Below are 72,089 nucleotides of genomic sequence, written 5' to 3'. Positions count from 1 at the left end.
CTTATTATAAAGATCTGGACACAATGCACTTTTTAGCAGCAGAGAAATATTTAGCAACTATAAAATAATGATTTTCAAATAAAGTATAATCAAAGGAAGAAAATTGTTCTTAACTACTTTTTGTTTGTTTTTAGTTCTGGGAAATCAGACCAAGACATTATATATGCTAGGTATGGTGGTTTGGATGAAAATTGCTCTCACAGGCTCATATATTTGCAGGCTTAGCTCTCAATTAGTGGAACTGTTTGGGAAGAATTAGGAGGTGTGGCCTTGTTGGAGGAAGTGTGTCATTGAGGGTAGGCTTTGAGATTTCAAAACCCCTCTACCTGGTGCTTGTAGATCAGACATAAGGTCTCAGCTACTTGTCCAGTGCCATGCCTGCCTGCCTGCTACCATGTTCTCTACCATAATAGTGTTGGACTCACTCTCTGTAACTGTAAGCTCCCAATGGAAACTTCTATAAGTTACCTCTGTCATGGTGCACACGGCAGTAGAAAAGTAAATAAGACACCAGGCACATTCCCCGGGCCACATCTTTAACTTTCTTGCTTCTTTGTTGTTGCTGTTACTTCACACACGTGTGCCTAAAAAGAAATCAATAAAAGCACAGGAAGAAGATAGAATGCTAGAAAACACACCAAGATGCGACAGTTGCTAATCTCTTGGTGACTTTTTTACTTTTTCAGAAGCAAAAATTGTTTATATCTTAATTTTTCAATAATATGTGTTCTATTTTGGAATCATTTAAAGTTTAATATTTTTATTTTATTTTATGCATACCATATGCATGCCTGGTACCCACAGAGGCCAGAAGAGGGTGCTGAACCTTCTGGAACTGGAGTTACAGGCAGTTGTTCGCTGCCCTGTGGGTGCTGGGAATCAAACCCCAGGCCTCTGTAAGAGCATCAGAGGTACTTTCCAGCCACTTTAGCAATTATTTGTATAATAGGAAGGAATATGAGTATGTTGACAAAAAGCTGAGAGAGGGAGATGAAATTTTAAGATGTTTTTTTGTAGTGATTACAGACAATGCATAGGCATGCCACCAAATGACTGACTCTAATTCATAATTGTCATGGCACACAGGTGACAAAAGGAGCTCCCATGTTACATGATCAAACAGATTTTTTCAACATCAGAGCTTATGCAGTTGAGAGAGAGCAAAGAGGCGGAGCTCGAGAGAACAGATGACAAGAATCCATGGACTACAGACTGGTGACCAGGAGCCAGGATGAGAGCCAGAAAGAGATGACAAGCTGGGAGACCGCCATGGGGGTCTGTTGACAGCGGCCTGGCAGGAGCTATCAGGTTGGCTGGGGCTGCTGAGACACTCTTGAGGACCCTGAACTACACAGAGAAGAAGATCTGCACAGGCCTTGCCTTCATGAAACAGTCTAAGGCAGGGTTCAAACCCTTCTTTATTTTACTTTTTAAGAGATTTGTTCTAATTTCATTTTATTTTGAAAGGCATATTGCTGTAGGGAATAACTTAAATAAATAAATAAATAAATAAATAAATACAGTCCTTAAAATGAAAGGGTGGGGGAGGAAGGTAAGAGGAAGGGAGAGGAGGAGGGATGGACTAGGGTAAGAGAGAAGGAGAGAGCGAGGGAAAGGAACAGATAACTTCCTTCTCCCTCTTTTCTTTCTCCTTTTTTTTTTTTATCACACAGAAGATGAGGCAGCAAGAAAAAAATCTAATTAGCATGTGCCACCCTATTGGACTGTGGGAGAAGCGCAGACGAGTCCATCACTCATCATTCGCTTACTATTTACATTTTACAGATCCGTTCTGGCTTTTTATGCTCTCATCTGTCCATCCCTCCTCGTAGGGTTTGGTCACTTCAGCTGCAGAGTGAAATTTCCTGGTATGTGGAGACACCCGCCACCAGGGGGCAGCCCTATGCTGTGGTCACCCAGATAAGCAGTTCTGGGGTGTTCTGGTCGCCTCCCCACAACCCTAAGGACGCTTCCTGGTCTCCTCTGGAACTACAGCTTCTACACCTGCCTCCCGACCCTGCTGCATCCGCGAGTGTAAACTGCCTTTCTAATGCAAAAGAACCCACAGTTGTCTGAGCTGCTGCCTTCTTAAGTAACTGCAATTTACTTTTAAAATTCTTTCTGTAAAATCCTCAATTTAGCTTCAGCTAGTCACAGCCCCTGCCCCTGAACCCTTGACCTGGTGACTTCTCTCCGTTTCTCTTTTGTCCTCGTCCGGTGATGCTCTTTGTCCACTCTTCTCCATACCTCCCACCCTCCTGCTGCTCTGTCACTATGGTTACGGTGGGGACCAGTTTCTGTGCTGCCCTTTTCCATAGCTTCTGGAGTAATTTCCCAGTGAATTCCAATTCAGTTATCTTTGTTCTAGTCCTTTTCCATCAACAAATAAATAAGAGGAGGGGGGGGGGGAGAGAGAGAGAGAGAGAGAGAGAGAGAGAGAGAGAGAGAGAATAGATTAGCAGCTCAGATACACCGATTCTCCAGGTACCAGACTTTGACTGTTTCCTCTCCTTTTTGTATGAGAGAATGTCTTTGCCTTCTCTTCTGCTGTAAACCCAAATCTACATAACACTAAACAGCTCTTGGTTTTGTGCCTGTGAAAACATTGGATTATCTGTGTTCTTTAAATACTTTCAATTTGGGAAGTTAAAAGGGTCTCTTTCTTAGAGACCAGTGAACTGAAGTAAGAACATGGGGGCGACATCAATGCAAAATGTCAACCAAGTCAGCCCAAGCCACAGCTGAGCCCTCTTAGGGAACAGCCTACAGCCTGTAATGAGGTTAAAAGCCAAGATTCCCAGAGAGATAGAGAGAAAGCATTTTCATTGATTTCTCAGCAGCAAAGATGATCCTGGAAGACACTGGTACAGTAGCATGGATAAGAAGAGCATGGATAGCTGTGTGTTGATGAGTGTTTGGGATCCGTCTGCTGGATTTCTGGTTGCTTAGGATCCTGTGAGTTGGGTAATTTTCCAGGCTTCTCTTTAGGTACAAGATAACCTGCTCAAGTTATGCAAATGCTCATTCAAAGGAAGCAGTGGAATTATGTTAGCCTTTTCTGTAATCCTGTTGAAACTATGATTCATGGAGTCTATTCTCAAAGAAGACACATCTGATGAACATGGTCCAGTGATGTGCTTTTAAATGTTGTAAGGGCTGTAACCCACAGATACACTTCTTAACATTTACCCCCTGTCCCCACCCACTCTCCCTCCTTACAAGGCTCTTTTCTGGACCCCTGGCTTTCAGAACACCACTGACCACCCCCCCTCACTCCCCCCCCCCCCCCCAGCCTATCCTCTGGCTGACTTTGTGCTCTCTCCATCAGTCTTGCTCATTTCTGCTTCACAGAGGTCCCCGGACAGCTCCCAGGAGAGCTGTGGGAAAGCATGGGAGTGAGTAGGGAACGCCAGACATTTAACTCAGAGGGTTAACTCCTGGAAGAGTTGGCAACACACTGAAAACAACACTGTGGTCTAATCAGCAACAGGAACAAAGGTAGTCATGATTTCTCTGAAACACCTAGTGACAGGACAGGCATCTCAAGTCGTGATGACCCTTTATTACTCACTGCCTATACTTGAGACTGAGCCTCGCTGCAAATTCACCCACTTTCAGTCTCCACACACTTGCCATCTAAGAAAGAGGCAGTTTATGCTGGTCTGTGAAGCTGGCTCTCTCACCGTGTGACCCATCACATAGGTCAGGAAGTTACCCTCTTAATAACAGGATGGGAAGCTGAAGGCCTCTGGGGAAGAAGAAAGCAACGTGTTTACGTCATCCCTCTTCGTTGGGTGCAGGAGAACATCAGTATCCTGATAGTGCCCTGTTTTGGCACACAGGAAAAGCTATGTGATTGTTTCATGGTGATTGGATTGTTCATATCTTAGTTGAGCCCCCTTGAGCTGTTATGTCTGGACTCTGAAATATTCCCCCACAGGCTCATGCTTTGAATGCTTGTTCACCAGAAGGTCATGTTTAGGAGATGGGGCCTAGCTGGTGGGTCACCAGAGGTGGGTCTTTGAAGGTGCTGCCCAGCATCTGATGTCTGTCCTTACTTTGCCCTTTGATCTTCTGTGATATGAGCAGCCTCTACCACAGACTCACATTGCATGAACTGAGATGCTCTACGATATCTTCCCTACTCTTCTTCTGTCTCCTACAACCATCCTAGAAAGCTAATCATTCTAGGTAGCCTGGGACTCTATTTTTGGAATCACCAGAAGAGATCACTGGACTACTCTCTGGGAAGACATTGCCTTTCCAAAACGTCTTGCCCACATTAGGCAAATCTTTTGAATTTTTGTTTCCTGGAGTGTAGATGTCCACATCTACCACATATAATCACTGGAGCTACATGCAAGGGGCAGGCCAGTTCGGCTGGTGGCTCTCTGGTGGGCACGGTAGACCTGTTCTGCTTAAGCCATGTCTCCCTCCCAAAAAGCTATGGTTTATGCTGTTCAAGTCTCCTTTGTCAGAATCCTTTAACAGGTACCAGGGCCCTGTTATGAAGATATATGGCATGGAGCCATATTGCAGCTTCCAGGTAGAGTTTATCTCTCATGCCTGGATGAATGATTCTGGCATTCATCATAATGGCTAATGGTTCATTCCTGGGAAGGACCCAAAAGTACAGTCAGAAAATGTCTGAGGTCATCAACTGTGCTCTGGTTCTTATTTGATTTATTGTCAGGCAATGTATCTTTTCATCTTGTACCCACGTATTGTGGTAGTTCTAACTCAAGGGCCTTTTAAGGACAAAGCAAGCCACTAGCTACAGTGTGGTAATAACTGTCATTGCTGTGATTCACTTGCCATAACATTCATGACAAAGTAGCGGAAATTGTAGAAATCTCCGGTATCAGCATTAGTCACCTCCTTTGAACATTCTTATGTGTATGTGTGTGAGTTTATGTGCACTATGTGTGTGTAGATGTCTCTGGGGCACAGAATAGGACATAGTTCAACTGGTGGAACTGGAGTTACAGGTGAGAACTGAACCCAGGTCCTCTTCAAGAACAGCAGGCACCCTTAACTGCTGAGCCATCTCTCTACCTCCAGGTTGACACTTTAAGCTGAAAATAAAGGGGAGAAGATTCAGAAGATGCCAAGGGACTGAACTCTGAAATCTTAGAAATAGAAAAGATTGAATTTAGATAGTTCAAAGTGCTGGCTTATTTGGGATCAGAAATACATGCCAAGTTTCATTTTATAGTGACTGAAAGTCTAGTGCAGGTAGTGATATGGGGGTGTAGTTCTGGGTAGATGTGCTTGTCTTTGCCATGGGAACCTTCTTAGTAGGTGGATCTGTTATAAGTGATCTGTATGCTGCCTCCAGTATAACCATAACAGTGAACATCTGGTTCAGTCACCAATGACTGCCAGGATACTGGCATCCTGGCCTCAGTTCAGGTGTAGGAGGTAGCAAAACCACCATCAAGCCAACAGCGGTCTCCATGAGACAGCCGGACTGGATAGCAAGGAGACTTAGCACCTTTTTCTCTGTGAGAAAATTTCTCTTTTAAAAAGCTGTTCAAGTGTTATGTGAAAGTCACATTAGGGCTGGCAAGGTGGCTCAGTGGGTAAAGGTGTTTGCTGTCAAGCCTGCTGACCTGAGTTCACTCCTAAGGACCTACGTGATGGAAAGAGAGAATGGACCCCTGACAGGTGTTCACACACACACACACACACACACACACACACACACACACACCCCACATGCATACCACACACATGCACATATGCATATATGTGTGCACATACATACAAATAGATAAACGTAACAAAAATAAATTCGTTTTAAAAAGAAAGTCACTTTAAAAATTAAATAAAACAATGGAGTGGTGGTGGTGCCTGCTTTTAATCCCAGCACTTAGGAGGCAGAGGGAGACAGATTTTTGTGAGTTCAAGACCAACCTGGTCTACAGAGCAAGTTCCAGGGTAGCTAGGGCTACCCAGAGAAACCTTGTCTCAGAAGCCTGCCCCCCCCCCACATTAAACAAAGCAATTCCAGTAATAGCACAAGTTCCCTTCCCCACCCCTCTCTAGACTCCTTCTCCAGAAACAGATACTTTCAGCTGTTTCATCTGTTTCTAATGATACCTACTTATGTCTTCTAAATGGAGTAGTGTGCATGGGCTGAAATTCCTTGCATTATCTGCTCTGGATATGCATCTGTCGATTTATTATTAGAGTAGATTTAGCTTTCTCGGCACTATCTCCTAGAACCCGCCCCGTTTTCCTCCCTTTCCTCAGGACCCGTGTGAGATGGCATGATTTCATGAACAGCAGGTCCTGAGTACAGGCTGCTTAAATATGCATTCCAGCCTTATGACCTCAGGAAATGCATGCAAACTATCCAGCTTAACAGGATGTTGACGAAAGGTCACCTAGGTGAGCGAAGTAACTGAATGGGTTAAACCATAGGAGCTCAGAGTAAAGGTTTCTGTAATGTTGGCTTCTTGTTAGGTTTTGTCAGTGTTAGATTAAAAATTGTATTTGGGGCAGGAGCGGTGGTTCAGTTGGTAAAGTGCTTGAAGCCTGAGGACCCGAGTGTGACCCTCAGCACGCCTGTAAAAGAAGAAAACCAGAGTGCCAGTCCTACCCATGGGTCCCGTGCTAGAGAGGCAGAGGCAGGAGAATCCCCTGGGCTCACTGGTCAGTCAGTGAGGGACCCTGTCTCAAACAATAACATAGAGAATTGAGAAAGACACCTGCCATTGCTCTCTGGCCTACACATGCGGAAGCGCACGCGTGCGCGCGTGTGCGCGCGCACACACACACACACACACACACACACACACATGCAGTTGTGCACTCATACATACATGCAAACTTGTGTATACACATATATACATAAACAAGAACACACACATAGATTCTGCATTTAGATCACTGCAAACACATAAATATTAGTTCCTGTTAATTATTGCTCAGTTTTTCTGCTTGCATGAGTTGTTCCCATGAAGTTAATAACTGCATCATTTTGCTTAGTGTTCTGTGAATCCTCCTCAAGCTCAACAACAGAAACAAAGCATCAATCATCTCTCACCTCCATTTTAACACCAGGCTCAATGCCAGGACGCCTCTAGTCACTTCTACCTCCTGGGCATTCTGTTGTCTTTGCTATCTTCATGGAAATCTCAGAACAAGGGCCAGCAAGCTGACTCAGTAAGTAAAAGGGCTTGCTGCCAAGCCCAACAACCTGAGTTCAACCCTGGGGACCTCCATGGTGGAAGGAGAGAACCAGTTCCTACAAAGTTGTCCTCGAACGTCCTCACATGGGCCGTGGTATGTGCATGCACACAAATAAATAGATAATAAATGAATAAAGAAATAAAACAACTTTTAAAAGGGAAATCTTGAAAATGCCACATCATCTTCACAATACCCCTGCGGTTTCTCATGTGCCTTGAATTTTATTTTCAAATCCTGATCCTGTGTCGCCCCGTCGCCCCCCCCTTCCTGCTTTCTTGGTTTATTTCTACATTTTGGTGGAGGACATTTGCAGTATCTTCTAAGGAAAAAGTCACAGGAAGTAAAAATGATGGCACTGTGTGAGCCTAATACTTACATTTGCTATCTGGCAATAAGGTCAGGAAAATAGGCTTGGGAGAGCCCTCCATTTGGTTTTCTGGCTTCTAGGCATTTCACTCATTTAAAGAACTGTGCTTCACCCTGGTCTCTGCCATGCTTGTGTGCCCAGATCTGGAATCTTCGTTTCTTTCTCTGGACAGTTGTAGCTAGAATTTTCCTGCCTGGCCCTCAGTCAGGACAAATCTCTCTTACCCACCAGTCCCACAGTTGCTCAGACCCAACCAAGTAAACACACAGAGACTTATATTGTTTACAAACTGTATGGTCGTGGCAGGCTTCTTGTTATCTAGTTCTTCTATCTTAAATTAACCCATTTTTATTAATCTATACTTTGTCACATAGCTTGTGGCTTATCAGTACCTTACATCTTTTTTGTCATGGCAGTGGCTGGCAATGTCTCTCTGCCCCAGCCTTTCACCTCCTAGAATTCTCTTCTTTCTTGTCCCACCTATACTTCCTGCCTGGCCACTGGCCAAACAGCGTTTTATTTATACAAAGCAATATCCACAGCACTTTTCCTTTTTTTTTTTTTAAAGGAAGGTTTTAACTTTTATATAGTAAAATTACATATAATAAAACAATTATCAAGTAAGAATTATAGTTACAATATCTAGTCTATTTGTTTTGGCAAAATTAAACAAAATATTTTATCTATCCCATATTTATGAGTCTAAGCTTTTATATTTAACTTACCTTTTATCATAACTAAGGAAAATTATACCTATCTAGTCTTTAACTACATCAAAGATCTCAGAAGGATATATTATTACCTGAGAAACAGGAGAAGGAAGCAAGCAACTTTCAGGAGTCTTGTAGGGTAGACAGAGACAGCTGGTAGTCTGGATAGTCATCTAATGGTTTTTTGTAAAGTTGGGGCATTTGTCTTCATCCCACAGAGCTAGAGCTTCTTGGTCAGTTTTTTTAGTGTCCTGTAGAATGTCTGACAGTTTCCTCTGCGAAGCAGGAACCTGAAGGACCATTTTGTCAAGCAAAGTTCAGTGGTCACCTTTCTATGGGTCCTGCATATCCAGTTGATCAAGCAGTCCAGGCAAGAACAGTTTCTTGCCCAAATGGCTATTTTTGCCAAGGTGAAGATAAACTCTATATGAAGTGTCTTCAATGCCCATCCTCCTCTCTGAAGTAAATCGGTACTGCCAGGAGCAGACATGTCTCACTGTCCAGAAAGTCTAAATTTTAAAATATTTTAAATGCCATATTTTGTAGGTCTTTGAAGTATTTGAAGATTACCTATCTATCTGAAATATGTATAGCTAGGAGACTTAACTAACATGGCTACAAAGTATGATTATCATAGATGACTAATTATTGATCTATTTTTAATTATCCATTGCAATTTTAAATGAGCTGTACAAACATAATACCTTAAACAAGAGTAGAAATGTTCACACAGTATAACAAAATTAACTTTAAGTTTGTATCAATAGACTAATATCTATACCAATGTAAAAAAATTTAACAAGTTGTTGCTCTTTAAAAGTAAGTTCATTAATCTCCCCTTTCATCCTATAATATCTATATCAGACAGTAGGGGCAATAATAATATTGTTGTGATGATTAATTGTGAGGAAAGTAGAATCTCTCAATCTCTCAATCTCTCTCTCTCTCTCTCTCTCTCTCTCTCTCTCTCTCTCTCTCTCTCTCTCTCTCTCTCTCTGTTTTTCGAGACAGGGTTACTCTGTGTAGCCCTGGCTGTCCTGGGTTTCCCTCTGTAGACCAGGCTGGCCTCAAACTCATAGACATCTGCCTGCCTCTGCCTCCTGAATGCCAGGATTAAAGGTGTGCGCCATCAGCAGCTGGCTCCAGAATTTACCTCAATCAACATTTTCAGGCTACTGACCACAGGTGCTTGGACCATCTAAAGACCGGAGGAATATACATGATCCAGAAATTACTGCATTAAGTGGAAAACTGCATTTTGGGATACATGGAAGAGAGGGAGTTGTTCAAGCTTTATGGTGAACATGAAGGTGAACATGAACATTTTGTGAACAAGCTCTTTTAATATAGTATGTCTGCTTGTTCATTCTGTATTCCAAATACTAGTTTTTTTTTTTCTCTAAACCTTGGTGATTCTATGCTAAAAATATGTCCCATTTGGTGAGTGAAAATGTCACACCTGTCAAACACCAACATACCAAATGCTGCCTGCAGATCCTTAACTGGGCAAAGCCAAGTGAGCAGGAAACTGGAATGTTCTGTAGCCTCATCCCGGGCATCTCAGGAAGTTATGCAGACTCAGCTAAGTCATCAGTTGTCTTAGAACCACCTTGGGATTCCAGACACCCAGAATTCATCTCTAAAGAAGGGAGGATAGGGTCAAGCTTTTCGAAACTCTAAGGTTTTGTTTGTTTGTTTGTTTGTTTGTTTTGTTTTGTTTTAGTTTTTATCCTCCCCTCTCCACCCCCCCTCTACAATAGACTGTTTTGGTTTTTGTTTGTTTTTGTTTTGTTTTTTGGGAACTGGAAAGGACTTAAGGATCATTTTATTTTAAAAAATTGAAACCCAAAGAAACTTAAACATTATATTCTGGGTGACTTCACTGTACCCAGAGCTTTGGGGAAGCTTTCCCAACAATAGGCTTGGTACTGTTGGGGTACTACTGTTCCCTGGGATGGGCTGTTTAACCCAGAGGTTCCAAAACCCGGGCTGTCAACTTCAGTATCCTCCAGGGAGCATTTTTTAAAAATGAAAAATTCCTCTGTCTCATTCTTTTAAGTTTCAGGTCCAGTGTATGAGGCTGGACCCTAGACTCTAGGGATGTGTGTGTGTGTGTGTGTGTGTGTGTGTGTGTGTGTGTGTATATTTAGCTTTTGGAGGCTCCTTAAGGAACTTTGTAAAAATTACATTTGTGTATGTGTGGGAGTAAGTACATATGTATGTAGAGGTGAGAGGACAATTTGTGGAGTCAGTTCTCTCCTTCCAACATGTGGGACCTAGGGATGGAACACAGGTCATTAGACTTGGCAGCAAGTGTCTTTATCTCTTTGGCCCATGTTCTGTTAGCTCTTATGTGATTCTGTGGATGCCCAGATCACTCTTCTTTTCTGAGTTTGGCTTAAGATAATTAAAAAAAAAAAAAAGACTAGATATCCTCAGGAAAGCTAGGTCAGGAAGGAATAAGTCTAGGCTATGAGGAAGCCCTGAAGATTTTAATTCCAAAATAAGGAGAGAAGGCAGCCATATTGTCCTTGCCAAGAAGAGTCATCTGTTGTGGATTTTGCTCTGTATGCTGTGAATGTGTTGCTCTGATTGGTTAATAAATAAAGTGCTGATTGTCCAGTAGCCAGGCAGGAAGTATAGGCAGGACAAAGAGAGAGGAGAATTCTGGGAATAGGAAGGCTGAGTCAAGAGACACTGCTAGCTGCTGCCATGAGAAGCAAGATGTACAGATAGCGGTAAGACATGAGCCATGTGGCAAGGTATAGATTTGTAGATATGGGTTGATTTAAATGTAAGATCTAGCTAACAAGAAGCCTAATACATTAGACCAAAACAATTTTTAATTAATATGAGCTTCTGAGTGATTATTTTATAAGTGGGCTGCAGAACTGTGGGGGATTGGTGGACCCGGAGAAAAACTTTCCAGCTACAGTCATGTGAAGCAGGAGCTCAACCAGCAGAAGAACAGGACATGGTACAGGACCACTGACTCCTCTGCCAGGGCTGGATGGCCAGTTAAACACAGGCTTTGAAATCTCCAAGCAAAGAGATTTTAGACACATGGGAGGATGTGGCCTGGCCTGAGCATCTACCTCTGGAAGTTGAGATTAGACCGACCAGTGACATCATCTGGTTTTGCTTGTCCCAGCATTCCCTTTTTATTTATAACAATAGCTTGATTTTATTTCTGGTAATCATTTAACTCAGTATCCAGTTTCTATCCACAGGTTCCAGGGAAAAGCATCATGGCCCAAACTGGCCAATGGGATCATGTAGTAAGTAAGCTTTCTTGTTGGATTGTCTTTGGACTGCCAGCATGCAAATAATGACCTAGAGACTTATTATTAATTAATGAAAACTTGGCCTTAACTTAGGCTTTTCCCCAACTAGCTCTTATAACTTAATTAAACCATATTTTTAAAATCTGCTTTCTAACATGTGGCCTGGTTACCTCTTCTTAATATAGCATTCTGACTTGCTTCCAGTGTGCTGACGAAACTGCATGCCTGGATTCCTTCTCTCAGTCCTTCTTTCTCTGCCCAGACGTCTTGCTAATTCTCTCCTTCCTAGCTTTTGGCCGCTTAGCTCTTTATTAAACCAATCAGAAGGCACCTTAGACAAAGACACATCTTTACAGTGTAAACAAATATTCTCCAACAAGGTAATTCTACCCTTTAGCCACAATGACTGTCAGACCTAGCATGAACCAATGAGCATCAGCACTGAGATTTTGCTAGAACTACAGAGAAAAAGCGGTTTCCAGGCTTTCTGTTGGGCATAGCTGACCTGGAAGGACCAATGACTGGAGCTGCTTGTGAATGTCTACCCACCACAGATGAAAGAAGACTTAGGAAGATATTAACACAGAAACTTAAAAAAAAAAACCCAAGGGGCAAGGAATGGCATAGTTATGGAAATATCACCTGGTTATATGGTCCAAGCATTTCTGAAGCTAGATACATGTGGTGGTTTGAAGGAAAATGACCCCATAGGCTTATAGGCTTGAATGTTTGGTCCCCAGTTGGTGGAACTGTTGGGGAAGGATTAGGAGGTGTGGCATTACTAAAGGAGGTGTGCCACTGGCAGTGGGCTTTAAGGTTTCAAACACCCAGGGCATTCCCATTTAGTGCTCTCTCTTTCTGTCTCATGGTTACTGTCCCAAAATGTAAGGTCACAGCTTTTCCAGCACCATGACTGCCTGCCTCTTGCCATGCCCCCAATCAGATGGTCATGAATGAACACACTTTTGAAACTGTGATCCCCAATAAACTATTTCTTCTATAAGTTGCCTTGGTCATGGTGTCTCTTCACAGCCATACTAACCCTGAGACAGTGCATGTCACATTTCAACTAGCTCAGTTTAGTTTCTGTAATGCAGCCAGCAGAACTCTTGACTGCCTTGACACCACAGAGATCTGAGTCTGGGGTAGAGACAAAGTCATGTGCATTTGGAAAAATCCAGATAATTTTGATACATCCACCGAATGTGTGATTGTCATTTGAGACCAGGAAATGGGAGTCTGCTTTTCCTCACCGGACACTTCTACTTGAGACCAACATAAGCTCATTCAGGAAACTCAGCCATAGTCATACAGCTAGAATGCAGGACACCTCTGCTGAGTTCAGTTCTGTCCTTTTTCACATACAAATCACAATGTCTCTTCTTAAAAAGTGGAGGCGCGCATCCCTTCCAAATCTAACTCTGCTCATGGAGAATGCAGTAGACTGCTTCATTTTGTCACTCAGACGTGTTTGACTTTTATTGGCACAAAAGGGAGACAGAAGTTTGAAGAGCTATTTTTCACAGAGTGTTCCCTTCACTGATACACCATTGACCACATTTAAACAAAAGCAAGATCTATTAAAACGGAAGTAATTTCCCAGAGGCCAAAGTCCTTCCATTGTGAAAGACACAGTCCTGATGTCTTGGGGAATATAATATTTGTTTAACTATGAAAAGATGTGTTGCATTTGTTTATGCTGCATTTGTTTAACTGTGTAAAGATGTGTTGCTGTTTCACCTTGTCTGCCTAAGGCACCCAATGGTCTAATAAAAAGCTGAATGGCCAGTAGCTAGGCAGAGAAGGGATAGACGAGGCTGGTGGGCAGAGAGAAAAATGGAGCCAGCCAGCCAGCCAGCAGGCCAGGGGCCAGTCACCCAGACATGGAGGAAGCAGGAAAGCAGGATAGATAGTATGTAGATGAGGTGAAGGAGCCTTGGGATAGCAAATGGATTAATAGAAATGGTTTAATTTAAGTTAAAAAAAAAAGCTAACTAGAAACAAGCCTAAGCTAAGGCTGATCATTAGTAATTAATAATAAGTCTCTGTGTCATGATTTGGGGGTTGGCGGTCCACAAAAGCCTGCCTCACTGCTGTCTTTTGTGTTGGAACACAAGAATGACACCAGTGCTTCACCTGGATGTCTGAGCTCTCTCTCCACTTATTAAACTGATGGAATGTAATGGCAGAACCTACTGGGTTTTGTTTCATTTCCTCCTCCAGAAGCCCACATATATCCTCAGCTGTCCCAGAGAAGGATGAGACCACTTACCCTCTTGATTATAGCTCCCATACAGCAGGGTATAGCTGGTCAGCAACCCTGTACCACACTTGAGAACAAACTGGAACGGTCCAGTGCATGTCCCAGTCAGAACCACTAGCTGTACGGAATATGGAGCTATTAAGGACGCCACGTCAGCACAAGAGAAGGCTCAGGGGCGAAAGTGTTTGCTGTGCAAGTCTAGTGACTTGAATTTGATCCCTGGGACCCCTAATGGAAGAGTATCTCTCAAAGTTGTTCCTCTGGCCTCTACACACGTGCTGTGGCACTCTCACACATGTACTCAAACACACATCACACATACACACACTCAAAAAAATAAAAAGAGGCAGGGAGATAGTTCAGTGGCTGAAGGTGCCTGCTGCCAAGACTGATGGTCTAAGTTTGATCTGTAGGACCCACCTGGTAAAAGGAGACTGACTCCTACAGACTGTCTTCTGACCTCCATAAATGCAACACACACACACACACACACACACACACACACACACACACACGCACACACTTGTGCATGCAATAACTAAAATGTAAAAAAATTTAAGAGACACATTTTTAAAAGCATGGCCATCTAATAGGATCATTTAGAAGCTCAGATTTAGTCTACCAACCTTCCCTATAATTAGCATTATTTATTTTATAGAACATTAATTAACTATGATCATAAAACTAGTTTAAAAAAAAAACAATCTGAGATACAAACCCAGGTTTGCCTAACTGTAAAACATGTCACCACTATGTCTATTGACCCAGAAAGAGGAATATTGGGGGTAGCAGTAGGGTTAACCTATAGACCAAAGAACATCTGGACGATATGGTTGCTATTGCTGTTAGGCTCTTAAAGGACTTATTTCTGCCATACTTGTCCATGATTTGCATGTTGGTTCTTGTAAATAAGCTTTATAAATGCTGGCATTTATAAAGGACAGAGAAAACTTTGGCACAGTTTATTTTCTTTATGTCATCCACCACAGTCTGCTGCACATAGTAGGTGTTTAAAAAACATCCTCAATAAAATTGAACCTGCTGCATCCATAAGTATGAAACTTACCAATGTGCAACTGGGGACGGGGTCCTAAGTGTGTGCTTGTGTCTCTGGCAATTTACAGAGTCCTGGACTTTTAATTTAAATTTTGTCCTTGGGCAGTTCCTAGAACATTACCAGTGATAGATACCATCCAGTGAACCTTTCTTTGTTTCTTAACCAGCTAGACAACCATAAGCAAATTATCTAGCCTTTCTAAACGCTTTCCCATCTGTGAAACAATGCTTTAATCTTAGAATTACAGAGGAAGGGTGTTGTGGGATGTTTTCTATGTCAAATGAGTTGCTCTGATTGGTTAATAATAAAACACTGACTGGCCAGTAGCCAGGTAGGAAGTATAGGTGAAACAAACAGAGAAGAGAATTCTGGAAAGTGGAAGGCTGAGGCAGAGAGACCTGCCAGCTGACGCCATGACAAGTGAGATGTAAAGGTACCCGTAAGCCACAAGCCATGTGGCAAAGTATAGATTAATAGAAATGGGCTGAATATAAGAGTAAGAGTTAGACAATGGTAGGCCTGAGCTAATGGTCGAGCAGTTTAAATAATATGAGCGTCTCTGTGTTTATTTTATAAGTGGGTTGTTGGACTGACAGGGCTTGGCGGGGACTGGAGAGAAGGTCTCCAGCTACAGAAGGTATGATGATGCAGAAGAGGCACTTAATATAGTAGCTGGCTCATAATCAGTACCCACTAAGCATCACCTGTTATATTTAAAATATTAAAGGATGCATCTATGCTAAGGGTACTTTATTCATAACTGCTGAGAGTATATATGGGTACACAGGGTAAAGGAAATGAAGGATAAAAGGTCCCAGTGCCTGAGGCATAGATTTGCTGAGATTGACGTTTAGGTCCTCAGCTTGGGAGGATGCTCTGACCAGCTGGCTTTGGGTCTGCATTTCTCTCTGGAATGACCATCTCAAAGGATATAGATGTTAAGAAAGCCCTGCTGTCAACTTTCCTGCCCCTTTGCTCTTGACTTGACTTGTGTGTGATCCATGGGCAGGATTCTCTGTGGGGCTGAGAACTAACTGGAAAGCAGGAGGCGCTCCTTAGATGTTCAGACAGGTGTGTATCCAGCGATTTGATTTCTGCCCATTTCTGGCCCTCCACCAGGTAGCAGTGTTTCAGGAGCTTATGCTTCAGGCAGAACAAAGAAGAGTTGCAGGAGCCTAGGATGCAATCATGGAAGGAAAGATGGAATATCAACAACTAACCACATCCAAGGCAGACTGAATCATGACCCTTGTTCATGGTAAAAGTAATGGACTGGCAAACCAGAAGAGGAGAAATCACATGTAATGGTAACGGGTTAGATACAGACAGAGATTCCATAATGTAGGAAAATAGGAGTGTTACAGGTGGCTGAGTAGCCCGGGCATAGAGTCATGTAGTGCTTTGGTGATCGGGGACTGGAAATAGTTACAGGAACTAGAAGTGTGTAAATCATGAAGAATGCTGGGGTAGGAGGAGAAGGGTCATTTTAGAACTTCAAAATATGGCATCTCTAAAAGATCAAATGTCATAGGCACCAATCATATTAGAATGCCTTCACTACACCATTATGATTGACATACTATGGTAATAGCTGAGCTGAGTGAGTTGAGCTGTAATTAGCTAGTGCAGTGTTCCTACAGGTGCACTTCTTAGGAGCAATGCCAGACAAGAAGGGTTGAGAATCAGTGTGAGGTGAGGTAACAAAATCCGAGGCATTGTCATGACAACAAAGCATAGGATCATTTCCTCAGCAATTTGAATTCATTTTAATTGCAAAAATTATTGGTTTACAATATAATTAGAAATCTACAGGTTCAAAATACATCAGAAATCTTTTCATTGCCATGGCCCAAAACATTTTGATGCATTGAATTCTGGTTTTAAAAGTTGAACAATCCTATTCTGGTTGAAATAATAATTTTTAAATTAATTTCACAAGAGGAGTCCATGAACTTGAAGATAGTGATGGAAATGATGTAGTTCGAACTACAGAGAGAGGTTGAACTCTCTAGTATTCCATCGCATCTCTAGCACAGCAAATTCTGCCTACACATTTTTAGTTGGGGATAATTGATAACAATATAGAAATCTCTCAAATTGATTCAATAAAAAGTGCGTGTGTGAGTGTGTGTGTGTGTGTGTGTGTGTGTGTGTGTGTGTGTGTGTGTTAGGGGGAAACTGGGTGATTACAGAAATATCTCAGATAACTGGGGTCGGAAAGCACAACCAGATCTCTTGAGGTGTGGTACAGGAAACAAAACACGGACAAGCTGCCTTCCTCCTCCCTCTCTCCCCTGTGAGGTGGCCATGTTGAGCTGCCAAGATGCCTCTTTGGGGAATATAGGCCTTATCTGTCTAGCTTCAAGGACTGCAGTGTGAAGATAGGCTCTGCTGAGTGATGCCTTTGCAGATGGCTTTGGCTAAGCAACAGCCTTCCCTGGGCCCATGCTTCCTTCCAGGAATGGCTGTCTTCCATATCTAAAGGGATTGTGTATCTATAAAGAGAGTTCCCTTGCTCCAGCTTGGGATCACTGAGAAGAGATATCTCAATCCCAGAACTCAAGACAGGGCCATCAAGGCCTTTTGCTGGCATCCTGTCCCTCTGCCTAATCCTGCTTCTACTCCCTCCTTCCCAGATGTTGACTTCATGAATGTGCCCCACAAATGCACCCACAGCAGTCCTACACAGTTTGGTTGTCAGGGAGCCTACCCTGGTACACCACACCTCCTCATCTGCCTGTCTCGGTCCCTCCCTGCCTGCCTCTTTCCTTTATGCTCTCCCTTCTGCCCTCTCTTCCTCTCCCCTTTTCTCACCCTTTCCTTTCCCCTTCCCCTTTCTCTGCTCTTTTCCACACACTATGCAGCTTTTCACCTCTGCTTCTCTTCTTAGTCTTCTGACCAGCATCCTGGTGCAGAGGCCACTACAACTGCTCAGAAATGGTGGATTCAGCCCCTTGGTCACTGTCATGGTGGCATTGGCTCCTGGTACCCAACCCAGACTCACATTCCCAGTCCATGCACTCATTGCACAGATACCATTTTCTAGAGGTCTATCCTTAGCTGACTGACACCTCTTCTAAAGTTGCTCAAGAAGTGATACTCTGCACCCCTGGGCTAATAGTACAACTCATGCTTTTGAGTCTCTGTGGGATGAGTCCCCATTGGGATGAGGCTGAGGCTGGGCATCTGTCTTCACCCAACATCCTCCTTGCTCTATGCTGCTCCTCTCACCCCCTCAGCAGATCTCTCTGCTTCTAGAAACCCTGATTTAAGATTATCACCTTGCATATCTGATGCTGTGCTAAAAGTCCTAGCCACTGGTGTACCCTTTCCAAATGTCCAAGACATAACGCGCTAGGCCACACACCTGAACAGGGAGTGCACCCAGGTCCTGTCATCTGTGGCTAGACAGGGTTGTAGAGGTCGTATAGGATATTGTAGGTGGGGAGCATAGAAAAAGCTGGTCAATGTCTATGAAAGCAGGCTGTACCTCAGTAGGGTCTTAAATTTATTTTCTTTGTCATAAATCTTTCTTGCCCTATCAACAGTTCCACATTCAGGTTGGAGAGTAAATTTTTGAAAGATAATGTCCCACAACAGAAAGTAGATAGGCCTAGATGACAGTCTGAATTCAACCAGCTCACCTCCCAGCATTGTGGTTCAAGCTTTAAGGTAAATTCCTAATGGTCAGCAGACTGAGGAAGCATAGTCTCTGCATCCTGGTACAATGCTGGATCAAGGTAAGAACACTGAAATGGTATTGATAAAAGGAGCTATTCTTTAAAAGGTAGAGTGTAATCCAAAAGTGTGCAATGTGCTGGGAGTGGCGCCTACCAGATAACTACTGTGTAAAGTGTGTTCACACAGGCCATTCTGCTCGAAGTGTTTTATGTACCTTCTGATGACTGCAGTTGTACAACAAATCACCCCAAACATATCCGTTTAAAACAACCACTTTATTATGCTCATAGAGTCTGGGGCACGAATTTGGACAGGGATATTGTGGATGGCTTGCTGCTCTCTAATGGCTGCCCTTCTGATGAGAAGGTCTGATGTCATGTTGTTCCTTGACTGCAGGATCTGGAGTTGTAGGCTTCGCAGGACTGGAGGTTGATGGTGGCTGTTGGCTGTGACACCAGCTGGGCCTGTTGACCAAAGCACCAGGAGGTGATTGCTCCATGGGGTTTGGTTTTCAACACAGAACAATGGCCTCTGGTTAATAAGACTTCTTACGCAGCTGTTTGGGGCTCAGCAGCAAGTGTCCCAATTTACAAGGCAAGGATGAGTTCATGGTTTTCATGACCTAGCATGGATGCCAAATTGTATCATTTTCACCATAGTCAATGAATTACAAGCAAGTCATCAACCATTCAGACAAAGAACAGGTAAGTTAGATGCCTACCTCTTAATGAATTTCAGGCCGGGTCTCACAGAGCATGGTAGGTGGGTGGGGTGGTAGGGGCTATATTTGGGAAATACCATCTGCTGCTCATGTGTTTTCTCATTTAACTCTCTCCTCCTTGGAAGTAGGTATTGTTGCCCATCTTTACAAATGAAAAAGTGGGCTCAGGTGGGTTAAGTACCTTGCCTATTGCAAAGCTTATGCATGGCAGAGCTGGAGTTCTACCCAGACTGTACAAAGCAGGCATTCTCCAGCAGCATATAATGTTGCTTATCAGAACAGAGGAAGAGGTGTTCCAAGGCCAGTTCTCCTAGGTGTAGGATCAGAAGTAGTTAAACCTTTTTCTCCCCTATAACCCTGAAGCCAGACCTAATATCTTTTCTATTTGAATAATAAAATCTGGCCCTTATGCACAACAACCCAGGGTGTTGATTCTTTGGAGACTGTGTCATTATTATGGGGACTCCTGATGCCTCAGTCTATCAGACTTATACTGGGCCTGGGAAGCTGCTGTCTGCCCACCTCCACCCAGTGGGGAACGTAAGCAAACTCAAAAGCCCTCCATACAGACAGCACACACAGCAGTTTGTGCCAGCGATTTCTTCCCCACACAACCTCCTTTTGAAATTGCATCTTCCCTTAAGTCAAAGAGCATAGCATCCCCAAAGTCACGCTTACTATTCCTATGATATTCCAAATCCAGACTGTTCAGATGACGCTTCACACACTCATTGCTTAATCTCTAGATAATTCTGTACTTTTAGCCCACTTCAATTCTTTTTCTAAGACTACAGAGGGCAGGCATCACACCCTACTCCTGTATCAGTTTCCCACAACCACACTACATTCTCAACAAGTACTCAGTAAGTACTAGGTAGGTCAGAGGGGCTTATAGAGTTTATTAGAAGAGAAGAAGCCACACATGTTTTCAAAAGTGCTTTTTGTCTGGTGCTGAGAATTGAACCCAGGGCTTTACACATGCCACACAAGTACTTCTCCATGAAACTATATACCCAGCCTTTGAAAAACATCTTTTGAGAGCCTACTATGTACATAACAGGCAGTGTACAAGGTACTAATGACTCAAGTGATCCAGAAGCAGGAATCTAGAAAATCAAACATGAGCCTTGTAGGCACTGTGTGGCAGGTCAGTTACAGCAAATCCAGTGTCTAGAAGCAAAAAGTTCTTCATCAGAGAGAGGCCTCCAGAGCCAGCACGTGGGAGGCAAGTGCTGTACATAAAGTTACAATCTACCAGCTGTCAGGCGACTCTAGAGTTAGATATTTAGAAAGTCCTAGATCAGGGGCTACTCAGTTCTAAATCTGAAATTTCTTCTAGCAAATGGCTGAGTGGTATTTTCAGCCGAGGCTATCAGATGGGACAGGATGACCTTCCTCCTCATTACCGATTAGTCTTAACATAATAGGTAAACTCTCTCCCTCTCATTTAAAAGTTTCCTCCTCATTACCGATTAGTCTTAACATAATAGGTAAACTCTCTCCCTCTTATTTAAAAGTGTTACTCTTTCATCTCAAAGTGTCCCTAAAAGTCGTGACTTCCGAGTGTTCAAAATCCTCTAATAGAACCCAGATAAACATGTTTATAAATTATGGGAAATCATTTTCATTTTTTTAAACTTTACTCAATATTCATACCATAAATCCTTGATCCAAATATAATCCTATTATATAAAACTATTTCCTCAACATACAATCAACAAGAATCAAACAGCTCTTGTAAATAATTACCTTTGGGATATGAAAGAAAATGTAAACATTTTATTTGGCAGTTGTTTCTGAACATGTGAATAAATAAATGGAAAAGTACATATGAATATTTCTTTTTCGGAGTAACAGATACCATTAAACACTTATTTATACATCTTCACTGCAAAGAACAGTTACATAATGAAACTTGGTCTTATAAAAGGTAACTTCCCACACCACTGGATTGGACAGTTAAGGATGGTGATACTGGTAGTCTTGGCTTTAGCAGTCTCGATGTTGAAAGGCATTCACCTGCAAGTGTGATAAGAAGAGTCATCATGCATTGAGTTCATCCAGGTCACATACTGTAGAAAGTTTCTGATGGCAGCCATGGAATTTGGTGTCTCATGCGCTTAAGTCAACTATGACATGTTTGTAGATCTGTGTGTTTCCTTTAAAACTGGAAGCAAAAAGGAAATTACGCTTGTTAATGGACACATGTGTGAACGACCTGGGTGCTTGAACATTTAATTCCTGAAATTTCACAAATCTGGCTTTCTCTGCGTCCCAGTTATACACTTGAGTGAAGGAGTAATCGCTTCCAAGAATTGCATATTGGTAATTATTTATCTGGAGGGGCTGGAACACCATGGATCCTCGTGATGGCATCCTCTGAATGTCCTGGAAGGAGGAGCCACCCCACTTCATGACTTTGGAGTCGCCAATGAATCTGGTCAAGCAAATGTACACATCACCTTTTACAGAGAAGTGCTTCACCGCGTACACATCCTCCATGTTGGGAATGTCAGTTTGGTTAGTGAATAATTGTGTTGCTTTGCTCCACTGGTAAATGACAGGACGCTGGGAACTACTGGACAGGATTAAATGAGGTGTTCTGAGGGTCAATGGTGTTCTGGCTATTTCTAGGTATTCCACATCAGTATCCCTGTACCAGGCATGTAAGGATTGGTGCGAGTAGAATCCGTTTCCATTCCATTTGTAAATGGTGGTAAACCCAGCTTTGGAACTGTCAGCAACGACGAAGTACCAGTTGTTTTCAATCTTGAATGTTTCGATGTCATTGGGTTTTCGGATTTTGAGAACTTCAATATCCTGGATTTTTATGAATTTGTTTGCAAAACCATCTCGCTTATAGATATGAGAACCACCAAAGAGCTGGGCCACAATGACATAGAGCTGAGTATCAATGACTATAGGCTTGCACACCACAGTGGACGTGCCTGAGGAGAGACAAGTGAGATATTAGTTGTATGGCTATCCTCTTTGAAACATGTAAACACACAGGCTGGGTTAGACAACTTCCACAGAAATCAGCCTAAAAGGAAAGATTTCCTTGGTTTATTAGAGAGGACCAATCTCCAAAGTCAAGCAGCAATGTCTTTGGGTTCTGTGTCTTTACACCCATGGGACCTTGTTATAAACAATGAAGCTGCCATGTCACATTCAACCTGCTATAGACATTTAGGGCATAGAGATACGACCTGAACTCTTTCTTCTCACTCCTTGAAGCAAGTATTGATTTCCTTGACATACCTGATTTAATTTCCCCAATTGTAATTAAAAACTGCCATTTCTGAACATTTACTATATGCTTTGTCAAATCATTAAATTATTCCACCAACTTTGAGATAAATGTTATCTTCCCTTTTCTTATCTTTGTTTTTGTGTATATATATATTTTTGAGACAGAGTTTTGCTATGTTGTGTCTAGGCTGGCCTCAAACTCAAATTCACATATCTCCTTCTTCTGCCTCCCAAATGCTAAGACTAAAGGTGCTCACCACCATGCCTGCTCATTTTCTTTTTCTAGATGAGCAAACTTTTCTAGACTCAGAGGGGCAAAGTTCTGATACCAAAAGACAGAGCTGGTATTCAAACATGGGCCTATCTGAGTCTTTGGGCTATTTATTTATTTAGATAAGTTCTCACTAGGTAGCCCCAGTTGGCCTGGAAGTATTTACTGTTCAGACCAGGTTGACCTAGAACTTTAGATACTGGCTGTAGGAGAAAATAAAAAGGCAGAGGAACCTTACTTGAAACTTCTGTAATAACCAAACTGTTTATGCAACCTACAAAGGATGACTTAATTTCTCTGGGATCGGTTTTCTCTTCTGCACCAAAAGGGTTAGAGTGTGTGAGGGATGGCCATCAGATTTCATCTTAGGTACCCATACAGACTGACTGAGTGATTGTGACTGCGTGACAAGCTTGTGTTGAGAAGGATTCTGTGGTGACATATATAATCCTGCAAGAAATAATATCACAGGTGGGCAGCGATGTCTATCCATGATGGAGAGACTAGCAATCATATGATTTGTTATTTATGATCTGTATGGTTTGAATATGTGAAAATCTCCAAATCCATGTCGAAACGTAGCCCTCAGTGCAAGTCTAGAAGGTGATTAAGACGGCAATGGAGCCCACATAAAAAGGGCTTGAGAGAGTCGTTTTAACAGTTTTATCTTTTCTTTTGCTCTGTGCATCCACAGAGAGGGGCTGTCTTTGAAGCAGAAAGCAGGTTCCTACAAGACATTGAATCTGTTGGACTCCCCAGCTCCCAAATCTGTAAGAAATACATTTCTGTTGTTTATAAATTACCCAGGCTAGGGTATTTCATTACAGGAGCAGGAACAAACTAAACTATCATCTAAAACATAACCTCTGAAAATCTACAAGCAGATGATTTATTCCTTTCAAGTTCTAGTCTACAGTATCATCTGGAGCAGGCTGAGGACAGAGACACATGTATGTACTTCTAACATTTGGCTGTAGCAGGAGCATTGTGGGTTCAAAGCCAGCCTTGATGACACAGCAAGATCCTGGAACAAACAGTGGCTGATGGGATATGTGCAAATCAGAAGATCTGAGGTTAGATAGCACAGAGCCCAACTGCTCCACATTGGAAAACCCAGCAAGGAAGAGAAGCATGACCTTTCTTGGAGGAAAAGAGGGTTCTAGAAGGATCTCAGTGTGGATAGATCATTTCATCCAGGTGAATGAACCTCAGTATCAAGCAAGGACTATTTGGACATTTGATGATGGATAGGCTTGATGGCTCCTGGCAAAATCTAGTTAATAATTATAACCCTTTGTACCTTGTCTGGTGGTAAGCCTTCTGCCCTCCTTTTCTGGAGACATAGTCTCACTCTATATCCCAAGCTGGCCTTGGGTTCATAATCCCTTGGCTTCAGCCTCCCAAGTACTAGGATTACAAAAGTGTGCCACCCTGCCCAGCTAATGATGGCAAGAGTGTGCACCCTTCCCAGCCAATGGTCACCTTTTATGAGGAGGTTGGGATAGTCTTAGGAGCAGGGTTCAAGATGTCAGAAAATAACACCTTTCAGAACTGTTTTGATTGGTATTTTACAATTTTAAAACTGTTGAAATGGGAACAAAACTTAAGAGATCTCTCAAGCACCATTTTTCATGGAAAAAAAATGGATTCTATGAACAAATTAAGAAAAACATTGACAGTAGGTTTCCACACTGCATGATTTCTCATAACCTCTAACATATTTGTTATGAACCTCCAAGAGGCAGATATGGCTTATAGATTGATTGGGCCACAGAATCCTTTTTGTTTCAAGGGATAGGGATACATTAACATTTTACTAAAAAGGTGCAGCAGAGTTTGAAAGTTGATCTAAAACGGCTTTCTTATTGATTCACTTACTTTGAATTCAACCAGATTTAATTATAACCGTATTTTTGTGCTGTGTATATTCATTCATGTGTTTGTGCCAATCACAATTGTATCCACACAAACTCTTTCTTAGAGCTAGGTACAGTTCTCCTCCACTCGTGTGTGTGTGTGTGTGTGTGTGTGTGTGTGTGTGTGTGTGTGTGTGTATGTGTGTGTGTGTGTGTATGTGTGTGTGTATGTGTGTGTGTGTATGTGTGTGTGTATGTGTGTGTGTGTGTATGTGTGTGTGTATGTGTGTGTATGTGTGTGTGTATGTGTGTGTATGTGTGTGTGTGTATGTGTGTGTGTATGTGTGTGTGTATGTGTGTGTATGTGTGTGTGTGTATGTGTGTGTGTATGTGTGTGTGTATGTGTGTGTGTATGTGTGTGTGTAGTGTGTGTGTATGTGTGTGTGTATGTGTGTGTGTATGTGTGTGTATGTGTGTGTGTATGTGTGTGTGTGTATGTGTGTGTGTGTATGTGTGTGTATGTGTGTGTATGTGTGTGTGTGTGTATGTGTGTGTGTATGTGTGTGTGTATGTGTGTGTGTATGTGTGTGTGTGTATGTGTGTGTGTGTATGTGTGTGTATGTGTGTGTGTATGTGTGTGTATGTGTGTGTATGTGTGTGTGTGTATGTGTGTGTGTATGTGTGTGTGTATGTGTGTGTGTGTGCGTGCGCGCACGCGCGTGTGCACACACAGTGTTTGTGAATATATGTAGCAGAGGTGCACTCACCCATGTGTGCATATGTGGGAGGTCACAGGTCAGTGTTTGGTGTCTTCCTCAACTGCTTCTCCACTGTTTTGAGACAGGATCTCTCACTGAACCTGGAGCTTGCTGATTTGGCCAGACTGGCCAGCTAGTGAGCCCCCAGGCTCTACCTGTCTGAGCTCTCCAGTGCTGAAGTTACTGACAAATGCCTGCCATCATGTCAGGCTTTTTACAAGGGTGCCAGGGATCCGAACTCAGTTTTCCATGCCTGTGCAGTCAGTGCAGCACCCAGAGAGGCCTCTCCCCAGCCATACCCCCTTAGGTTTGTGGGGTTTTGTTTGTTTCTATATTTGGGAACAAGGGTCTTACAATGTAGCTGGGCTCAGTCTCCTGATCCCCCACCTCAGCTTCCAAGTGCTGGAATCCCAGATGAGCACTACCAGACCCAGTTTATTTTATTGTCTTATTTTAAAGTTAGGAACAATGAGAATACAGGGAAGGTGATGGACTTGTCTAGTTAAATAATGGCAGGGCCTAGATTAGAATTAATCATTGTGATTCAGTGCTTTTATTCTGAAGAAAAAGAATCCCCCTTTTTAGAGTATATTTAGTATACTCAGTACTATGCTAAGTTTCTTAAATACATGATCACATTTCCTTACTAACAAACCTGCGATTTAGATACTTTTCTTATTTACAAGTAAAGGAATTAAGGATTAGCTACAGTTTAGCACACAATCTCAAGTCGCTTAGTAAAAAGTTGGAGTTAGCACTACTAAGACTAGTCAAAGCATTTCCTCATAAACTCCTCCATTTCTGTTGCCCTTTGTTGAAACAGTTTAATGTTCTACTCAATATTGTCAGGCTCTTCATACCTGTAATGTTGTCATAATTCCGGAAGGTCTTTTCTACATGGTCCCATTCCAGGAAAATGCATTTTCCAGTAAAAGGCTGAGCAATGACTACATATTCATCATTCATATAAGAAAACGTGTCTATGGACAGTGACTGATAAGGTAGATCTTGGGATTTTGCAAATTCTGCAAAAATAAGAAAGGAAGATGAATACATGTGAGCTAATACTAAAGCCTCACACTCCTTGGCCAGATCCCAAATACTCACAAGAAATATATCTATTTCAGAGAGATAGTAAAATGGCAATACTGCTGTTTTAAAGCATATAAAGTTTTAAAGGTTCAGAATGTTTCACACATTAAATTTCTTAGATAGTACTTAACATATTAAAAAAAATCAATTTTTATACTTGCAAAAACGTAGCCCTTTAAACAATTTTCTGCTGTAAAATGGATTTCAATACATTACCTGTAATGATACAATCAAAATCCTTGGGGGCGAGGCTATTGATTTTGCGTTTCTTATACTCCGGGGGGCCTTCACAGTAGATGTCCTCCACAGTCGCATTGGTGTGGCCAAGCCATTCCACCAGCCACTTCAACTTACAGTCACAATTAAATGAGTTCCCTCTCAGGTCCCTGAAACAGAAACCTCTGCTGCATTTGCAATACACAGGGCCTGTCACGACCCAAGCATGACTTCAGCATTACCCTATACCTGCTCTATCATCTGTGTTGAACTTGACTGTCCATTCCATTTGGGCTCAGAGAGTGATCACAGAGCACCCTTAAAGGCCACCCAAGAACCTCATAACCTATGCTCGTTTGGATTCAATGGTATCTTAGACTAGAAGAGTGGACTCAATGGAAGTAACATCTAAGTCATATGTATAAGTTGCGTTTCTCTATAGGAACCCTAAAGAAATGTAAAGAGAAACAGGTATAATTAATTTTAATGTTTTATTACTCCAACACATCCAAAATTTCATCATCTGGGTATGTAATCAATATAAACACTATAAACACAGCGAATTGATTAAGCAGTACTCTATTTTCTCTCTCTCTCTCTCTCTCTCTTTGGTATTATCTTTAAAGTCTTCTGTATAGTTTATATTTATATCTCAATTTGGATGCTAAATTCTCATCTGAAATACATGATCTTTACTTAGAGTTTATAAAGTTTATTGTTCAAAAATAGATTCGTATATCTAAGTTGTTCCAAATGTGATTATTTTCTAATATATTAAGATAAGAAAAAATTCAATTTAAATCTTACAAAAAAAATTTGAGGGTTCTGAGTGTAGCCATGCATGCTTATCCTATTGAAAGGTCAGGGCTCAATCCCTAGGACAAAAAAAAATAGATAGATAAATAAATGTAAAACTTAACATTTGGTGTCTCGTTTGTACTAGCAGACACTCTAGGGGCTCTGTGGCTATGAGCATCCAGTGGCTACATTACTGGATCTTGAGGATAGAGTGTAAGGATTGCTGTATGATATTTAATTAAACCCAGTGAGCCACTGGCTTTTCTTCTTCATAGACATAGTTAATCCTGACCCCATTAAAGTGATCTACAAATTCCACTTTAATGAGAAATTACTTTGCCATAGTAGAGTTAATGCAGACATAATACCTACAACAGCTCATGCCTGTAATAAACTATATAGCAGTTTAAATTTCCACGCATGGCCCTGACTCACCAAGCTTTCTGATTATTTATTCTGCCTCTGTGAAGGTCTTCTATTTCTTTTCTGGTCACACAGAATTCATAAGATAGGTGCTGCCCATTCTTCACGCAGCACATAAACAATTTTAAATACATGAGCATTTAAATATTTCTTAAAGAATATGTTCATTAAGAAAATCAGCAAGAAATCCACTAAAAGACAAGTTATCATGAATCCTTGTACTTCTGGGATAATCCTTGATTTGGGCTAAGCTCATTTTGGGATTCCCTGGAGGACTGAGCCAGATTTTAAGTGTTACATGGACACAGCATGAGGCAGAGGCCCCAGCATGAACTACACCCCAAGTAAGCCATGGGGTATCATCTAAGTTTCAAAACATTCTCAGAAGTGACCTCATCCCAAGAGTGCCAGCCCTTCTGGGTATTGTAAAGCAGAGCAGACAAGAGATTTGCTGGGTTCTTAAGGAAGGTTCTTGATTCTGGCTTTTGCTTGGATATAAATCAGTTTTCAGGAACTGGGAAAGAAGGCATGACAGAGGAGTTGGAACAACTGCAAAGGACAAAGAGGATTTCATTAGCTTCTTGATTTGGGGTTAAATTCTGGGCTTAGAAGAAAATTCTTAACTCAGATTTTTTGTTTCATTGTTATTAGAGAAAGCTGTTTTGGAAATATCAATACAAATATATAGTCTCTGTATGTGTGTTATTATATTTACTTTCTTTATTGGTTCCATAAAGAACTTTAAAAGCTATTTAAGCTTCATGATATATTTATATTTATTTCATTTTCTTTCTATATATTCAATAGCAAAGTAAGTGATAGTAAAAAAAAAAATGTGCTCATACATGTCTTCATTTTGGTTCCTATATTCTACTTTATGACACTTAAATGCCCTGCTAATGTTCTGGAAGAGATTTAAGGACTAAATTGCTTTGGGGAGAATTGGGCATATAGAACTTACTTTGCTTACAGCAAAAATATACAAATTCCTCCTTGTGAAGATCTTTCACTCTAAAGCTTAAAAGTCAAAGTTTGAAAGCTCTTTTGTTTGAAAAGGGGTCAAAAATAATTAAGTTCATTCCCTTCCTGGGGCTTAAGCCAAATTCCTGGGGATTAAGCCTAGAGTTGTTATTCAGGCTAATGAGAGAAAAGGCAAACCCCCCTCCCTTCCCCCACTTCCTGCTCCGTTTCTGTTGCCTGACCAACCCATGGGTGTAACCTTTCATCTGAGTCTGTTGGTTTCCCAGACTCCCCTGTGTTTGTCTTTGTAGCCCTACTTCCTGCACCCCATGAGAAAAAAGAGATCTTGACATTTTTGTGGAGGTCTCTCCTTTCCAGGTTCCCCCAGTGACCTTTATGACTGCCCCTTACAGACAGGCACGCACTTTGACAAAGTAATGCCTGGGTACTGTGCATTCAGAATTTCCCATGATAAATCATAAAGAATTCTAACATTTAGTCAATGTAGAGTCAAGAGTGAAGTCAATTAAAAATATTCTAATTTTAAAGCCAGTTAAAAAGACTAATCATCAATATAAAGTCTCACTAATCATTTTAAATTAGTTAATCGGTGATTTCTTAGGTCCTCTTACACATTTGTTAAAGAATCCAGGCCTTTGAAAATATCTTTTGGGAGTGTCTGGAGATTGTTGTTTGCGAGACTCCTGGAAAGAAAAAAAGTGATACAAAAATGTAGTGAAAAACTAAATAAATGCCATTTATGATAAAATTTACTTATAAGTTCTTTTTAAAAATCATTTTCAGTCTATTAAATTATATGTAGTACTTTTGTTTCCCTAAGATACTACTCAAATCTCTGTTGTTGAATTTCCAATTCCTGATCTCTTGGCTTCAACATCCGCTTAGCATTGATACTTGATACGTCTTGATACTGACTTGAAGCAAGAGCAACAATAAACCACAGCAGAATGGTGCCTGTGCATCCCTCTTTGAACTCCTAACCCGAGGCTCATACTCTCACAGGTCCAGCCTCGAGGCTGCTTCCCAAGTGATGAACAAGCACACTAATGGTAATGCTCACCCCCAAATGCCCTCCCTCTTTTGGCTGGGACCTTGACTTCCTCTCCCCACTTCTCCTTGCTTCAGAGAGCAGCTAAACTTCCAATTCCTTTGTCTTCATGTCCTTTCTTCTTTCCAAAGGACGTTCCCTTGTTTCTGGCTTTTGCTTTTTCGCTTCAGTCTTTCCATTTTGGCAAAAAGCTTCCTCATTAATGTCCCTTCACCCATCCTCTTTACTTATTCTGGTCTTCTGAGTCTTATTTTGTTATTACAGAGTTACTTTCTTTCTCTTCCTAGTTGCTGCTTTACACATGACTAGAACGAGTCTGATAATGGTTAACAAACAGGAAATAGTTCTAGTGGTAAGAAGGTAAAAGAAATGTATGCACATTACAGAAAAATGGATACCATCAAGTGCTGGGAAGGGAGCCAGGTACTGACACTTTTTGGGTTTTGCCAGCACATTTTATATATTTTTCACAATATTTAAAGCTAGAGCAGAAGAGCCTCTTGTTGGTCTCAAAGGTCTTTGAAAATTCTCTCAACGTCCTTTGTAAGATGAATTGCTAAACAGTCTTATTAATTAAAAAAAAAAAAAAAAATTACCCAGAGCCAGATATTGGGGTTAAAACTGAGAGATCAGAAAAACAGAAAGAAGCCAGACATGTTCTTACCACTTGGAGATCCTCAGCCAAAGAGACAAACTTCCTGTATACCCATGCCTAATACCTTTCTGTTCTACCATCTCATTTCCTCTCTCCATTCAGCTACATCACTTCCTCTTCCTGCCCAGCTCTGTCACTTCCTGTTTGTACAGATCTCCAGACCTTTATGGTTAATGCTGGGATTAAAGTTATGTACCACCACATCTGACTCTGTTCCCCAGTGTGGCCTTGAACTAACAGAGATCCGGGCAGATCCCTGCCTCCCGAGTGATAGGATTAAAGGCATGTGCTACCATTGCCTGACTTCTATGTTTAATATAGTGACTGGCTTTTTCCTCTGATCCTCATAAACTTTACTGGGGTACACAGATAAAATATCACCACAGTCCTTTTAAAACATTCTTCAAGGCTCTCTTTGTCTTTTACCTCCTCTTCTTAAATATGAAATTGTCCACATTTAAGCATTCATGAGTTTTAGAACTTACTTTACATTTAATTATGCTGTTTTGTTGGTTTTAGAAATTACTACTAGATGCCAAAACTTTTTTCTATGAACCATGGAATGTAAGAATGGGAAAATAGTAGGAAGTTCAAGTCTCCATAACCATGGGTTTGTTAATGAAGGGCATGGTTTTGCAGTCAGTCTGAGCGGGATAGAAATCAAATCAGCACTCCACCATTTTGTAGCTGGATGACTTAGATTCTACATCTTTAAAATCATGCTACACTGGGGTAGAATATCTACTCCAGGCCCATGTGTTAGAGCCTTGGTCCCAGCTTCTGTTCTGTTATTGGGAAATGGTAGAAATTTTAAGAAGTAGTGGGAGATCACTTGGGATGTATCCTTGAAAGGTGACTGTGACTCTGGTCCCTTCCTATGCTGGTTAACTTTTGTCAACTTGACAAAAGCTAGAGTCATTGGAGAGGAGGGAACCTTAATTGAGAAAATACCTCCATCAACTGGCCTGTAAGCAGGTCTGTGGGACATTTTCTTGGTGGATGATTTATGTCAAAATGTCCAGCCTATGGTAAACAGTGCCATCCCTGGGCAGGTGGTCTTTTGGTATGTAAGAAAGCAGGCTGAGAAAGCCATGGAAGAATAAGCCAATAAACAGCATGGCTAGCTTCTCCTTCAAGTTCCTGCCTTGATTTCCTTCAATGGACTGTGACTAGGGTATGTAAGCCAAATAAACTCTCTCCTCCCCAAGTTGCTTTTGGTGGTAGTGTTTATCACAGCAATAGAAAAGTAACTGATATACTTCCTACTTCTCTCTGTTTTGTGGCCATTCTGACTTTAATTCCTCCATACATTCCCATCATGATATGCTACCATAGACACAAGCCAATCATGAACCAGAAACCCCTAAAAATGGAGCAACGTGGGCCTCTCCTCTTATAACGTGATCATGACAGGTGCTTGTTACAGTAGCAAACAAAACAAAATAAACACAAAACAACTAAAACACAACCTTTCTAATTTTCATTTTAAAATGAAAAATAACTATCTCATTTCAAAGACTGTTAGAAAAAGAAAGTGAAAATAAAAAGAGAAAATGAGATAGCCTAGCATGATGTTTGGTATTGAGACTGCTCTAAAAAAACAAAAACAAAAACAGCTGGGTTGGGGAGGCAAAGGGTAAAGGCTCCTGTATACACATTGTCCAGGAAGTAGTATTCAGAAAATGGACTACATGAGTGAACTGTCATGGCTGCCCATGTATTGTGAGATGAGGGATGATGTGAAGGGTTAGTCACAGAGTAGGGTGGCACCTCGTGTCTAGGGCTGACGAACAGTAAGACTGAGAAAGCTGCTTGAACTAAGAAACAGACTAAGAGGAGATATGGAGGGGCATGAAGAAGGCATTCCTGTGCCCTCAGCTCTAGACTGGCTTTCAGACAGCTTCTCTGGGTCTCTGGGAAGCCCTGGTGCCATCAGGTTGCATTCAGATGAACAGAACACAGGCAGAGGAGTGTGAAAAGAGAATAGCCAGGAAAGCAAAGCTGACAGAGCCTTTGGAAACCTGAATGGGTCCTGAGAAAGAGTGTGCTTCTAGTGTAGGTTGATAGGCAGGTGTCGAAAAATACATCACAGGCACAGGAGGGGATCGGCAAAACTGTAAACGTGAGGTGGGTCAGAATTAGGGCCATGGGCCAGTTAAGGGTGTTTAACAATTCTGGAATGAGGAGAAATTGGAAATAGCAGCATTCTGTTGCATAAGCAAGGGAAGTTCTTTCATCTGCCATTGTCTGCAGCTGTGAAGAACTGGGGACAAGCAACAGCTCTGTTAATAAGGGAACATGAAAATAAGCAATGGTTCACAATTAACACAGGGCATTTTGTAGATTTACAAAAAGGGGCCCGACTTCGATGCATTATAAGCTGCCTAGGTGAAAGTAAACACAGAGAACAGTAGAGCACAGTCTCCAGGCAGAGAGGCTATAGGTCTGTGGATGTGCAAAGGCCTATGGAGAGAGATACACACTCTTGACGGAGGCAGTCCCCTTGAGGCACTGCTGTGTGTCCTGTGCCTTGTTAAAGCCAGCAGTAAAAAGGGCCTGGGGCCTCCAGAATCCATCGCAGGCACCTGAGGGCCACAAAGGAGAGATGCTTAGGGCACCTGGGGGGAAAAGGGGGGAAGGTTCTTTGCAGCTTGCTCAACATTTGATTTTTTTTTACCAGAAGAGTGAAGAGAATGAGATCTGGGGACAATCAGGCAGCTGAGACAGAAACAGAGCCTGAGACAGCACTGTTTGCTTTAAGATCAGGGTTCCATCAGGGTTGTTGGGATTATGGCACCCTTAGGTTTCACCTCAGCATCAACTTTTCCAATCCACATTACATTTTCTCAGCCCCCCACATCCCCGCCTGTCAGCTTCACAGAGAAACAGTTTAGTATCATTCTCTTCCTCGGTAGAAGTTCTGGTTGAAAGGCCGATGTAGCTCTGACCCCCTGTATCACTTAGTTCAGTACCAATATGAGCCTCATCATGGTCAGGAACATGCCCCTGCCAACCCATCCTCTCTGGGTGTCTGTTATCACAACTGTGAGAAACCAAGAATAGGATGTAGGTTTAATTCACTGTGACAATTAACAAACACAGCTACTAATGGCTTTATCCCTACTCCTTTGCAAGGGATTCTAGGAAAACTTCTGTGCCTGCAAGGGAATTTTTAAGGCTTATGTGTGTCAAGACCCCAAAATTGATCTTTTCTTCTTGTATAAAAACTAATGATGCTTAATAGCTATGCACTTTAAAAGATGTATTATTAATCTCTGTGTGTTCCTGTTTGTGTGCATGACTGTGTATGTGAGTCTCTGTGTGTATGCCTGTGCATGTGTGTGTGTGCCTCTGTGTGTGTTTGTGTGTGTATATGTATGTGTGTGCCTATGTGTGTGCATCTGTGTGTCTGTATGTCTATATGTATGTGTGCCTGTGCACATGCCTATGTTTGTGTGTCTGCGTGTATGCCCTCTGAGGTCACGAGAGTGTGTCAGATCCCCCTTGGGCCTAGAGTTATTGGTGGTTGTAAGCTGGTTACCCAACATGAGTGCTGGAAACTGAATTCCAGTCCTCTAGAAGAGCAACAAATGCTCCTAACTGCTGAGTTCTCTCAATTTAGGAGGGTGGAACCATCTTTTTTCTCTTTTTTAGTAAGAAAACTCTATGGCTTAGTAGTCCTAAAGATCTATCTTTTGCTTTTATTGACACACATACCAATACATATACCCATATACTAATTATTTCGCCATGTTAAGACATTTCTGAAAGTACAAAAATTATTTTTAAAACAATGAAGTAGAAAAAGAATCATCATAGCTAAGCTTTCTTCTCATCACTAATACAGCCACCTAGAACAAATGATTCTGGAAGCCACATTACGGGTCCTGTACTGCAAGATCTCTAGTCTTTGCTGTTCTTTAGAGCGATGGCTTGCAGGAATGGAACTTCAAACTGGGGTCTAGACCTCCTTTCTCTTCAAGGGTCTCTTCATTGGGATACTTTGGTCAGTGCAAGGGTTAAATCAGAGCCAAGTGTTAATACTAACCATGAGAATTTTTCTTAGGAATAAGAGGAAGAAAATTTAGGAGTGTAAAAGAGAAAGTGGTCTGGGGACCCAGGTGGTGGGTCATCCCAGCTGAGGAAAACTAGGGCCTTGATTTGACCCAAGCCAGCCTCCATCAGATTCACTATCAGGTTCCACAAATCAGCTCCAGACTTCGATGGAAACTGGTGTGAGCTGGGAATGGGAGGCAGGCTTGAGTTCTGGCAGTTTTCAATGAAGTGAGTTCTCTTAGGTCAGGATGATCTCCAAATTCTAATCCTGCTCTTAAATCACATCTTCATACTTTTCATTGTGAAAGGCTTACAGCTTCATCTATAACAGTAATCAGATGATTCTGGAAGCAGTACTTTAAGCCACATGGTTAAGAGTCATTGCCTCTGACAAGGGTTGTTTTTTTTTTTTTTTCCAGGAAGTAGGGAGACATGGACTACCAGGTGGGGCTAACAGAGGGGTGAAGACAGGGCAGCAGGAGACTGGAGAAAACATTTCCTCACTGTTAACTACCCCAAGAATGGTTCTGCTTTGAGAGCTTGAAGAATGTGCTAGAGCCCTCAGTATATACTGCCAAATGAATAAAGAGTGTGGGAGGGTAGGGAGGAAGGGGGTGAATCAGGGAGGGAGGGAGAGGGGTGGGGAGAGGGAGGAAGGAAGGGAGTGAATCAGGGAGAGAGGGAAAGAGGGAGTCTGGAGTGGGTAGAGGAAAGTCTCTTATCTAGACATAGGAAAAAGCAGGTGATACTTCTCTGGGATTCAGTCATGTGGGCTTTAGCCCAAAGACATTATTTAAATTAAATCATTCCCAAGAGATACCATACTAAACACCAAAACCAGGTTAATTTTTCACCCTTTAATACCATTAGCGTAGGACTTCGGGGATTAAACTCCTTCATGTGCTTGAAGGTACAAACCATACTCAAGGCATAGCAGTATATTTAACTTTAAGATCTGAATAGTTGGTATAGATTTGAATTTTTCTAATGAGCAAGCATTATTTTTGTAATTTGGAATAAAAGAGTAGTTTATGGGCCATGATAACAATTTGCTAAACATTGTATTGATTTCTGATAATACTCAGTGGGCCTTTGTCCCTTCAGTAACCCATTACTGGACAGTAGCTGTGGACCAGTGGAGCCAGGGCTCTGCATGGATATGCCAGAGTACCAGAGAACAAGTGTCAGCAGTCTATAAGCCCTGGAATAGCTGCTGGCTACTGAGGATTGTCTGGGCATAGAAAGGATGTCTACAACAGCTCCCAAGCAAGGTCACCCTAAGTGGTGGCTTGAAAGAAAATGGCCCCAAAGGGGGTGACACTATTAGGAGGTGTGTCCTTGTTGGAGTAGGTGTGGCCTTTTTGGAGGAAATGTGTCACTGTGGAGACAGACTTTGAAGTCTCATTTATATTCAAGCCACGCCCACAGACCACTTCCTGTTTCCCGAAAGTCAGGATGTAGGACACTTGCACTACTTTTCCAGCACCACGTCTGTCTGCATTCTACCATGTTGCACCATGACAATGGACTAAATCTCTGAGAATGTAAGCCACCCTGTTTAAATGTTGTTTTTTTTTTTTTCTTAATAAGAGTTGCCATGGTCATGGTGTCTCTTCACAACAAAAGAAATCCTAACTAAGACACCCCTGATTTCCAGATCAGTTAGGAGGTCTTCATTTTAGTCTTATTGATGAATATGTGAGGATATAGTATGATATAATGGGTAAAGGGGAATTTCTACCACTGGACTGCCTAAGTTCAAAGCCTGGGGCAGTCCACTAGCTTTCCTGTTCCCAGATTGCTCTCATATGTATAATGCTGGTGTTGGTAATTTGTAAACTGATGGTGAGGGTCAGGGATGCAGCTTAGAAAGTAGAGTGCTTGCCTAGGATGTAGCTCAATTACTAGAATGCTTGGTTGCATGTGCAAAGTCTTGGGTTCAAGCCCCAGCACTGCATTAACCAGGCATGGCAACATGCCTGTAATCCCAGCACTTGGGAGGTAGAAGAAGGAAGATCAGAAGTTCGAGATTATCCTTGGCTACATAGTGAATTTGAGCCCTGCTGGGGCACATATGCCCTTGTCTTAAAAAGAAAGAAAGAAAAAGACGATACCACAGTGGGTCCTAGGTGTCAAATTAACACTTCTCAGGTATGCCTAATGAAGAGGAAAGGAGTCACCAATGTCCAGTGACGCAGGCTATTAAATCCCAGTTAACTCAACTCACAGGGAAAATCCTAATTGTTAAAAACGAGTTTATCTTCACTAAAAGTGAGGACAGCAAGGCATTTGGGGACTTGTAGCTCTCAAGCTTGTTTGATGAGTGGATAGCTCGAAGTGCTTAGAAGGGAGCCTGGTGAGCAGGAGGGCACAGGGAGACGCTAACCCACCAGCCCTGCATTGGGCTGCAAATGCTGCCGTGGTTTTGTGCTCTCGCTGCTGCGGTGCATAGCAAACTAGAATGTCAGCTTGTGAAGCAGCAGACTCCCAGAGGCACAAGCCCAGAGTGAGGATGGTTGCAGGGGGGTGGGAGCACCCCAGATGGCTGTGGGTGTTGCTTTCTTAGCAGCACAGCCCCGTGGCACTGAAACAAGTGTGCTGTCTGAGCCAATCTAGTCTGCCATAGCGGCAGTTTTCCAGTGGGTGCCCTTGCCATAATCAAAGGTTTTCTCAGGCGAACCACCAGGACACCAAGGTGGGAGCAAAGACGGGAAGAATGGCTGTCTGCCTTCCAGAACGCCTGACCCTAGCCATTAGCCTTGTGACTAGGTGTTCAGTGGGGGCGATGGCCCAGGTGTTCTGAGGGATGAGGTCTAGGTAGACTCTGAGCTGCAGCTACACTTTCAAGAGCCTCTGTTGGCTGTAGAACTGTCACTATGGGGGACTGGGGGATAGTGAGGGCATTGTGAGAGCAGGTCCATAGGATGTGGAGGTGGTGGTCCCAGATATGAAAATTCACAGTGCTGTCCGCTGTTTACTTAACCCCGTGTCTTGGCACACAGAAATATATACTACAGGTCCCTTGCCAAGTGATGTCATATGCTACCTTAGAATTCTAACAATAAAAAGGCCTGAGTCAATCCCACTGGTCTACCCTAGAATCTCCCAAAACTATGAGCTGAGTCCTCCAGTATTTAATTAGAGTTATAAAAGTATGCCTATGTGATATTAGGTCACTCAGAATAAAGCAATTCAAAGAGTGTCTCAGGACTTAGCAGCTTTTATAGGGCAGGCTACTATGTCTGGCTTTTTTTTTTTTTTTTTTTTAAATGTGCTTTCTGGGGCTTACACTCAGAATCTCATGCATACAAAGCAAGCATCTTACTGAACTGAGTTATCTGTTGTGACTTTCAAGTTGTCTGCAAATGTCCTTTAGTAAGTAAACCTAGCAAAGCAATCTATATTTTTAAAAGGTGATAAAAATGCATTGTTTCTAAAGAAATGGACCTAAAGAAATGGAATGAGTTTGGCTTAAAAGTGTGCATCCAACTGCAACTCTCTGAATTTGGAGAATGGGAGGAAAGATGAGGCTCTTCACAATCTCTTTCCTTCTTCTTTTCAAATATTTATTACATTTATTTATTTGTGTGTATGTATACAGAAGCCTATATGTATGCATATACACACCACTGTCTATGTGTGGAAGTTGGAGGATAATTTACAAATAGTTGGTTCTTCTCTTCCACTATGTGGATCTTAAGATCCAATCCAGGTCATCATACTTAGCAGCAAGTACCTTACCCATCAAGACATCTTGCTGGCTGCAGGATCCCTTTCTTGTCTCAAATCTACATCTCAAATCATGTACCAGAATCTGGTCAGCTCAATGACAGATCTCTGGGTCTGCTTTAACTGACACAAGACAGCCTTCACTGGACGCCTTGCTGAAGACCTGGGCAACTTCTGGCTTTGGAGAAGGGGAGCAGCGTCCACTCAGGGCGTAATTTACGCTTTCATTTTCACGCCTCCAGGAGGGCCATGTAACTACCCACTCTTTCCAAAAGGTCACTTGGAGACTACAGTGAGGTAAGAGTGTGAAACTGCTTCGTAAATTCTTCCTGTGGTGTACACAGCTAGAGGGCTTGCTGACAATTCCTGGCTGCTTAAATGCTTGCTCAAAGGTGGAGAAAGTGCTCTTTGAAGCCTAAAACCTTAGAAAGAAAGAAAGAAAGAAAGAAAGAAAGAAAGAAAGAAAGAAAGAAAGAAAGAAAGAAAGAAAGAAAGAAAGAAAGAAAGAAGCTAATGGCACAAAGAACTGCCAGGCTTCTTGATAAGCAGTAAATAGTGGAAAATGAACTAGATGTATCAAGCAGGCAGAGACATTTGGGTTTCAAAGGCTGCCTGCTTGCTCCATCCTTAAAGGGAGGAAAGAGAAGCAGGAAACACACCTTCAAGAAAAGCATAATTTAGAAACGAGCATAAAACTTGAACACAATGACGTGGAGTTAGAAAATATTTGTTTATCCAGTTGCTCTTCCTGTTCCAGAAGGGGCTCCTTCAAGCTGGGATGAATCTCACCCATCTTCATGGGTCTTACTCCTTATAAAGCTTAAACTGCACTCTAGCAATGACTTAGCATGACCCATTCATTGTTGCCACTTTGTAGATCAAAATAATGACAGTATCATGGATTAGGTAAAGATGCAATAGATTCATCTGTTTGATCAACGCCGGCCCCCAGTGACACACCTCCTCCAACAAAGCCACACCTTCTAAGCCTTTCCAAACAGTTCCACCAACTAAAAACCAGGTATTCAAATGTATAAGCCTAGTGGAGGCTATTCTCCTTCAAACCACTACTACATGAGGTAGGGAATATCCATTTCACTTTTTGTGTGTTTATTTTTATTTTGTCTGAATAAACATTGTGCAGAACTAGACTATATGATATAAATTATATAATATTAATTCTGTTCCACAACCACTTCATATCCTATTATACCACTGATGGGAAGGGCATTGCAAATGGTGTTTGTATTATAATAACCCTAGACAAGCCTTGAAAGAACAGGATTGGATTTCATAAAATACATTTGGCTCTCAATTTCCTCTTGTTGCAATCCAAACAGCAAGAGACAATGGGACCTGGTAGGCATAGCAGGATGACCACATGGACACACTAGAAAATAGGTTCACAGGACAAATGTTACTCTGCTTCATCAGGGTTTAGAACAGAGCTGAGCTGAGGAACTGTGAGAGTAGCTCAAGATTGACAAAATGAATAGAACACATAGATTTCTTACATCAGCAGCACACATGAGGCTCATTTTAGGTATGTAAGAAATCACTATTGAATGATTGAATGGCCTGTCCAATTCAGTGACTGAGTGGGCATTTTTATCGTTACATAAGGAATCAGTTCAATAATCATGTCTCCTGCTCAATATTCTGTTTCTGATCTGGCCCTGGTGCTGCAGGCCTGTAATCCCAGCTACTCAGATATTTGAGGCAAGAAGATCATAAATTCAAGGCATGTCTAGACTACAGAACAAGTTCAAGGCCACTTAGTAAGATACTGTCTCAAAATAAATAATAAAGCTGGGAAGTGGTGGTACACACCTTTAATCACTTGGGAGGTAGAGACAGGTGGATCTCTGTGAGTTCAAGGCCAGCCTGTTCTACAGAGCTAGTTCCAGAACAGCCAAGGCTACACAAAGAAAGCCTGTCTTGAAACAGCAAAAACGAATAAAAGATAAGTGAATAAAAAAATGGGGGTTCAGGGGTGTAACTCAGTGGTAGGACCCTTGTTCCAAATGTATAAGGCCCCAGGTTCAATTTCTTCATTTTAACATGGGTAAATGTTATCTCTCTAATGTGTATTTTCCTTAAAAATCCCTCCTTGCCCTCTTAAGAGGTGAAAGAGGTTAGAAGAAGAAATTTAAGTGGTTTATGTGGTTGAGGCTTTCCCCTTTCACACCGTGCCATTCCAGGCTGGGTCACCGCCAGTTGACGAGCTTGCTCTTTTACGTTACAGATTAATAAGGAACAGCCCCTCCCTCTCCCCTAGGTGCTGCTTCGTTGTGATAAGGAAGACTAGCTCATACTTCTTACGTTTCCTGGGAGACAGAAATTGTCTCTTGTTTAGAATGACTGCTGTATCTTTAATCACCCTTGGAATAGTTAAGTATTTTGGGTTATAAAAAGACGGTTCAAGCAGTATACAGACACTGCCTATGGCTACATCTGGTTTAAACACATATTAAGTCAGGACTTATACAGTGAGAAAAGAGCAGCAAATATCAAATTAAAGGCTAAAGTCAATTGATAATTCTCTAAAGATGTAGATAATAAAAGTGATTTCAGTCGTCTTATTTCCCTATATTAAATTGCTTTTCTAATTATGCTCCATCTGGGCTAAGAATAGTAATCGTCATCAATTTCCTGAGTACATGGTGACATGTGACAGAGAGGACGGCAAATGTGCATGGAGAGAAAGAATTTGAGTTCTTAAATTTTCATGTGCACTCATAAAAAGGGTACCTTAACCTTAGGTACCAAACTGAATACATGAGCTCAAAAACAAAGGCTCAAGGTTAGAGTGCTCACCTAGAATGTAGAAGGCCTCTTATGTTTGATCCCAGGACTGCAGAAACACGAATAAACCCAAATCAGCCAAACAAACAAGGCTTGAAAAACAATAGCAACATCTATACTTACAGGTGAATTAAAGACTTGAGTCCCCGGAAAGTATGTCTTGAAATGGACTTGATATTGTTGTTTTCTATGAATCTGCAAGAGGTGACAATGTTTTTGGTCAGACAGCCATAGTAACTGAGGAGTACCTGCCCTGAATTAGCATGGCAGAGGCGGGGGAGAGTTGTCTTACTTACAAATATTCTAGATGTGGAAGACCAATAAAGGCATCATCACTGATCACATCAAAGGAGTTCGATGTGAATAACCTGCCCAGAGAGAGTACACAGTGAGAACAGTTAAACTGTCAGCCTGCTGATCCTTGCTGCTCTCATCTCTCAGAGAAACAGGAGAAGGCTGGCACAGATAAATGTCTGTTTTCTATAGTGTTGTTTCCATAGAAAACCTTGCCAGCTTTTCTCACTCCTAGCTGTGTCTTCCTGAAACGCTCACTGGAGGGTGCCTGCAGCCCTCTCTTCAGGTCATAGGTGTCACACATCCTAGGAAGCATTTGGAGAAACAAGCAGATCAAGTAGGTAGCAGGTACAGCCAAATTAACCTTTTTTCTTTTCCTTTTTGGTGGTACTACGATGAAGACACTAGTGATCGTTTTCATGTGAAAACATGCTCTGGAAACTTCTGGAATATTTTGACAGGGCAAAATAATGGAGCACTGGGAGTTTAATACTGGAATTGTAGGGGAATATGTAGCCCCATTATGCTGTGATAGCTTAGGGCAGGTATAATGCGTGGACAGTGGTCATGAACAGCAAACACCAGCTAATCTTCTTTGAAAACAGGACAGGCTGAAGATAGGAAATGATGACACTTAGGAGGCACTGGAGGCCACTTGATTACTAAATAATTAAAAGGAACACTTTTACTTGAACAAATTTATTGGCATTTCAAAATCCACAGGGATCTGGCTTGAAAATCACCGAGGTAAAAGGACGTCAACAAATCTGTCAACACACCCTGTTGAACTCTTTTATTTTTTATTTTTTTGTATGTGGAGCTGAGGATCGAACCCAGGGCCTTGTACTTGCTAGGCAAGCGCTCTACCACTGAGCTAAATCCCCAACGCCCCTGTTGAACTCTTTAGAGAAGTTGCCAGTTTTCTAATTGAAAACCTAAAAACAGGTATTTTTAGGCTAAATAATTGGATTGTGTGACAGACAATTTAATAACTGTGTAATAATTCTGTTAGTAAACCTTGTGATATTTTTACTTTGAGAGTGTAGGTTAAATGTAATTGCCAGTAATTTGTCAAGCGACTTCCCTCTGAGCCCGTTAAGTGAGGAGATTAAACCAGGAGATCTTACTTCCTGAAGTATTTTGAAATGAGTAATCGGGAGGGTTAGACGTGGACTGAGTAGGAACTGTTAAGCTTTGAAGCTGAGGGATGGGAACACAGGTGTGAATTTTATGGTCAGCTCTATTTTTAGAGATGAGATTTTTCCATTAAAAAAAAAAAAAAAAAAAAAGAGGTGGAGGACAAACCAGCCAAGTGAAACAAAATGACCTCTTCTGTTTTTTCCCCAAACTATCAATCCTGGAATGGTGTTGAGTTCACTACTAATCCCTCCTCCCTCTCACATCATGGCTTTTTACTCAAGTAATTCACTAGACTCTGAAAAGCCAAGAGCAACTAATCAGACACATATTACAGCCTGTACTTATTAAAATGAAATACAAGGTCCACGACTTCCATCACGACTCTGGTAATTGTCTCCTCTTGTTTTATGCTTTTGGAAAGCAACAGGAAGCTCAGCCTTACTCCTAGGTAAGCTGACGCCCAAAGGCTTGAGCAGGCTCTAGGGCTTTGTGTCTGTCCTAAGAGCAGCAACAGGGCTGAAGAAAGGGAAAATACAGCAGAACAGATACAGCTAAGTCCCTCTTGGACTCAACAGTTTGCAAACTGCCCTGCAGTTCACCAGGGACTTCATCAAATTGCCAGAAGAAACAGCTTTTATCACTGACACCCTTTATGTTAAGTCAGAAACAAGCTAGACTGAGAAACAGTTATCAGTGGGCGTCCCTAGGCATGTCACAGAAATGAAAGATAGGATTTCTTCTAGAATTTCTGTTGGCTTGTTACAGTACTTACCTTAGTACTTGTGATAGTAACTGTTTTACTATGAATACTGAGCAAATATTTGTTGAACAAAGAGGCTTTCTCTGTTCAGCACATTGCTAGATTACAATATTGGATGTAATTTTAGAGCAAGGTCTTGCCTTTATTTGTTTTTGTGCCCCCAACTCTATCCCATTTCCTGGTTTTGAGAAAAACATGTTTGGGGAACTACATTTCAAAGATTAAAACCACTAAAACTATAACTACAAGCAAAATGTTCTAAGGAAAGGTCAGAACATAATAAAGCACATGCTACGTGGTTGACATAGAAAACAAATCTATGCAGGTAGACATCAACTTAGTGGTTGTTCTTGGAGGGACGTTCTAACTGGAAGTGAGCACAAAGGCTGCCTCTGGGTGAAAATAATACTTGGCTTCTTAACTTGGGTGCTGGACACAAGGATGCTTGTTTGTAAACAAACAAACACAAAGCCATTGAGAAGTAGTAGTATTCTCTCTTTTTTTTTTTTTTAAGATGTATTTATTTATTATGTATACAGTATTCTGTCTGCCTGTGTCCCTGCAGGCCAGAAGAGGGCACCAGATCTCATTACAAGTGGTTGTGAGCCACCATGTGGCTGCTGGGAATTGAACTCAGGACTTCTGGAAGAGCAGTCAGTGCTCTTAACCACTGAGCCATCTCTCCAGCCCTAGTAGTATTCTTATGATGGTGACTTTTTCTCTATGTATAATTATACTTCAATTTAATTTTTTCTTATAAAAGCTAAAAAATTCCTCTGGCTGAGAAAGTAATGAATATTATAGCTTTTTAATTCTAAATTCAATAGTAGTTTCTATGAACATGAGATTATAAAATTATACCATATATACTAAATATACTTGAGTGGCTTATTTATTTTATTGTTCAATATAAACTTGAAAAGACTCATGACTAGATCACATCTATGAGGTAAATAAAACTCAAATTCTTAATTTTTATAGAGTCTTAGAAATATATTTTATTTTACCAGGCAGTGGTGGCATATACCTTTGATCCCAGCACTTGAGAAGCAGAGGCAGGCAGATCTCTGTGAATTCAAGACCAGCCTGGTCTACAGAGTGAGATCCAGGAAAGCCAGGGCTACACAGAGAAACCCTGTCTTGGGGAAAAAAAAAGTAAAGAAAGAAATCATTTTATTTCAATATTATGATTTGTGATTAAATCAGATAAATCAAGTATTCTACTGTCTCTATTAAGGGAAATAATACACACCCTAGCCCATGTTCATACACAACAGTTCTGAGGCTAAGCAGAATGATTATGTTTTATTTTACATAACCTCTGGCCCTTTCCATGGATTATTAGGGCAAGAAAGACATAGTTTTCTGCTGTGGATATCACTCTGTGTAAATAAAGTGCTGATTGGCTAGTAGCCAAGCAGGAAGGATAGGGTAGGTGGTACAAGGAGGAGGAGAAGGCTGGGAGCAGGAAGGCGAGGAGGAGACACTGCCAGCCGCTGCCATGAGAAGCAGCACGTCAAGATACCGGTAAGCCACAAGCCATGTGGCAAAGTATAGACTAACAGAAATGGGCTAAATATAAGAGTAAGAGCTAGACAATGGTAGGCCTGAGCTAATGGCCAAGCAGTTTAAATAATGTAAGTGTCTGTATGATTATTTTATACGTGGGTTGTGGGACCGCGGGGGCTTGGTGGAACCTGGAGAGAAGCTCTCCAACTACAGTGTTCCCCTGAGAGTAGCCAGTATCTAGATTGGATAGCATTCCACGATCCAAATGGCCTGGCTCAGAAAGGTATTGGCTAAGACAATAATACTCTTCTTCAGTTTGTGGATTTGACAGCTGGAACAGTCAGTCTGCAGAGGAGCTAAAGCTCTTGGATCAGTAACGATTGACGTGTGTGCAAAGACCACATATGAACTGACCACATATGGAGCCCTCACGAAGGGAAGAGTGATGGAAGCCGGACGGCGAGACGCCTGGGTCCATGTCGGATCCAAACAGTGCTTTCCAATCTTGGATGCACTTGGAATCACCCAAGGAGCTTAAAAATACCGACAACTCATTCCCACTCTCAAGGATTCTGGCTAAATTCTACACTTGGAGTGTGGCCCAAGCTATTTTAAAACTGCCTGTGTGGTGCCTGCAGCCAGGGTGCATAGGGAGAAGCTTCCGGGTCAGTTGTGATACCCCATGCACTTGTGGTGACCAAGAATCCTCTGACCTTTGTAGCATTATTGTGGGGCATTGAAGTTTCCCTGTCCCCCCAAGTACACATAATGAGAGTATGCAATAATATCAATCAGATGGGACAAGTGTTATCACAAGAGCCACGTCCTGGAGGTGTTTGTGGGGACCAATATACAGTCTGAATGGCCTTGTTACCCTGAGCAGAGATCAGAGGTCTGGGCCAACAGACTTGCCAGGAGATATCTCCGTTGGCAGAGGTCACGAATGGTTTGCCTCTGTCACAGTCCCATAAGACCTCTGAAGCCTCTGCCACTTCCTCTCTTTCTGGGGAAGGAAGAAACTAGGCATTTTCCCACTAGTCTTGGTGGGGCTAGATCAGGGGTGTGCCTTGACCTCTCTAACTCCCTCCAAGGGATAAGCATTTTTTAATGTCATGAAGCAGGGCTGTGGGAGGGGTAGGGAGGGATCTACTTATTTATTTATTTGTTTGCTTGCTTGTTTGTTTGTTTGTTTAGAAGCCAGGGAAGTGTGTTTCCTTCCCAGGAGGAAGACTTAGAAAGATTTCATGGATCACCTACCAGTCCCAGGCAGGCACCGGCTCATTTAAATGGTAGTTACTGCCTTCATACCGCTCTGCACTTCTCAGCCTCCCGAGCATCTCATGTGGGCTTCAGAACAACCATGTGTGGTGGATCCCCTATTGCTGTCTGCTTGGCAGGAGGAAAGGGAGGTCCAGAGAGCTACCCAAGACTTTTTTTAAAAATCTTGAGGCCTAAGGCCCCTTAGTCTAGCACCTTCTCCTCACACTGGGTGGCTTCTCAGCATGGGGTCTAGATGATATAACAACAAAACAACAGTATTCTGGCGAATAGCCCACACAGCTCAACTCACATAGCCTTACAAGATAGAATTAAATGATCATCTTTTTTTGGAAGGAATTAAATGATCCATATAAGTCATCTCAAAATCACATCAAGAGGTTATCATCTCAATCTATGTTTTGTTTTGTTTTTTTTAAGTAGAGCATTTTAAAAATTTGAATGCAATTTGCACATGATATACATGTCTCATAAAAGTTCGGGAAAATAGAGAAAAACGTAAAAAGAAGATAGCACAGTTAGACTATGCAGGTACTGATTTGCATACGCATAACACCTCTCATGTATGTGATATCTGCGTGTGTATGTTTATCAAGTTGACAAAAGCTGTGTATGGTCCTAGGTTTTTTGTTTTTGTTTTTCTTTTCTGTTTTGGAATTTGAGGGTGGATTGAGAGGTCTCACCTTACAGTTAACACTGGCCTAGAATATACTTTGTAGTCCAAACTGGCTTTGAACTTGTGATCTTGTATCCTAACCTCTCAAGTGCTAGGATTACAGGTATGCATCACACCCCAACTTGATTTGTGTCCTCTTCAATTTTTTTTGAGGGGGGGGAGTTCGAGACAGAGTTTCTCTGTGTAGCTTAGAGCCTTTTCTGGATCTTGCTCTGTAGCCCAGGCTGGCCTCAAACTCACAGAGATCCACCTGGCTCTGCCTCCTGAGTGCTGGGATTACAGGCATGCGCCACCACCGCCCAGCATCTCCTTTTTTTTTTATCATGAACATTTTTTTCATGATGATGTTTTAGTAATATAGGTTAATGGATAGCTGAGTTTTGTATTGTGGCATGCTATAATGTAGGCATCTAATGAGAATTCCAGTTTTTAACTATCTACCACAACCCCCTATGTATGCAAACACCTTTCCTGTCTCTATTTCCCTAGGATGGACTTAGAGTAGATTTATGTTGGATTCAGGATGTTTTTAAGTTCCTAGCTTTTATGCAAGCTTTGCAAATCACATGTCCAGCTCTGGAGTACAAAAAGGCCCATTTCATCATCTTTTCACTAACATCTATCACTTTTTTCCCTATGAAATCATGACTTCTTAATTCACTTGGGACTTAGACCCATGTATAATAAGGTAAAGTAGGTCACTTTCTTGGTTCTTTCCTAAGCATTATTTTGCTTTTTGTTAATAATTAAAGGACCTCTAACTTGTGTTATTCTTTCCAAATGGCTACCATTTTACTAGTTTTTTCCTTCCAATATTTATTGTACCCACTACTTCTTCATATAAAAACTGTTTTTATTTTTTATTATTATTTATTTTGTTCTAATTTTCTTCTGGTATTTATTGAGTTTAACACTCAATTATATTTTTATTCTTTCTGTATAAACATGAAAACATATAGAAGTATGGCTTCACCACTATGTAAAATATCAAGCGAATTTTGATTTGTAATAGGCTTTAAATTAAATGTTTTATTTAACCATTATTTAGAATAATATTTCCTTCCTTCCTTTCTTTCTTTCTTTCTTTCTTTCTTTCTTTCTTTCTTTCTTTCTTTCTTTCTTTCTTTCTAGACAAGGTCTCACTATATAACCCTGGCCGGCCTGGAACTCACAAAGATCCATCTGCCCCTGCATCCTGAAAATATTATGATTAAAGGTATGTACCACCGTGCCCAGTTTAGAGTAATATTTTTGAAAATTCCTGTTTTAAAAACAAACTTCCATAAATTTATTGACAATACACACTGTGGCCAAAGGATGTGACTTGATTATTAAGTATTGACCCCACACTGTAGTCTTTTCTTCTACTTGCCTGTGTGTGTGGCTACCTATAGGGATAAGGCACAGCTCTTCATTAACAAAACACTTTAGTGCCATGGCGGTAAGGTTGTTGGGGGCAGGGGTTTTGGTTGGATGAAAGCTAAAATCAGCTTTCCAAAAGGAGAAGAGTAGACTTACCAGGGAATTTAGGTTCAATAGAACCTGTGGTTAGCAGCTGGGAAGTGAGTCAGGTGGCAGAGGGTCTAAGAAGAAAGGTCCGGTTATAGGCATTCAAGGCGAAGGCTGCTCTAGGTGCAGCTGACAAGCCAGAGACAAAGGTCCATTCAGAGAGAGGTCAGGGCAGGCACACAGAGTCCAGAAATGGTTTCTTGCCCTGGTTTCTTCTTCCAAAGGCCAAGAAAGGAACACCACAGAAAGACCAGAAAGCTTATGTCTTGATTCCCATTTGTCTATAAGTCCTCCGTGTAGCCTAAGGCATGCCAGTTCTCTCTGTCTTATTAAAGGAAGGGACTGAAGGAGATAGCTTCAGAGGCCACTTTTCATTCTAAAGAATTATGAGTCTAGGTTTGTGGCTTTGTAGGCATATAAGCTGGGATGCAGGTCTGTCTGCAGATGGCAGAATACAAGGAGACCAATGCCTGCTGAGAAAATCTTATAGTCCCAAGTCAGGCTGCTCACTTGGCTCTGTCCCAGGACCCCTGGCCCTAATGACATTCACTCAGCCCCTCTGTACCACCTGACTGTCTTGACTGCTGTCAGAATTGTCACTGGCCCACGAAAGCCCCCCTTCCCCCATTCTTTCACCTAGCCCAGGTTCTCCTGGCAACAGAGGAGGGATGGTTGAGAAAATTCTTTTTCCTCACAACCCTTCTCCTGTAAGGATGAAGAAGAAAAGGGCCAGCAGTGGCAGCTGGTTGTCACCTGGAGACTGTGCCGATGGGATATGGAATACAGAATCAGGCTTCAAAGCATGTATCTGCCACTTACTACTGTGTGTTAACACATTAAGTAGGTGACTGTGTTCACTCTCTGCTAAAATGGGGATTATAATAACAAAAGGATTCCCCAGATGAGCCTACAGAATTCCGTGAGAGAATGTAGCTGAGCATGTCTCCGGTGCTTCTGCCAGAGAGCAGCCACACAAAGAAAACAGACATAGGAGGAACTCCGTTTCGGAGAAGTCATCCCTGCTAGATAAAACTAATGGGTATGGCCCAGGCTATCAGGCATCCGTGGGCAGTGTGTGAAAACACGCAGTACATATCCAGGCTCCTGTGCGTCTATGCGTATGTGTACTATGTACACATTAAGGGAAACAAACTGCATACATTACAGCTGTTGGGGGATGTGTCAGCACTGCTGGAGGGACTTGCCAAAGTGTTCGGCGCCTTGCTTAACCAATCCAGACTCTCTGGTTGTTGGTAATGTTCATCATCCAAAAGAATAGGACTGGTTGAAGAATAATTAACACTAGGCTGGTGATTCACGTCAGCTAAGCGCCCCTGTTCTGAGTGCATGTGCCATGTGAATAATTCACATTGGAATATTTTAAAATATGCTCTTAAGACAGAGAAGCACTAGCGTGGGAAGCATCGCTGAAGAGCACATTGTTTGACAGTTATTTTTGACTCTCCTCCTTGAAAAAGATTTTCAATGTAATTCAGCTGATCCCCTAGTCTGCCATCTTTCCAATAAGGATTGGTTGCAAAGAACCTTAATTTGGCTTCATATAACCAAGGAGTGTGTGTGTGTGTGTGTGTGTGTGTGTGTGTGTGTGTGTGTGTGCTCTAGAGACATGAAATTTCATTCCACTTTAAATAGGTGAAGAAACTGAGGCTGGCAGAGGTTAGGCAATGTGACCAAGGTGTCTTATTTTTCCCCCCACTGGTGGACCAGGATTAGAATATAGATCACAAATCTGTAAGCGTTCTCTGGGCACGGGCCCAACCCTTTATGATATAGTTCATTAACTGTCATCTCAGGATAATCAACACGCTTTCTTTCTAGAAACTGGCACAGCTAGCCAACAGCTCCTCTGTGTGTACTTATCTGACATCATCATCTATCTCCCAGGAACACCAAGGAGTGACTTAAGTTTTATCTAAAGCCGGATCTGTGCCAGGCCTCGTCTTCGGCAGCTTGACGTCTCTTTTATCCTCAAATGCGTGCTGCAATGTTGGTTTTATAGTCTCCACTTAAAACATAAAGGAAACTGAGGTGAGAGGGGGTAAAATAATTGGAAGCTTCTAAGTGGTCTAGGTGCAATTCTGGACTCCTGAATGACGGTCGCACTGGGACTGGTTAATGTCCATGAGCACAGCAAGTTTCCTCACCTTGGTCCCACCAGCTCTGCCCAGTAGCCACAAACCAGAACAGCTGACCAATATTTCCCAGGCTGCATTCCCTTGCGTTCTGACCTTTCAGGTACTGAGAGGTCACAAGCAGAAGAAATGGTAGCTATGTTTAGAAGAGTGGGTTGAAGAAATTAATCAGGGTTTTTAACTCTGCAAGTCCTTTCTTCCCTTAAATAGAGACACTTCAAGTCTCTATTAAACATGCAGGTTCCCAATCTAATTGGTAGCAGGACTTGTCAATCACTGAAATCTACACAAACTAAGTATCTCATGGAATGTGTCCAGGGCAGCGCTGGTTCAGCCACAAAGTAAACGATAATGAGAAAACCCACTTCAGTTTTAAAAAAGAAAAGAGAAGAAAAGAGAAGAGAAGAAAATAAAAGAAAAAGACAGTGAGAACATATCCAAGCTCTGGAGCCGTTCACTTGAGGACTGAGCTGCAAATCATTATCTACTTCCTGGGAGAGGACCATCTACTTGGAGGTCCCTAAAAAAGACAGACATATGCCAAGCTGCTTGACCAGGTGGGTAGCCTGGTGTGAGGCACGCCTCTAACAAAACTATTTTGAGTCATCCCTTTCTGGAGTGGACAGCTTCATGTCTCCTTCAGCATAGTAGACGTGAGCTGTCCCTGCTTTGCCACCAGGTCTCTTTAGAACAAAATGAGGTATAGATAAGTCAGCTGATAACTGATTTTGTGTGAGGACATTCCAAAGGATGTCCCACAGAACCCGTGTTCTAGGGGAGATTGAGAAGAGCAGAGCAGCTTTAACCACAGAGCCTTTTCTATGCCAAGGTGCACCCTGCACAGCCAACCAGGGATGGAGCATGCGTTGTCCTCATTTGTTAAACCACCCCCCCCCCCCCCCCCGCCCTCCCCCGCTCCCCCACCCCCGACTCTAGACTCTGTTCCCGCAGATTGACTGTTCCCCTGGACACAGGTTTAGAGAACACTGCTCCATGATGGAACTCTGAAGGAAAGAAGGCCCTTCTCTTTCACTAGTTTATTTCTTTTTCTGTCAACCTATCTGTCTCTCTTTTCAATCAGGGAGGCCCTCGCTTACACATACAAATGAGGGCCGAAACCTAGGGAGACTAGGAGGCCCTTGCCAGCGATGCCGCCGCTTTCAGAGAGCGTTTGGAACTCCTTTCCAGTCATTGTCCACAGGAATTGGGGCACATTCCCCCTGAATAACCTTGTTAATGGCAAAGGTTGACCCTTTGAGAGGGACTTGATTTGGGGAACAAAACTCCGCAAAGTCAAACTCGCCCGAGATTGTTCGTGTCAGAAGGAAGTAAACAGAGTGGTTAACAGTAAGGGCAAAGGTTCCAACTCCACGTCTGCTGCTTATTAGGATTCAGCAGTGAGGGGGCTACCTGGACTCAGTACTTCCTCTGGACTCAGTACTTCCTCTGGAGAGAATTCTATGCACTTTGGAAGGTCATGATGATGAGATAAAAATTGAAATATAGAGAGTGAGCAGCACTAGGCAACGTAAAAGTAACCAATGCCTCTAGCCAAAACTTGACTGGTTTTATTGTGTGGCTTGTAAACCTTCAGTAAGGTGTCTTAAAGAAGAATAGAGATACTTAGCTGTGGAAGCATGGGATGAATCCATGGCTCTTCATGAGGAAATTCTTTAACTTATTTGTACTTACACATTTTAGCTTCTGTGTTTTAGAGATTCATTTGATTTTTCCCCAAAAAAGTGTATATGTATGTGTATGTGTGTGTATGTGCATGAGTATGTATGTGTGTGTACACGAGTGTATGTATGTGTGTGTGTGTGTGTGTGTGTGTGTGTGTGATACTAGATGTCCCCTCCTTTGTTTTTTGAGACAGGGTTTCACACTGAGTCTGGGACTCACTAATTCAAAAAGATTAGCTGGTCAGCAAACTCCTAGGATCCCCACCCCACATCTCTTTCTTCCCAACACAGGTATGAGCCACCATCCCTGGAACTTTTACCAGGTGCTAGGGCTTGAACTCAGGGCTTCATGCTTGAATGGCAAGCAATTTATAGACTGAGCCATCTCCATAGCCCCAGTTCATTGCTTTTTAATTGCACTTTACATAGACAAACACCCACCAACTTGCTATGTAAGTGGGTTCAACAATTCCTTTTTGATCTTAGACCTATGAGATTACTAAAATACCGGTTCTTTTCAGCTACCATACAGAAGGCCCAGTCAGGCCCCATTTCACTATTTAGGGAATTGGCAACTATATTATTTGTTTTGGTTTGTTTTGGGTAGAGATACTAGGGACTGAACCCAGGGTGCCATGAAATCAATACATTAGTATTTTAGCAATAACTATAAAGCCAATTCTATATCATGGATTCTTTTAATTACCAATCTAATTTGCTGGTTTGTGAGAATTGACATAGTAATTTTTATCTGTTTCTTTTAGCAAAGTGATTTTATATGTTATTGTAAAGTGTTTGTAGAGTATAATAGATTTTTAAAAATATATTTTTGAATTTTTATTTTTATTAGATGTATTTATTTTTTGTGTGTGTATGAGTATGTAGGTCCACGATGTGTGCGCATTGTCCACAGAGGTCAGAAGAAGGTGTTGGATCCCTTGGAATTGGAGTTATAGGTGGTCGTGAACAACTATATGGGTGCTGGTAACTAAACCTGGGTCTTCTGCATGAGCAAGTTCCCTTAACCACTGAGCCATCTCTTCAGCCCCACAGAACAGAATAGACTTAAGATTTGAATGAAGCCTTAAGTATTAGTGTGAAGGTTCCCAAATGCCAACTCATGCTTCCTTTGGTCTTTATCCTGTTTAAAGTCTGCTTCCAGGTCTCTGCTTTCCCCTAAAGGTGAGGGGGATAATGGCCACGTGCTTGTGTACCACATTGCCATTAGCAATAATCAGTGGGAGACAAGGATGTCACTTTTAAGTAAGTCATATCTTCTCCGGGTTGCCTGTCACTACTACTTTCTATTGTCTCATACCCAACTGCTTTCTTTATTTATCCCACCGCTCCAACTAGCATTTGGGTTTTAAAGCCACAACTTACTCTTCCTTTGGTGTTTAATGCTTATAAAAGCTGAGGCCCAGCAACGTTTTGTGCCCTACCCGATGTTACACAGTCCACTTATGGCCAAACTGGATTTTAGACTCCTATGACCTAAATCTTAGTTTGCATCCTACCATAGGGCCACTCATCTGAAGACTGACTCAGGTTCATTATTTTAAGCAAAACTGCTCTTCTGTTTATTATGCATGAGGAAGAAGTGAGAGGGTTAGACTTTTTTATAGGCAAATAATATATATTTCCTATGAAAAGAATTGAAGGCAAGATTTCTTAACAGGTCCTTAGAGAGACTGTGCATAGAACTTCAGAACCTCAAAGCTGAGGTTCTAGACAAGCTCAGATGATGCAATCAGATGGAAGTGTAATGCTAAGATAGGTTCAAAAAAAGAAAAGCAATCAGCCACTGTCATAAAGGCAGTTTTCACTGACTGAAAGGAACAGTGCCATTCATATGTTTTAATGCTTACTGCTAGCCAGTGCAATAGGTTCTACTGCCTATTAACCATTGCGTAACCCATAGTGTCAAAACTTGGTTCCATTTCCCAAACTGAACAACTAGTAAGCATCAGAGAGGGGACCGGTACTCAAGAGTGTCTGCCCACAAAGCTGCCGATGCTTGTCCCATTGCCAGCTCACCAGGAAGGCCTGGGTGACTTCACAACTCCGATAGAAAAGCCCCTGCCACGATTCCGCTGCCCATGTTATCATCACCACCAGCTGGCGACACCGTCACCACCAATGCTGAACATCGTTCTGATCACAGAGGATCAGGGTGACTTCGCATGCCAATCACTTTTGTGTCCCTCACAAAATCCAACATGGTACCTGCTGTCCAGTAGGATCCCCGAACTCATTTAGTACAGTGGAAATCTGTCGCTCATTACTCATTACTGCTTGCAAGTACACAACACATACTTATTTTTCCCTCCCTTGGTCCCCAATGAACACTGATTTCTAACCAAGCAAGCACAAATAAACAAGGAAATCATGTGTTCATTATTTTCTCATCTCAATAACGCTTCTCTGTTGGTTCTGTTTGGGTGTTCCTCTGGACAGGGTAAATGGACTGTTTTTCCTTCACAGAAGAGAGACACGTTGGCACCTGCAGTCAAACTAAGAACCCAGGAGGCCAAAGGTGAAGCAAAGTGGGAAAAGGAAGTTAAAGGTAAAGTGGACCTCAGATAGACTGGATGCTTTGCCTCAGAAGTGCTGGCAATCTCTTTGGAAGAACTTTGAGTATCTCTCTACATGTGTAGTGTGTGAGGGGGTTGTTAGGTCACTCTTCAGTGATCTACCATTTTCTAGTACTCCACCCCATTAATTTACATGAGATTGGGGTATATTAAACTTTAGAAAGGCTGAAAACATGACTAAGGTACAAAACCAAAATGCTTTACTAGACGTCTGTGGCTATGGGGATTGGCATTGACGAGTACATAGGAAGCACAGCTTGGCCTTTTATAGTCCCAAGGCTCTTCCCTAAGCATGGTTCACTGCTGACCCTGAATGTCAGTCAAGGACCAGATATAAGCACAAAGAATTACCAAACTTCAGTCAATACTAGAGGCATCCAGAATACGAGAAACCAGGTTAAAACCCAGACACCTACCTTATCCTCACAGGGTTGTCCCTGGTGTCTATGGGGAGGGAGAGGTTAGGATCAGTGTTGTGATTGACAGTCCAGGACAACAGGAAAGAGCTGAGTGCTATTAACACCCGCTCTGGCACTCTGATTTTCTCCTTTCCTGGGAACCATTAAAAGCTTCCAAGCACTCGGGTGGCACCAAGAGGGCTATTGTTTCAAAGAAGGTAACACTAATGGAGAAGGCTCTAACGGAAAGCTGGGGGTGGGGCAGTGCTGCAGAAACCTGCAAGTCCCTTGGGCAGGAAAAGGCCTGGGTGAAGAGGAAGAGGCAGGTGCCCGGTTTGCTGGGAAGGGGACTTCCCAGGTGAAAGTGGGCATCAAGGGAGGAGGGGCAGGCCACCATCAGGCCTCTGGCCCAAATAACTGGAAGAATAAAACATGCTTTCAGTGAAAGCACTCTTCCTACAGAAGTAGTTGGCACAGACAGGATAATCAGCTCATTGGGCTGGGGGATATAGTTTAGTTGGCAGAAGGCTTTCAAAGCATGCATGGAGCGCTAGGTTTGATGCCCAGTGACACACGGTAACAGAGTGTGGTGACCCGGTGTGGTGGCAGGTGCCTTTAATCCCAGCACTTGAGAAGTGGAGGCAGGAGGATTAGAAGTTCAGGTCATCCTTGCTAGATTAAAGTGCACTGTCTCAAAAAAAAAAAAAATTGGGGTTTGGGGTGGGATCTTCACAGACAAAGCTGCCTCCATGGTATCTGCTGGACGCAGACCAAGACATACCCATCTACCTATAACCAGCTAAGAACGTGTCCTCACACTCTTGAAGCTGACTGGGCTAGCTTGAGTATTCACTGAGCATTGCCACACTTACTCTTATAACGTATAGCAGAGAACCCAGTGGCTTTTAAGGGCAACAGCTCCCATGGATATTTGCCTCTAAACAAACCAAGCACCTTGGTAAGAACAGGCTTCTTTCTTGTTCATGATATTTGCTTTTCTGTTTGTTTTGAGTTTTTGATTTCTTGTGGACTATATATAACTATGTGTCAACTGTGCATCAATTTTGTTAAATTTTTAAATAATTTTTAAAAATAGAAATGCTATTTTTCTCCATATCAAGGGAAATTATGTGTTTCACTTAAGACCAAATCTCATTGGGAAAAAAAAAAATGGATTTTTTTTCTGGCTTTATCGAATTTATACAGTTGTTGTTGTTGTTGTTGTTGTTGTTGTTGTTCTGTATTTCTGGAATTCCTTGCAGCAAATAGGAGTGTCTTAGGACTTGAAGGGCCTTAGTTCATTAAAATGTCATAAACAAATGGCAATGTGGCCACATTTTATTCTGTTCAGTCTGAGTCTCCCATCATGAGCCTGCATCACTGGGGATTTCAGTCTATAGCTGGGAAGGAACAGGGCTGTAATGTGTGAAAACACATTTCTCCAAATTGCATTCACTAAAAGTACTGAGAGCAACCGGGAACGCATAATCATGCTCATTGGTTATGTTTCAAAATTGGCCCTGTGAAAAACATGGAAAAAAATGTCATTTGCTTGGGAACTTTCTTTTCCCCAGAAAGGATATTTAAAAAGAATGTTTTGTACAACTGATCTGATAAATTTTTATTGGATCACTTTAATTTTTCTCTCCTCTCTAGCAGAGTGTGGGTTTTATTTTCTTGTTCTCCAGCACAGCCTACCACACAGCCAGCCACAGTTTACCGGTGTATTTTCCCCAAATACTACATGTAATTTGTGGGTACCCCACTTGTTTCTCTAAACACCCGAGGCTGACATTTTAAAAAGAACTTCTCATCTTATGGAAGGTATGAAGAAGCATTTGGGACCATGAGCACAATATCAGATTATGATAGTGGGTGCTAGGAATGGAAACTCCCCATCATAGCCCCCCTTTTTACAGGGTCTCACTGTGTATCCAGATGGTTTCAAACTCTAGATTTCATTTCAGCCCTCTCAAGTATTACTAGATTCGAAGGAGTGCACCACCACACCTGCCTGGAACCATACATTGCTTATTCTAGTCAAACAACAAAGAAACCAACTGCCTTCAACAAAGATCAAGCAGAATTGATTCTAAAATTTTTCTTCATAGACGTATGATGGATCTATAGATCCATGGTCTAGAATTCATTGCCAACTCCACGTGATGCTGATGGCCCTTTGGTCTTCCTGATCCAATGGCAGGTTGGTAGCAGATAGGGTTCTCAGGGCACAGGGCAGCACTGTCCACAGGACACCTCTGTAAGCATGGCATGCCAGAGACATTTATTTCCTTACTCAGTGAAAATGATATCTTTTGGAGACAATGAGCAAGCTGCATAGGAAACAGTCCTTCGAAACAGGGTCCTAGAGCCTATGGACAAACTTTGACCCTTGATGGTTTTGCGTAAGGTCATTGTGGCCAACTCTACCCTGCTGAGGTCAGCTAAAATGAGGTAACTGAGGACGTATAGGACAGAACTACCAGCTCCTTTGTTATTTCTGAAACCTGAACTGCTTTTAGAAATAAAGGCTGGAATGTTCCATAGGAACTCAGAGCATGGGACAGAGGGGCATGGCACACACTCAGTGTGGGCTATTTAAAACTAGTCCCTTGGCTTCCCTCTGTGATTCTAAATAGGTGAAATCACATTACCCTGCAGCAGCCAGTAACTATTTCCATGACACTGCCCAGCATCTGTGCTCAGTGTGCCTGGGTCCACCCAATGAAAACAAAGTAGAGTGCAGTCCAGGCTCTCAGTGTCCAGCTAATGTCCACCCAATGTCAGCCTGACAGAGACTAGGGTGACCGAGAATGATTGAGATTTAAGGACTGATTTATTGGACTATCCCAGGAGGAGGCAGTTTTCTTAGCACATTAAATTAAAAATAAATAAATAAACAAAATTTTTTAAAAAATTAAAAAACATTTTAAACAAGTCATTTATTTACATGACCAATAAACAGAGCTGATGACTTTCTCAGGATCAGCACAGACTTATAGACATTGCCCCACTCTATTAAAAAAAAAAAACTGTCTTAAAATACTTTTTTTTGACATGTTAACACTTCCTTTAATCAAACAGACAAACCCTTAGGAGTTCTGTACTTAACTGGCAATTACTCAAAGGCATTAGCCAGGGGAAGGACATGAACCGAATCCTGTTATATAATGTCAAAACACCCAATCAAGTTTACAAATGTAATGAAACGGTCAAACCAGTTTGGGGAATTCCTGTAGACCACACAATATATTAAGTAACTTTTAGCATTTTTATCTTGATGTAAAAATTTAAAGCTATAGCACTTGTAAAACATGTCAGACTGCCACATCCAATGTGTCCCCTCTTGAGCTTGATCTAAAGCTGCATTTGGTGGTCACAACTTTGATCCCAGCAGTGCAAGGCAAAGGGAGGCAGAGCACAAGCTGAAGGCCAGATGGACTGAATGGTAAGGTCAAAGTCGGCATGAATTAAGTGAGACCCTTTCTTAAAAAAAAAAAAAAAAGTTTTATATACTTATTATATACTTAAATTTCTCTCTGATTACAGCACTTCAAAATATGTCTTATAACTTCCATTTTGTAGCTAATAAAACTGAGGGTAGGGGGCATTCAGTCTGCACAAGGCTGCATGACAAAGTTCCAGTGAGGGGTGGGGCAAGATTAGTGGCATGATATTGGAACACAGGATTCTCCAATTTCAAATTCACGCTATTTGCCTATGCATAAATCATCTCAACAAAATGGCTAAGCAAGGAAACAGATATAAATCTAGAAAGCAAATAAATAAAAGCTCAGATCTTAATTACACAGTTAAGATACCTTGAATTCAGTTTATTGACAGCTGATTGTGTCTGCCTTGGAAGTGTCTATCTGCCAACCCAAGATTGATTCTGCGTCATGGAAGATCCCTTGACCCTCATATGATACCATTAAGAACCAGATTTCCATTGCCAAACATTTCACATCAGAACAAATTATACATATTTCATTACGCCTGTGAAGAGATCTGATTTCCTAGTCCAATGCTATTTTTGAATATTTTCAGGCATGGGCTGAATATGTGGTTCCCTTGTGGCCAACTCAAAACACAGAGCATGGAGTATTTGGTGTATTAATATCATCATTCCCTCACTGTGAGGAGACCAGTTATAAATTAGATGAGATTAGAAAGCAGGCTCCTGAGAATTGGTATTTTAAGGAATTACCTAGAAAGAACCAAGGGTGTTTTTTTTTTTCCTTCTCTTTCTCCCCACATGGTAAATCATACAGAGGAGCGAGCAGCCTGCCCCAGATCCCCAAGAGACAACATCTTGAGCGCATATGTTATGCTGGGTTCTGCATTGACAGATCCAAGAACTTCAGCACAAAATCACCAAAGTTCCCAAGTTAAAAATGAAAGTAAGATCATCAAAATTGGTATTCTTGTTGCGACATTCCCAGCAACTTCATAAACAGCCATGAAAGTGGACAGCACCATGGGTTAGTGAATTTACCCACGCAAGGATCAACCTGCAGTGTGGGTGTGAAGTTACTAACAATCCCATCTACCTCCCACCTTACCCATATTCTCACTCTTTCAGAAACATCATCACATTCAATAGAAATAATATTAAGCTTATTTTATGAGAAGGCTTATCTAAACATATGCCATATTAAAAATAGTCATGATATAAATATTTCTCACAAGAGCTGCAGCGATGGTGTGAATAAAAAACTCCCTTCTGAGATTTCAGTAAAACCAGATCTCACAAAGGATCTGAAAGAAAACAAAACACACACACGAAAACAAACAGACACACACACAAAGAGACACACACACAGAGAGAACAGACCTCATGTTAATCTGATTTACCATAACAGTTGCTATTTCCACACTATCTTATAAAGTATGATTCTGTCCCTTCCCAGATGAAGCAAGAGAGAGACGAGCTGTTCCAGGTATTACAGAATAATGTCCAGGGTCGGGGCTAGCTAAGCATGGTCAGTAGCAGCTTATTGAAATCACAAATTTCAAATACAGCAAAATGTTAGTGCTGACAAATGGCCAAGCATGCAGGAGGAATCTCCCTCCCTCCCTCTCTCTCTCTTGATCCATGCCCCTCTCAGAATACATACAAACCCCCAAATCCACCAGCTGGAATTTTTTAAATTGTAAATTAGATATCAAAATGCTTACGGGCCTTACAGTGAGATAACATCAGGAGGAACGGTGCGTGGAATGGATCTGGCATTCTCACAGAGAGCGTTATCTTTGGTACAAGTACACACGGCAGGGCATTTTGGCTTCGCTGGTTTCTTCCCCTCAGTCAGCAAAACCACGGAAAAGAGGCATAGGAAACAGGCAATTCTTTTCAGGGGGATGCAGGCATTTCCCATCCTTCTGCTTCTTTCTGATTCCATGTAGTCGAGAAAATATCCCCACACATGAACAGGGCTTCTGGAATTCAGCTGCTGATTTGTCTTGTTCTGAACAGGTCACACAGGAGTCCACCCTCCTCTGCCTCTGTATCTGCTTTTTCAAAACAGGGACCTCAGGCTGCTTCGTGAGCTGTTCCTCGCTCAGGCAGTGCACTGCTCGGGGGGAAAGAGACCTGTGAGGTGCTGTGAGATGGGAGCCAGCCAACTGCTGGAGGAAGAGAGCCGACTCACATCACAGAAAACAGTGAGCACAGACCAGTCTTCGAAGGCAAGCGAAGTGATGTAACAGAAAATAAACAGCTTTCTGCTTTCACCGGGAGGCCCTTTAATTGTTACCAAAAATAGGACGGCATTATGTCTTATTAGTGGGTGGGTGGGCGGGCGGTGGAGCAGTCATCTCAGCATAGGATGTGGGCAATCTCGGGAACCTCTGGGAATTTGCTTTTCCTGTAGCAAGCAACCTAGTAAGAAAAACTAGCTTGGGGGCCAGTCTTGGCTGGGAAAACGAAGTTAAATGGAACTCCATCTGCAGCTAAAGCCTTGCTATTCCTTGCAGAGTCCACCTGGTTGATGCCACTGTTTGAAAGATAAACTCGAACACATGGAGAATGCATGTGAGCGAATACTTTTCTGACACTTATCACTATTGTGAATTATTGTATTTTCACAATCCTCCACCATCATGCACAGCCCACTTCTCCTTCCACGGTGAGGGAGGTGACAAAATTGTAAACCATCTGTGTATAATCCACTCTCCTCCCTTCTTGCTCTCTCCCTTAGGCAGAGTACATTCCAAAAGGCTAGACCCAGCTCCCTGCCAGCAGGAGGCAGCCAACTCCAGCTTCCTGGGGCTTTGAAAAAGGGCCTGACTCACCCAGCAGGCTGTGATAAAGTGGGGTAAATGCTGGAGTAAGCAGGAGACCAGGCTTTGAGATCTCAAGTCATTTGGAAACCAGCTGATTTTACAGACAGGGGAGCTATCACATCTAGAATGGGGATGATAGGATAGATAGTCTTGTCACCACTGTGAGAATCAAATAAAAACCACAGGCTCTTATTGCCATGTATCAGAGGAAAGAGGACACTCCCTAGGAAAAGGAAATTTGTTTAATGGCAAGATCGAGATAACCTGGCCCTGATGTGGGGTTGTCCCAGTCCAAGGGAGTGAATAGATCCTTAGGATAGAAAAGAAGGTCTTTACCATGCTGGTGGCAGCCACCCCTTAAGGTGGCACTGCCACCTAGTATGTCAGGCATGGCCCTTCTTCCTCTTCTTGCTTCTTAACTCGAACATATGAAAAGGATTGTTCGTGGGCCTGTACCATCGTGAAACAAACCCACCCTTACCAAAGGTCCATGCATTGCCGTTCTCTTTCATCTTGTGGCTGACCCTAGGCTAGCTCCAAGCACTCCTTTTGCTTGCAGTCTGTGCTAGTTTGGAACTTCCTGTCATCTGTCTCTGCCTCCAAAGTTGTGGGCTTACAGGTAAGTATCACAACCCTGGGCTCAGTTGCTCCTTTAACTCTGTTGGCTTTGTGAGAAAGAAGAGGGTGGTGGCTCATTCTCTTATTGCATTGCTGGCATGATGGTGATGATGATGGTGATGATTCCAGAGGATGGGGCACTCCATGGAAGTAGAAAATTTCCATTACAAAACCAGGGCCTGCATTCACCATGCAAGAATGCATGGTGTAGTCTCAGTAACCATACATTCACCTTCAAATGTAGCACTTCAAACAGTGTTAGAATAAAAGGGATTGCGGTGGTCAAAGAAGTCAGGGCACAGTTTCCTGAAGAAACAAGGAATGAGCTGAGCTCCAAAGACAGGAGGGAGGAGGGAACAGCATGCACAAAGCCTGGGGCGCTCTGAACAGCCAGAGGATGCTTATGCAGTTTTAAGCAGTAATTTTTTTTTCTGATGTGTGTTTCAAAAAGACCATCTCAGAGAAGTCTGACTTTAAAATAGACTGTGTGGAAAAGAATACAAAAGACTGTTCTTAGAAACCCAAACCTGTGGGCAAGCCTCAATTAAACAGTAAATGTGTCACTTAAAAGTTAGCCACAAGTTGAATTTTTTTTTTTTAATTGAATTTTTCTGCAAGTACATGATGGGATCTCTGTCTATAATGTGATTACACTGTGAAAATCTTATGCAGGCTCATTTTATTCAAATAGCTGCTCTCTTAATTCTCTAATATCTAATAAATTTTGTAACTATAAAACAATGCTCTCGCTGGGCGGTGGTGGCGCACGACTTTAATCCCAGTACTCGAGAGGCAGAGCCAGGCAGATCTCTGTGAGTTCGAGGCCAGCCTGGGCTACCAAGTGAGTTCCAGGAAAGGCGCAAAGCTCCCCAGAGAAACCCTGTCTCAGAAAAAAAAAAAAAAAAAACAAAAACAAAAAACAAAAAAACAAAAACAAAACAAAAAAAAACAACAATGCTCTCAAAAAATTTCAGAGACCTTGGATCTCGGATTGAATTCCTTGCATATTGGCGGGAACACTAAGCCACCATACAGATACCTGTTGACAGAGCCACTACGCTGCATGGGGCAAAAGAGTGGCAAATATTTGTTTCAAACAATCAATGTAGTCCAACAGGATATTTGCTATCTAGGATGCGCTCTCAGACACAACCGATTATCAAGACTGACAAGCCCCTGGCATGGGGCTTCTGGACAGCCACACAGACTTTCTTTTTTGGTGTGGTAAAGCCGGAAGGACAATGAATGAGAGAGAAACTATATCTCTACCATTGGCTTGCAGCTGCTCAGCTCAATGTGTCAGTTCAAGCAAAGAAAAGACCATTGGGCTGGGGGGAGAGTTGGGGGGGGCAGGGCACTAAGGACAATTTACAATGGGCGTTTTGAAAAGACAGTAACTTTTTCTTTTTGTATGGCATTTAAAGCCCAGACTTGAATTCCTTATTCAATGAAAACGCCCACCAAGATCAGGCACAGTTTAAACCACGCCATGCAGGACGCTTCCCAGCCTTTCTGGGAATAAGCTCCAGAAATGAATCTGAGGAAGGGCTTAGGAAATCTTGAGAGACTTGAGGTCAGACAAGAGACCATACTGCTGGTGAGGCCTCCCATCCTACTTCCCGGAGAAGCCCCTGGAGAGTGCAGAGCAGATGTAAAGAGTGGAAATGCAGTGCTGGATAAGATTGGCAGCCTACCTGTGGACTCAGGTGGCCTTTGGGAGAGGGGCCTAGAAAAGATGAAGGCAGAGCTGGTGGGAGGCCCAGGGGAGCTGGAAGGCCCAGTTGTAACAGGCTCAGAGCCCAGTCGGAGCTGCAGAGGAACAACTGAGAAGATGCTAAGGCTGGCTCTGCAACTTCACAGTGTGTGACCATGGCCCTACTTAACTTCTTAAGTCACAGTTTTCTCCTTGGCGATGGGGACAAGCACAGCATAGCGCAGAGAGTTAACTGAGAGAACCAAATAAGATCATGTATCTAAATGCTGCGTGTTGATCTGACACATAAGAAAGATTCATCATCATCATCATCATCATCATCATTATCATCATCATCAAAACATGATGTAACTTCTGATCATGTGATTCCCGTACTTGGGAAGCAAAGTTTCCACATAAATATGAGGTCAGTTGATGGTTACAGTGTCTCTAGGAAGCTGGCACTTCTGGCAGGGTCTGAAGGAATGAAAATGAACCAAATGAACCAAAAAACCCCCACCAGTCTGGTGAGAGCAACCTACTAGTTGACCTAGATATGGTCCAGAGCTTGAGAAAGAGAAGGTTACAGAGAGAGGGGGAGGGTTCTTCTTAACCCATGCTCTTGAGCACGTGTGAGCCGAAGAAGGTAAGAGGACTCTGTTCTGAGATCCCTGTACCAGGGGGTCTTCTCTAGTTAGAAACACCACGGTGGTGTATGTGAATGCTTAGAACAACCGCACTGAGTGGAGGTGCCAGGCTGCTGCACAGATATAAGACAACTAACATCTTTATCCAGGGCCAAGGCTAAGGTGTCACCAGTCACTGGATTCTTTTATACAGGAGTGGCTAGCTCTCAGCCTTGCTGACCCAAGCCCCACAGCCATTGGAGGAACTGGCAAATCATCCCAGCTGAGAAGCAGAGCCAAAGAGAAGGTCACCACAAAAGGTTCCAGAGCATGGGTGCAGCATTCCCTGGCCACCCTCAGAATGACTGAAGTGGGTCCCGGGAGTGTGCTGGCGCTCTAGAAGAGCAGATGAAAACAGAGGAAAGAGGGACAGCCTGTGCTGTGGGTATGAGCCCAATTTTCCCCTCAGGCTGGCGTGGCCTAGGAAAACCCACATTAGCTGTGGTAAACAAATCATTAGGAACCTTAAAGAATCAGGCCTGGCCCCACCTCCATCTGCAAACACTGGACAAGCAAAGCAGTGTCCTTTTAAGCGGCTTTCTTACTAGATCAGGGGTTTTGAAGCTGAGAGTCAGATGCAGTAGTTAGCTATGAAATCAACCTGGTGGGTACAACCAGATCGTGAAAGCACATCAGTCGGAAAACAAATTGTAGTGAATTGCTCTCATAAGGGTAACAATTGCCTTTGACTCCACTCAGTATGCCTGTGTGTGTGAGTCCCTAGTGCTGACGTGAATTTTGTTTCTTATAAGTGACTTACAACTGGAGAAAAGAAAGAGGGGGGGAGGGAAGAAAGAAAGAGGGAAGGAGGTAAACCCCCAAAACACTATATCAGACTATGCTAAGGATCTCTGACCACCCCAGGAGTCTGAAGCAGCCAGGACACATCCAATAAGCTCCAGTTGCTGATGGAAGGCAGAAATTGGACCTGATGAAATATTGTTTCTAATATTGACTAGCTCTGCAACCTGGAACACAGTTTAGCTTCTCTGTGCCTCATTTTCCACACTGACAAGGACAAAATACTACTGTGTTTGCATTATTAATATTAAGATGAAGTACGATGGGTGTGGGATGTGTGTGATGAAGGCATGGTTCTGTCAGAATGACATAGGGAGTGGGGGGTGGGTGGCCAGTGGAGGGTCAAATCTCTATGGGGATTTAGGAGTAGTACAATTTAGGACTCTTTGGTAGCAAGTGACAGACACAGTTGCCACCTCTGCCAACCTAAGCAAACAGGGACCTGTTTCCATGGTGATAGAGAGCCTCTAGAATTCAAGAAAGGGTTGGCCAAGCAGATTTTGAGATAGAGAAACTTGTGAGAGCTTAGGGACCTTGGTGGTACTCTCAAGTGAGTTCTTATCCTTATGTATCCCCTCAAAGGAGAGGGTCTGAAGGCTGAGCTAGGGTCAAGTGCCCAACATCCATTTGCCAGGACAAAAGCAAGGCTCTTGCCTGGCATTCCCATGGAGGTGTGTGATGGGATAGGGATGGTTTCTAAAGGAAATCTTGGGGCTGCTTCTAGAGGCATAGGAATGGGCACCGGCAGGCAAAGCCAAGGGGCATGTACCATGGTGCCAGGATCTGCTAGCTAATATTTGCCTTTTCTCTGACCTGTCCCACCACACCCAACTCCACTGTTTTACAGGAAAAGGATCAGAAGACAGTTTGGACAAACGGCTATGGATTATTTCTCAAGGACAGCTAAACTTTGGTCTTCTAATGATAGAATCAGTGGAGTTTTACTTCTTCTGATCCAAGAGAATAAAGCTTTGGCTCAGAAGGGAGTTGAGAAGTAATAGAAATGGAATCAGATGCTTATATAAAGCCCATTACATGCCAGCTGACATTCTAATGCACATTCCACATACTAACTCACAGTGATTCCATGCACTGGGTATTATTATTATTCCATCCCCATTGATTCTAGAAAGGATTATTATTATTTATTCTATAGTCACAGAAAAGGAAGTACAGGAGGGAAGAAGCTTGGTCAGGGCCCTACAGCTAGGGACATGGGTGCTGGGATGACCCTGACATCCACAGTACTTGCTGCCTCTCTGGTGAGTCATGGGGAATGGGATATACTGGGTGCTGCTTTGGAGGACAACAGTACCAGCACCTTAAGGCATTGCTATGAAACTACAATTCCCAGCATGCAGCTGAGCTAGCTGTCATCTTAACTCCTTCTTTACCAAAAGTTCCTCAACTGTCTTGTGTAAAACCATTTTTTTTTTTCAATGACAAAAATCAGCCCCTCTACAGGATGACTGTGCCATTACATGAATGTAGACTAAGAGAGAAGACAGTGGAATGGGCAAGCTTCTAGACTAAAATAGTGTCTGCTTTTCCAGTGTCTAAAAGAGGAGATTGGAGATTTAGCACAACGAAGATTCATAAGCTTGGAAAATGTGCACTGTGAAAACTCAGCATGGGTCTCAAACTTGGCTGATCTTTAGAGTTACAGGAGGAATTTTTAAAGCCCACGATGCACATGCCACATAGAGGTAATAATGTAGTTGTTGTTGTTTTGAGATAGGGTTTCTCTGTGTGGCCCTGGCTGTCCTGAAACTCTCTATGTAGAGCAGACTGGCCTCGAACTCACAGAGTTCTTCTTACTTCTGCCTCCCGAGTGCTGTGATGATAGGTGTGCGCCACCATGCCCAGCTATAATTTAGTTGTTTTTTTTTTTTGTTTTCTTTTTTGTTTTTTTTTTAAGAAGTTCCCCCATGGAAATCGAAGGGATCACACAGGAGCATGAAACAGGAGGCACAGCTAAGGAGGTGTTAGGGTTGGTCAAGAGGCAGACAGAGCAAGGAGAAAGTGCCTCTTCTGACAAAACAGGTGAGGCAGACTAAGGCTGCTTCTGGGTATCTGGTACTTAGCTAAAGTGGTCAGCAGATGCTGCTTGGAGTGTGAGAGTTTGATAGAACAATGCTTGGCAGGGGATGGAGTCTGGACTGATTGGTTGGTGTGGAAAAGGCACACCCACCTTGGTAAGTCAGCTTCTATCTCTGGGGATTGGCTAGAGAAAGGCAGTCCCCCCAGGTCAGTCTGGCCCCAGATGCCAACACATCAGAGTCCAGAAAAGAATACGTACTTAATTACAGTTTTCTACCTACTCTTCAATACAAAGATGATCAGGCCCTATAGAATTAGAGACAGGATGGAGACCACCCCAGTAGGAGTGATGATAGTCTCCAAGAAAAAGACAAGAAGAAAGTGAAGTGAGGACTTCCATCCAGGCTGTTTGTTCACCAAGATTCCAAGGCCACCCCAGTCCAGTGAGAAGAAAGGCACCAAATTTGACTGCTTAAGAATTCTTTTTCAGAGGCAGGACACGTGCCTTACTTCTCTGTCCCTTTAAGGGAAAGTAGGTAAAACAGATTTGTAGAAAAGATAAGTCAGCTGAGAAGTGTGAGCATGAACTTTTATTTACTCTAAAAACATTAAGTCACATTTTGCTTAATTTTATCCCTGGTCTTTCTTTCTGACTTGATACGATTTCGTGTTCCTCTTCAAGGCTGAGTGGAAAGGGAATGGTGGCTCTTGCTTAGGGCTTCAAGGGAGCAGCAGCTCCTAGCTCATACTAGCAGCAGAAATTGAACCACCCTTGCTTTGCCTCTGATTTGGTTCCTTCCCAGAGAAGAAAAAACAGTGTTGCTGATTGGTCACGGTGATGACAAATAGTGTGAGGATGATGAGGATGAGGATGAGGAGGAGGAGGAGGAGGAGGATAAACTATATTATTGCCTTACATTGTTCCCAACTCTTCTACTTTCTTTAGAATCATAGCCTGCTTAGTCATTATGACACAGTTTGGTTATTGGCCTCCAGCTTCTAAGTCAAGAAACTGAGGTTCACCAAGATTAGGCACCATGCTCAAGATGTCTAGCTGACTTTAAAATGAAGCACACTGACCTTAGATTTTGTGAACATACAATCTCTCTGTCTCCACAGAACCATCTCCTTGCATAACAGTGGTTCCCTGGAATAAAGGTTATCTCACCTCACTCACACAGGGGCAAGCGAAAGCAGTGTGAGTGTAGGACCTCCCTGGGCTGGTGAGTGTTAGGTCTGTACACCAGTCTAGTTGCATAGCCAGGATTGGGTCTCGGAAATCCTGGCTTATGGGGGGATTGTCTCTGAGATATAGAAGAAAACCAATGGAGCAAGGTCTGACTCTGCCACGTGTGAGCTGTGTGACACCATGCCCTGGTTTTCCAAGGAAATTCTTGGGCTGAGTAATCTCTAATGATGTTCTCCATAGAAATTGCCCCTGCCAGCAACCGAGGCAAGGGCAGTGCTGAACAGGATTTTGCACAATGAAAAATAATGAGCAGAGAGTTGCTTTATGTTCTAGAGCTCTGAAAACATTAGGTCTATTTTTTTTTTTGCTATGGGCCTGAAGCTAGTGAATATTTGAACATTATTTATGGATATTTCTGGATGCCCAGGGAGCTTTCAAGACAGACCAAATGATTAATTAGCAAGGAGAATGTTATAGAAGGCTATGGGAGCAGAGTTTAGGGAGGCATATGAGGATTTATTTGTTTTGGTTCTAGAATTCCCATCTTGTGTTTTGGGCATCAGTTCAGAGCTCTATTGCCTTTCTAGAAAGTCTTTGGAAACGTGTGAGGACAGTTCTACCATCCACCTACCTAGGAGATTTCATTTGCCTGTGTTGGATAGAGAATGCTGAGACTAAAATTATGGGACCTTCACAAACACAATAAAACACAATAAAGAATTATCCTGTCCCAGAAGTACTTAGGTCTCTGGCCAAGAAGGAACAAAAGAAGACTGCATGGTTGAAAACATAGCAAACCTTTGGTATATTTTTCTGAACATTGATCAATAAATTATCTGTTAACTGGCAGAACCTGAATACTGCTAATACAGAATCTAAAACAATCTAGTAAGAACTGTGGAGGGACCATGTGGCATTGGCTGAGACTTGTCCTTCCTCAGGCCTCACTGTTCCTATCTTTACAGTGTTATTGTCTTTGACTTTCTAAGTTTTCTCTCCATAAAAAAAAAAAATAGTGTGTTTAAAAAAACAAGGTGTAGAAGAAATGTTTTCACTTTGTGTATGTGTATTGCCTTTAACAAAAAATGCGTTACGTTCACACCAAAAACAGAACAGGCCATATGGAAATGCCGCAGTGAAACCCTTAACATATACAAGTTGTGTGCAGTAATAATTAGGATAACCCATACAAGGTGATCCACATCTGTAATCTGGCCTGTGGGAGGCAGAGGCTGAAGGAACATAGGTTTGAGACCAGCCTGAGCTACATAGCAATTTCTATATTAGTCTAGCTCAGGCTACACGAAAGACTGTTCAGAAAAACAACAACAACAACAACAACAGGGAAACAAGAAGAAGTAATCAGCACTAAGTGATCTCAGGTAATAAATTATGATTTTAACTTTTACTATTTTCTCAGGAATATGTATGCATATTTGAATGTTATCAGATCTGAGCACTCTACCCATGAACTACCCTGGGTCAGAGGTCTATTCTACAAAGGAAGGATGTTTGGGAATAAAGTAAGGATAATTCTAAACCATGGGCAGGGTAAAAATGGATTAGCTAAAATATATTTGGGGGTGGTGCTATGGAAGAGCCATGGCCCTCAGAGGTGCTGCCCCAGAGCGACGCTGGGTCCCTGATATGAAACAGAAAGCTCGATGGTACCCGCCTGAGTCACTGCAAAGACAGTTCTCAGCAGCCAAGAGAAAGTATTGACTGTCCTTTAAGTTTTCCCTTTTTAAAAAATTTCATGTTTGTGCTTTGGTTTAAGATTGTGAAATTAAGTGGAAAATCATACAATAGACTATGACAGCTTCAGCAACTTGGACGGTGTGCTGTTGGGTTTTAGGCTTTTGTCTTTTGTCTTGCGCCTTTGGAAGCTTCTGTTTCATTCCTTTTCGCTTTATACTCTCATTCCGGAAGAACTAAGTGTCTTCTATTGCTGCTATGAGTTGCAGCCTCTATTTTACTCGGGTTTCTGTAGGAATGGTGACCCAAGAAGCAAAGAATTTGACCCCAGAAAATAGCAAGGGGATGAGAGAACTGGCTCCGACCATAGAATTAATGGCCTGTGGGTCCAGGGCAAGGGTGAGTTGTAACAGTTTCTGAGCCATAGCTGGGCCTCACATGTGGCAATGCTCCACTGCTCTGAATAGTGGAGACAGGAGGATGGAGAAAGCCAGACCTCGGGGCCTCCTGCAGGGCCAGTGCTTCCCATGTGTTGTCTTGATTGCTACTTCACCTGCCTTGGACACAAGACACGTATGTCCTCATTATCCAGATGAAGGACCAGAACCCTGGCGAACTACAGTGACAGGCCCAAGAACATAGCTTTTTTATTCTGACTTTGGTCAGTTTCTAAATGGTTCATTGTGTAATTCCTGATTTATGGGGTCTATGAAATCTTGGACAGTTCTTTTCTGTGTGAGCCTCTCCTGGCTCCAGAGGCTCTCAGGAGACACCTACCGGCTCTCGAGGCTCTGTGGGGGTCACCTAAGCAATGCATCTAGTGTGAAGGTCATGACTCAGGCCTTGGCTTTTCCATTTAACTAACAGCTGGGCATCTGGTCAAGTTTTTTTTTTGTTGTTGTTGTTTGTCTTTTTTTGGTTTTGGTTTTTCTCTGTGTAACAGCTCTGGCTGTACTGGAACTCACTCTGCATACCAGGCTGGCCTCCAGCTTACAGAGATCCGCCTGCCTCTGCCTTCCAAGTGCTGGGATTAAAGGTGTGTGCCCAGTGGCCTCTGGTCTAGTTTTCATGCTTTTGTGTCCTCAGTTTTCTCACTGATGGCATGGACAGAATATGTGCTTTCCAAGGACTGCTGTGACAAAGAAATGATACACAGAAGACAGTGCTATGATTGTGCTAACCTGCCTCCTGTTAGCCAGTGTCTCCTCACAAGTATAAGAGTCTCCTCCTGAAGCTGTCAAAAGGAACATGGAAGGAGAAAGTTAGAGAAAAAAACAGGTCTTGGGAGCTGAACAGATCTGAATGTTTGTGATCCAGATCAAGACCAGCTCCCCTCTTGCTTCTCAGCGTTTTGGCTAAGATCCAGTAAGACAGCACCCACTGAGCCTCAGGCCTGTGTTCCAGGGACTCTCCTTGCAGTGCAGGGGTAAAGTTCAGGCCTCTTTTCCAGAGTTGAGTCAGATATAAGAAGGGTTATCTTAATGAAAGAGCCAGAACTCCAAGGACGCGTTAGCATTAACAGGAAAATAGATCTTTTTGTTACTCTTCTAGATAAATATTAATGATAGCACAGGACTCAAGTAAGTGGTTGGTTTATACACTGCCTAAGATTCACTGCAATTATACTGCTTAGATTATACCTACACAACTCTGCACATACAAATGTTATAGTTAATGCTTTTAACTATGAACAAATTTTATTCCTCCATCACTTCTTTCAACAATTGTATGTCCTCTATGTGAAACACAGTGTTTCATTAGATATTCAAACATAAAGAGGCCTACAGCGTTCCTGCCTTCAAGCCCTACACGGTCCTGATGTAGAGGCAAGCAATTAAACAAGAAGACACAAAGTATAGGGAAGGGTCA

At 42.4% G+C, this 72,089-nt stretch overlaps 1 protein-coding gene across 1 annotated transcript; it reads right to left on the bottom strand.

The window, feature by feature from the left end:
- Positions 1–18,815: 18,815 nt before the first annotated feature.
- On the bottom strand, positions 18,816–60,989 carry Lgi1 (leucine rich glioma inactivated 1). Its single transcript, XM_036168229.1, has 8 exons — positions 60,401–60,989; positions 59,900–59,971; positions 41,517–41,588; positions 41,344–41,415; positions 29,539–29,610; positions 26,726–26,895; positions 26,278–26,442; positions 18,816–22,228 (listed from the first exon to the last, which is right to left on the bottom strand). The coding sequence occupies exons 1-8, from the start codon at positions 60,613–60,615 to the stop codon at positions 21,393–21,395; spliced, it is 1,674 nt and encodes a 557-aa protein (XP_036024122.1). The 5' UTR covers positions 60,616–60,989; the 3' UTR covers positions 18,816–21,392.
- Positions 60,990–72,089: the final 11,100 nt, after the last annotated feature.

The sequence above is a fragment of the Onychomys torridus genome, chromosome 1 (assembly GCF_903995425.1).
Source record: "Onychomys torridus chromosome 1, mOncTor1.1, whole genome shotgun sequence".
NCBI classification, from domain to species: Eukaryota; Metazoa; Chordata; class Mammalia; order Rodentia; family Cricetidae; genus Onychomys; species Onychomys torridus.
This window is presented reverse-complemented; position numbering and strand designations above follow the sequence as displayed.

Coding starts and splice junctions, on each gene's coding strand:
- Lgi1 (XM_036168229.1), bottom strand. CDS start 60,615: ATGGAATCAGAAAGAAGCAGAAGGATGGGAAATGCCTGCATCCCCCTG. Junction 29,611..41,343: donor CTCAAGTCTTTAATTCACCT/GTAAGTATAGAT, acceptor TTTTCTTTCCAG/GAGTCTCGCAAACAACAATC. Junction 22,229..26,277: donor GAATTATGACAACATTACAG/GTATGAAGAGCC, acceptor GTCTCTCCTCAG/GCACGTCCACTGTGGTGTGC.